This window comes from Arachis duranensis, chromosome 6, assembly GCF_000817695.3.
Source record: "Arachis duranensis cultivar V14167 chromosome 6, aradu.V14167.gnm2.J7QH, whole genome shotgun sequence".
Classification (NCBI taxonomy): domain Eukaryota; kingdom Viridiplantae; phylum Streptophyta; class Magnoliopsida; order Fabales; family Fabaceae; genus Arachis; species Arachis duranensis.
The window spans coordinates 18,919,321-18,989,376 of NC_029777.3; the positions used below are offsets into that span (position 1 = coordinate 18,919,321).

Here is a 70,056-nt window from a genome sequence, read left to right on the forward strand (position 1 = left end):
TATTTCCCCGAGAGGAAGAAAGTAGCCACAGTTGATGGTGAACCCCTATACAAAGCTTGCCATGGAAGGAAGTAAGAAGGATTGAGTAGAAGCAGTAGGAAAGCAGGCGTCCCTGGGCTCTACAGCATCTCCATCCGCTTATCTGAAATTCCCACCAATGAATCTGCATAAGTGTTCTATCCCTTTTATCATTCCTTTTTATTATTAATTATTCTAAAAAAATCATAAACCAATTTAATCTGCCTAACTGAGATTTGCAAGGTGACCATAGCTTGCTTCATACCAACAATCTCTGTGGATTCGACCCTTACTCACGTAAGGTTTATTACTTGGACGACCCAGTACACTTGCTGGTTAGTTGAACGGAGTTGTGAAAATAAACAGTGCCCTAAGAGTAAATATATGCTAAAGCTCAAAAGATAGAAATCACAATTTCGTCCACCAGCATTCTTCCTCTAATGGACAGCCAATGTGCTGAGATATGTTATTGTGCAACTTAGAGACAATGTCTGGGTTAGCTAACGGATGTGTCAGGCTCTGGCAATTTAACCGACACGTGAGCTCACGGCCAGTAGAACAGACATGTAGCATGTTGCATTTATTTGTTTTGTTTGTGTGTGCTTAAGTATTTTGGTTTGCCTATCTGATGAATTCTGTTTAACTGATAATTGTAATACTTACTGTAACTGTTCTTTAAATGTGTTTGCCTTGTATTTGTTTGTTCTTGTGATTGATTTCTATTTTGAGTATTTGGTGGTGATTTGATGGTAACGGTGATGGATTTTGTTGGCCCGGAGGCCAAGATTTGATTATATATTGGGTCGGAGGCCATGATTGGTTATGTTTTGGCCGGAGGCTATAATGGATGAGTTTAAAGATTGATTGACCCTTTGGTATGTATTAAAATATCATGCAAATTGTTGAGATTGGAACTTTCTATAAGAAAAGATATGAAGTTGGCTTTTTTGTACTATTAATCGTTGTGGTTTAAAAAAGATTCATACGACGAACGAAGATCTCTGTTTTCAAAATCCATTCTTCTTTTTATACGTATCCTCTTATGATAGTTCTTAAACCCTCTACTAAGAACCTGCGAGGATGATGTTCTCACCCCTACTGACTTCTCTTTTCAGGACGGACGAGGAAGTTTTCAGAATTTTTGCTAAGTTCTTAGATATGCTATTTCAGTTTGTATACATATGTTATAGTTTCTCCCTCACCTTTATTACTATATTCTTGTAAGAGGGATAGGAATGGTGATTATATGATATGTATGTATATAATAATTGTAAGTTAATTGTATAAGAAATTTTATATATATGTATATGTATGTTAGTAAAAATTTAAAAGTATTTCTATTTTTTTAAGAAAACAACGATATGATTTCAAATTAAAGACTCATATTTTATTATTAAATATATAGAAGTTGTTGTAATATTTTCGCTATCAGAAGAATAGCGCAGTCGAAAATGTGATATTCTAATAGTGAAAGTGTTATAGAAATTTGTTCTTGTCAAGGTGATTTTCTAATTTTTGTCCACAAATTATGAGAGTTACAAGATATCTCCATGTTAAAAAATTATCATAAAAAAGCTTTCAACTAATGGAAAAGAGAGGTTTGTTGGCAGCAACATTGTTAGTGGTGAGTGAAGATTGAAAAACTATTACTAAGTTATTAGCAGAAATTACAAAATTTATTTTATCAACCATGAATCATTACAACTCGTGATACCATGTAAGAATAATGAGGAGATTAGAGAAAGGAAGATTGAAAGAAAAATTGAATAACGTGTATTACTGCATTAGTTTTAATCTTCACTTATACAAGTATTTATACATGCTTAAGACTAGCATTCTATTATGCTAACTATAAGTCTTGATAAAAAAAAGGACCAAAACGGTTACAACAGTACTAACAACTTTTTAATAATAGAATGAAGTTATAACTAATTTTAATATCTCTTGTAATATTAAAGGTTAAGTATGATTTTGGTTTTTAAGGTGTAAGTCACAATTTTTTTTTGTTTTCAACCTTTTTTTGTATACAAAATTGTCCCTAAAATTCAATGAAGTTTTAAAATCGTCTTTCAAACTAAAATATCCTTCTCTTCTTCTTTTTATTTTTCTTCATCACATCTCTTCTTCTTTTTCTTCTTCTTCTTCTTCTTCTTCTTCATCGTATCATTTTTTTTGAAATAAAGATAGAAAAAATATGGAGATTGAGAAAAGAGGCAGAATATGGGGAAGTGAGAGAAAGTGTGTGCACGAGCTTGTTGGAACCGCCGCACTGCCGCCGCTGCCTTTGTGTTATAAAATCGTCGCTAGAAAAGGGAAGAAGAGGATATCTGAAACCGTTCACGGAAGAGAAGCACGTCCATGAGCGGGCGTGGTGGAGATGGCATTGTGGAGAAGATAGAGCCGTTGTTGCTGCTACTCCTCGCGTGCTCGCCACTGTTCCAAACTGGTTGTCGCTGTTTCTGCTTCTATTTCTTCTATTTCGTCTTTTTTTGCTTCTGATTTCATTATTGTTGTTGTTGATGCTGTGATGAAGAAGAAGAAGAGATGTTGTTGTTCTTAAATTTGAATACTATGTTGTTGTTGAATATTGTGTGTTATTGTTGTTGGTGTTCCATTAATGACTTCTTTGTGGTTTTTTTCTTCCATTAATGGCTTCTTTATTTTTTTTCTTGTTTTTAATTTTATAATTTTTTAGGCGTAATTTAGTCTAGAATTTTAAGATTTTGGTCAAAAAAACAATTTTAAAACGATGTTGAACCATAAGAACGATTTTATATACAAAAAAGTTTAAAAACGAAAAATTTTTTTGGCCTATACAATAAAAATCTAAATGTACTTAATTTTAATATTAACTTGAAAAAATTGTCTTAATAGTTGAACTTTGTTTTACTCAAATTTTGTTTACGTTTAAAAGAAAACGTGGGTATCTTAATGTCGTAATTCACTACAACATTTTGGGCCTAAGGCCACGGTTTTTTTGGTCACGGTAAAAAACTGTGACCATAGACCCTCTATGGTCACGGTTTTTTAGGGTGACCAAAACAAAAAAAGCTATGGTCACGGTTTTTTTGGAAAGGGTAACCATAGAGTACCTATGGTCACGGTTTTTTAAAAAAGGGTGGCCTAAAAGGGTCTATGGTCACGGTTTTGAGGGGTGACCTAAAAGGGTCTATTGTCACGATTTTTTACAGTAACCAAAAAGGGTCTATGGTCACGATTTTTTAGAAAAAGGTGACCTAAAAGGGTCTATGGTCACGGTTTTAGGGGGTGACCTAAAGGGGTCTATGATCACGGTTTTGGGGGGTAGCCTAAAAGGGTCTATGGTCACGGTTTTGGGGGGTGGCCTAAAAGTATCAGAATTTGAAAATTGAAACCGTGACCATAAAAACTGTGACCATAGATAAAAAAATCGTAACCATAGACCTATGGCCATGAGAGAATAGGCCATGGTAAAAAACCGTGACCATAGGTCTAAAACCGTGACCATAGATCTATGGTCACCCTTTTTAAAACCGTGACCATAGGCCTTTTTTTTTGTAGTGATTGTAACGTCAAATAAAATTAAAAGGAATAAAAGTAACAAATAAACATATAAATGCAAGGTGCTGGTGGCGAAGTAAATTGCAGAAATTGAAACAAACAGGAAATTAAAAAGAAGATGAAGGAAGAAATATGAACGTAAAAGATAAGAAGATATAAAAGTAGATGAATTTTATTAATAAAAACTGAAAGAAAGCAAAGTACAAGTGTTTGAATTCAGAGGAATTACTTAAGATTTTTTATTTTACTCTGTGATGCCAAGGGGCTGAGAGCGTTTTGGGTTTCTAAGTGTTTTTCAAGAAGAACTGAACTCCTTACAATGTTTTCCTAAAGCTTTATTTATAGACTAACTTAATATCAGCTGACAGTTACCATTGGTACACCTGTTGCAGGAAATTTAGATTGACCCGTAACAGTTTCCATACCTCTTGTGAATTTCAAAAATCAAATAGATAACCAACTGTCAAATGATCTAATTTAATTTAAAATAGATATAAATATTATATATGAAGACATCACCATGTAACTAATTATTTCTTTTTATAATTTCTTATAAAAATTATATTTTGTAAAATGTACATATATAAATAATAACAATAGTTTGAAACGTCACCTAGAGAACACAGAAGAGTACCCGTACTCTTTTTCTTTTTTGTTATTTTATTTATTCACTTATTTATTTATTTATTTTTATTTTGGCTAAATAAAAAAGTAAGATAGCTTAGTACTCTTATCTTCTTGTAATACTTGTGAGAGAAAGAATACGTTAGTGTTTGAACACCCAACAACTTCTTCTTCAACTTTGCGTCTCTTATTCTTCTAAATTCTATCTACTATGGTGGGCTTCTTCCATTCACAAAGATTCAAATGTATCTAGATTTTCTGAAATTTCAGGTAGGATTTCATTGCCAGCTCTATTTTTATCTTTCTCTTTTCTATTATTGATTCAGAGGAATCCTAATCCCAAAAATGGCATGCAAAATATCCATTGTATTATTCATGACTAGAATCTTACTCTAAAGAGCATTCTTCTTTTTTCTTTTATATTCTTTGACTTAAATTATGATTTGACTGTTGAACCCTATTCTTCAATTCTGCTATGTTGCTGTCTTTTTTCTATTTTCAAGTATGAAAGAAGAGGTAGGAAAAATGAAAAAATATATTCTGTCCATTTTGCTCCAAAAAATAGGATTAAAAGGATAGTTCATTTTCTTGGCACAAACATGTCGAAATTTTATCTTTTTTTTTTAATTTTTTTGAGTAATATATTATTATATCTACAAATATAACTTGATGTTCCCTAATTGAAAATTGCGTGCTTCCCCAAAACCTGTTCACGATGCGTTGAGGATCAAGGTCTTGAATTTTTTCAATTTGCTTTCCCTGGTTCAGTTGTCTTCTAATCCTCGAGGTCTTGTTGCTGAAGGAGATGCTTTAGCCGACTTCTTTGTGTATATATTTGCCAGTTTCTTTCTAAAAATGAGTGAGCAACAATGAGTGACCTTGTTTTGCCCCCTTCACTAATATGATCTATTTTAATTTAACTAGACTTTTCTAATGTAAGTAGAAACAATTACTATCTTGTGACCATATTAATTAGAAATAATTTAGCTTTTGTATCATTTTTTATTATTGGATTTTTTAATGAAGAATGTAATTCTAGGATCCCTGGCAATGCTCTAAAGCAACGTTACACAAATGCAGTAGAAAATAAAGGGATTTGCTTAGATTATATACACATTCTCCATACTTTCAACAATAATCAATCTAATAATTAATGAATTTTTTTCATGTTTCATTTATGGATTTTTTTTATATTCATGAGTGTTAGCAAGTAGTATTAAGTCTTGTTTCATGTTAAATCCATGCTTACTGCTTAAATCAAATTAAACTCATATAAGTTCAATTTCATTTTTTTTCTACTTTTACAGCTTGTTTGTTGATCGTTGACAACCTCGGCATCTAATACTTGAATTTTTTTCAATCTGCATTGTTATGATAACCTCAAGCCACCATCTGTCACCAAGCCCTCCTTCTTCATCTAAAGTGGCCATTTGTGATTAAGCATGTTGTAAAAAATGGCAAGGATTTTGCTCCTGAACCAGAGGCCTCAAAATCAAAGATACGGGAATCTCAGGAGCTACTCCCTTTAACCATTGACGGTGTAGATTCAGCTTTCATTCATGCTCAGACCCCTAATGTGGTGAATGATTTATTGGCTGATTTAGAAAGTCTAAATGAAGCATATGCATGTAGTATGGATACATAGAAGGCCATAATTGAATCTTGTTCTACCATTCAAAGTCACCTTCCAACAGAGCAGATCTATACAACAAAGCAAGTAGCATGCTTGACAGTAGCAATGCGGCCTTACAGTCACTTGAAGAGAAGATGCTCTCCTCACAAGAAGCTGCCAAAGAAGCCAGGAACTTCCAAACCTCTCTCCAAACTGAAGTTACTCGCTTGAAGGAGATCTTTGAAACTTAGTCTTGTATTTCTTATATGAACCTTTGTGATTTTAATATGTCCCTGCAATCTTCGCTTTTTAAACTTTTAGAGTTTTGTTTATTACTTGCTTTTGTATGTACTCTATCTTTATTTTGGAGACTGTACACTTTTAGACTTCACACTAAACCAATTATTAATATCACAGTGAACTCTTTTGTATTTCATTTGGGATATCCTCCATATCTGTCCATGTCAGGTTGCACTGGTGCATGCCATCTTGTGTGCATTCGCCTCGAATGCTGTCAAATTAAATCAAATATGCATTTGTTGACATGCCTCTAGCTTCATATAGGTTTATTCACCAAACTTTTAGTTCTATATGTTGGCATGTACTATACTGTACTTACAAAATGATAAGTTATTTTCTGTATTGACTTTTTATTTTAAATTGATGCTTTGGACACATATTTGTCTCATAATCTTAATACTTTACACTGTCAATGGAACTTGAAATTCAGAGAAATCACAAGGACATGTTATACAAACTGAATTGCAAATGTTAGTTAGCTCTTTATTTTTTTTCCTTTGACACTTCAACTGGATATTCTCGTGTCCTTAAACATGTGGAATGTTTATCTCATGTATGCCTGGCCTATATACTTTTAGATATTTGCCATTTATTGAAGGAATTCTTCTTCCTGATCCGACTTCAATAATCTTATAAGCATTTCTAGAATAAATCTTTTCAACTACATAAGGTCCTTCCCAAGTTGGAGACCACTTACTATAAGTTTTTAACTTTTTTCTATAGGCAAAATTATTTTCCACACTAAATCTCCAACTGCAAATGTCTTTGCTTTAACATGGTGGTTGTATGATTTTGACATAATCTCTTTTTTTGGAATTACCCGCTCTAAAGCTCTCAACCTTTTGTCATCTAGTTCATTGAGCTCATCATGCAAAGAATTCCAATAATCTACTACTGGTATCTCATCTTGTCTAGCCACCTTTATGCTTTGTAGATTAATATCAATTGGCAACACCACATCATGACCGTAACTAACTTATACGGGTTGTTCCAGTAGAACCTCTCGGAGAATTTTGGTAAGCCCAAAGAATTTGACTGAGAGTTTGGTGCCAATTTCTTGACTTCCTTCCAATGTATTTTTTAATTAATGCAATCAGACTTTTATTCGCTGCATCCACTTAATCCATTGGCTTGGGCATAATACGGTGTAGAAGAAAGCATTTTTATATCCCTAGACTTGGCATATTCCATGACCTTTTTTCCAATAAACATGGTTCCTTGATCAGTGGTAATAGACTGAGGAATTCCAAACCTATGCACAATTTGCTTCTTAATAAAATCAATTATTTCATTGTGAGTCACCTCCCTTAAAAGAATAGCCACTATCCACTTAGAAAAATAATCAACACCAACCAAAATGAACTTATGACCTTTAGAAGAAGGTGGGTAAATCTGTCCAATTAGATCTAAAGCTCAACCTCTAAACGGCCATAGCTTAATTATAACATGCAATTCTGATGTTGGAATATGTTGAGGGCTTCCATGTTTTTGGCATTCTTCACAGGACCTAGCATAATTTATACAATCTCTTTGAATAGTTGGCCAATACAATCTTCTCATATTTATCACCCATTTTATTTTTTTCCCTGATTGATGGGCACCACAAATTCCCTCGTGCACTTCAATAAGAGCCAAATACGTTTCTTTTTCTCCCAAACATGTCAAGAGGTTTCCATCAACAGATTTCTTAAACAAGACATTATTCATTAGAACATAACTTTGAGCCCTATATTTAAGTTTTCTATCGACACTAAGACTTGGATTTTCTAAATATTCCACAATTGGTACTCTCCAATCTTCTGGATCTAGTTTTTCTAATGATAATACTTCTCTTTCTCTCAAAGGTATAAATATGTCCTTTATCCTTACCAATTTTTCTAGTGTTGAGGGCTTGATCTTATATCTTGAAGCAATTTGAGCTAATTTATTCGCTTCTTGATTTAACTCCCTTGGATCGTGCCTTACAATGACATTGTCAAACTCGCTCAACAACTTTGTGACCACATTGAAATACTTTCTTAAATTTTCACTAACACACCTGTACTCAAGTGATACTTGACGGATTACAAGTTGTGAATCTACAAAAATTTCCACATTTTTAACTCCTCTTTCTAATAATAATTCCAGTCCCATTATTAACACTTCATACTCTGTCTCATTGTTGGAACATGAATAATTCAATTTAAAGAGGAATTTACTTGGCTCGCTACTTGGATAAATAATTAAAATTCCTATACCAACACCACCCTTATGACATGAACCATCAAAATATAATTTCCAAGGCACCAAACCAACGAAACCCATTAAACTCTCATCAATGTCAATACAAGGATGATCAACCAAAAAATTAGCTAGAACCTGACCCTTAACGGCTCTTACAGGAACAAAATATAAAGAAAATTCCGTTAAGGCCAACATCCATTTTCCTATTCTACCATGCAATATTGGAGAAGACAACATATATTTAAGAACATCAAACTTAGAAATTACATAAATATTCCTAAGAATCAAATAGTACTCAAGTTTTAAACAAGAAAAATATAAAGCTAAACAAAGTTTCTCAATTGGAGAATAACGGCTCTCCACATCATTTAGCACACGACTTAGGTAATAAATCACTCTTTTGTTACCATTCTCATCTTCTTGAGCCAGCATTCCACCAATTGTTACTTCAAAAGCTGACACGTAAAATTTTAGAGGTGCTCCATGCCTTGGAGGTGTCATAACAGGAGGATTAGTCAAATACTGCTTGATGTTGTCAAAAGCTTCTTGATGCTCTGTTTTCCATTGTAACTCTTCCTCTTTTTTCAACTTGATCAGAGGCACAAAAACCTTGATTTTTTCTGACAGATTGGAAATGAACCTTCTAAGGTAATTGACCTTCCCTAAAAATGCTTGCAATTGCTTTTTGTTAGCTGGGGGAGGAGCTTCTAAGATAGCCTTTGCCTTATTTTTGTCAATTTCAATCCCTTTTTTCTATACCAAGAAACCAAGAAAATTCTCTGCACTCACACCAAAAGCACATTTTAAGGGATTCATTTTCAATTTATACTTTCTCATTCTTTCAAATGATTTTTTTTTAATTTTCTAGATGCTCTTTTTTAGCATTTGATTTGACAACCACATCGTCAACATAAATTTTCATAAAATTTCAAATAAAGTCATGAAAATTTTTATTCATCACCCTTTGATAAGTTGCACCAGCATTTTTGAGCCCAAATGGCATCACAACCCATTCAAAAGTTCTTAAAGCACATGGACACCTAAATGCAGTTTTTGATACATCTTCCTCAGCTATGTATATTTGATTATAACCTGAATATCCATCCATAAAACTTAATATTTTATGACCAGCAGTAGAATCTATCAACATATCAGCTACAGGCATTGGATATTCATCTTTTGGGGTTGCAGAATTTAAATCTCTAAAATCAATGCAAACCCTTAATTTTTCATTCTTTTTCATGATAGGAACAATATTAGAAATCTAGTTGACATAGCTTGCTGTTCTTATAAACTTAGCCTTAAGAAGTCTTTCAATCTCTTCTTTAATCGTCTGCACAACTTCAGGAGCAAATCTCCTTGGTGGCTACTTGACAGGTTTGACATTGGCTTTCAATGGCAATTGATGTTCTACTAATTCACGATTCAAGCCTGGCATCTTTCTATAATTGATGAGCGGATAAGTTATACGCTTTTTGGCATTGTTTTTAGATAGTTTTTAGTAGGATCTAGCTACTTTTTAGTATATTTTTATTAGTTTTTAAGCAAAATTCACATTTATGGACTTTACTATGAGTTTGTGTGTTTTTCTATGATTTCAGGTATTTTCTGGCTGAAATTGAAGGACCTGAGCAAAAATCTGATTCAGAGGCTGAAAAAGGACTGCTGATGCTGTTGGATTCTGACCCCCTAGCACTCGAAATGGATTTTTGGAGCTATAGAAACCTATATGGCACGATCTCAAATTTGTTGGAAAGTAGACATCCAAGGCTTTTCAGAAATATATAATAGTCCATACTTTGCCCGAGTTTAGACAATGCAAACTGGCGTTCAACGCCAGCTTTCTGCCCTATTCTGGCGTTAAACGCCAGAAACAAGTTGTAAGCTAGAGTCAAACGCCAGAAACAAGTTACAAACTGGTGTTTAACTCCAAAGAAGGCATCTACACGTGAAAGCTTCAATGCTCAGTCCAAGCACACACCAAGTGGGCCGGGAAGTGGATTTCTGCATCATTTACTTGTTTCTGTAACCCTAGTAATTAGTTTAGTATAAATAGAAATTTTTACTATTGTACTCACATCTTTGGACGTTTAGTCCTTAGACCAATGTCTTGGTTATTCTGGTTCCCTCTCTAGGACCGAAGCCAATGAACACCATTATCACTTACGTATTTTTAACGGTGGAGTTTCTACACACCATAGATTAAGGTGTGGTGCTCTGCTGTTTCTCGAGTATTAATGCAAAGTACTATTGTTCTTCTATTCAATTCATGCTTATTCTTATTCTAAGATATTCATTCGCACACAAGAACATGATAAATGTGATGATTAGGTGACACTCATCACCATTCTCACTTATGAACGCGTGATTGACAACCACTTCCATTCTACATGCAAACAAGCTTGAATGTATATCTCTTGGGTTTCTAATCAATGATTCACATCAACTCCCCTCTAACAATGGGGTATCTAAATCTGAGATTAGAATTTTCGTGGTATAGGCTAGAATCAATTGGCAGCATTCCTGAGATCCGGAAAGTCTAAACCTTGTCTGTGGTATTCCGAGTAGGATCTGGGAAGGGATGACTGTGACGAGCTTCAAACTCGCGACTGTAGGGCGTAGTGACAGACGCAAAAGGATAGTAAATCCTACTCCTTCATGATCGAGAACCAACAACTGATTAGCCATACGATATCTGTGCATGGTATTTTTCATCCGAGACGAGAAATCCGGCAGTTGATTAGTCGTACAGAAACCGTAGAGGACCATTTTCACTGATAGGATAGGAAGTAGCCATTGACAATGGTGACATCCAACATACAGCTTGCCATAGAAAGGAGTATGAAGGATTGGATGAAGGCAATAAGAAAGCAGCGATTCAGAAGGAACAACGCATCTCCATACGCTTATCTGAAATTCCCACCAATGAATTGCATAAGTATCTCTATCTTTATTTTATGTTTTATTTATCTTTTAATTATCAAAACTTCATAACCATTTGAATCCACCTGAAGATTTACAAGATGACCATAGCTTGCTTCAAGCCGACAATCTCCGTGGGATCGACCCTTACTCACGTAAGGTTTATTACTTGGACGACCCAGTGCACTTGCTGGTTAGTTGTGCGAAGTTGTGAAAAAGAGTTGAGATTGCAATTGTGCGTACCAAGTTTGGCGCCATTGAGATCACAATTTCTTTGTTTCATCTTCATATTTTCTTGTTTTGTGTCTTTTGTTGTTTTTCATATGCATTTTAGAATTATTAGTGTCTAAACATTGAAAATTTCTAAGTTTGGTGTCTTGCATGTTTTTCTTTTCTTGAAAATTTTTCAAAAATAAGTTCTTGATGTTCATTATGATCTTCAAAGTGTTCTTGGTGTTCATCTTTACATTCATAGTGTTCTTGCATGCATCACTTGTTTTAATCCAAAATTTTTATGTGTTGAGTCATTTTGTGGTTTTTCTTTCTCCTCATTAAAAATTCAAAAATAAAAAAATATCTTTCCCTTATTTCACTCATAAATTTCGAAATCTTTGGGTTGACTTAGTCAAAAATTTTTTAAAATTTGTTGTTTCTTGTTAGTCAAGTCAAGATTTCAATTTCAAAAATTTATCTTTTCAAAATCAAATCTTTTTCATTTAAAATTTTCGAAAATTTCAAAAATTGATTTTCAAAATCATTTTCTTAATTTTATTTCATAATTTTCGAAAACTTTACTAACAACTAATGTGATTGGTTCAAAAATTTGAAGTTTGTTACTTTCTTGTTAAGAAAGGTTCAATCTTTAAATTCTAGAATCATATCTTTTAGTTTCTTGTTAGTCAAGTAATCAATTCTAATTTTAAAAATCAAATCTTTTTAAATTTCTTTTCAATTTTTTTCAAAATAAATTTCAATCATATCTTTTTTCAAATCATATCTTTTTCAATCAAATCTTTTTCCAAAATTTGATTTCAAAAATCTTTTCTAACTTCCTATCTTTTCAAAATTGATTTTCAAATCTTTTCCAACTAACTAATTGACTTTTTGTTTGTTTTACTATTTCTTATCTTTTTCAAAACCACCTAACTACTTTTCTCTCTCTAATTTTCGAAAATTCTTCACCCTTTTTCAAAATTCTTTTTAATTAACTAATTGTTTTAAATTTTAATTTTATTCTATCTCTTCTCTTAATTTTCGAATTCTAACAAAATTTTAAAATAAAAACAAAAATATTTTTCTTTTCCTTTTAATTATTTTCAAAAACTCCTCTCTCTCATCTCCTTCTATTTATTCATTTATTTACTAACACTTCTCTTCATATTAAAATTTGAACCCTCTCTTCCTCTCTGTGTTCGAATTCTTCTCTTCTCCTTCTCCTATTCTTATCTTCTTCTACTGACATAAAGGATTCCTCTTCTTTTTTGTTCTCTATACTGTGACATAGAGGATTCCTCTTCTTTTTTGTTCTCTTTTTTTTCACGTGAGCAGGAACAAGGACAAGGACATTCTTGTTGAAGCAGATCTTGAACCTGAAAGGACTCTGAAGAGGAAGCTAAGAGAAGCTAAAACACAACACTCTGAAGAGGACTTTACTGAAATTTTCGAAAAAGAAGTAGAGATGACCGAACCCAATAACAATGGTCGAGGTACAAGGAAGATGCTTGGTGACTTCACTGCACCAAAGTCCAACTTCCATGGAAGAAGCATCTCAATCCCTGCCATTGGAGCAAACAACTTTGAGCTTAAGCCTCAATTAGTTTCTCTGATGCAATAGAATTGCAAGTTTTATGGACTTCCATCAGAAGATCCTTTTCAGTTCTTAACTGAATTCTTGCAGATCTGTGATACTGTTAAGACCAACGGAGTTGATCCCGAGGTCTATAAGCTTATGCTTTTCCCTTTTGCTGTAAGAGACAGAGCTAGAATATGGTTGGACTCTCAACCTAGAGATAGCCTGAACTCTTGGGATAAACTGGTTACGACTTTCTTAGCCAAGTTCTTTCATCCTCAAAAGCTGAGCAAGCTTAGAGTGGATGTTCAAACCTTCAGGCAGAAAGAAGATGAATCCCTTTATGAAGCTTGGAATAGATACAAGCAATTGACCAAAAAGTGTCCTTCTGACATGCTTTCAGAATGGACCATCCTGGATATATTCTATGATGGTCTGTTTGAATTGTCTAAGATGTCATTGGACCATTCTGCAGGTGGATCCATTCACCTGAAGAAAACACCTGCAGAAGCTCAGGAACTCATTAAAATGGTTGCAAATAAACAGTTCATGTACACCTCTGAAAGGAATCCTGTGAGTAATGGGACGCCTCAGAGGAAGGGTGTTCTTGAAATTGATGCTCTGAATGCCATATTGGCTCAGAACAAAATATTGACTCAGCAAGTCAATATGATTTCTCAGAGTCTGAATAGATTACAAACTGCATCCAACAGTATTAAAGAAGCATCTTCTGAAGAAGAAGCTTATGATCCTGAGAACCCTACAATGGCAGAGGTGAATTACATGGGTGAAGCCTATGGAAACACCTATAATCCCTCATGAAGAAATCATCCAAATTTCTCATGGAAGGACCAACAAAAGTCTCAACAAGGCTTTAATAATAATAATGGTGGAAGAAATAGGTTTAGCAATAGCAAGCCTTTTCCATCATCCTCTCAGCAACAAATAGAGAATTTTGAGTAGAGCCACTCTAGCTTAGCAAACATAGTCTTTGATCTATCTAAGGCCACTCTCAGTTTCATGAATGAGGCACGTTCCTCTATCAGAAATCTGGAGGCACAAGTGGGTCAGCTGAGTAAAAGGGTTACTGAAACTCCTCCTAGTACTCTCCCAAGCAATACAGAAGAGAATCCCAAAAGAGAGTGCAAGGCCATAACTGTGAGTAACATGGCCGAACTTGGAGAGAGTGAAAAGGCAGTGATTCCTAGTGAGGAAGACCTCCTGGGACGTTCACTGACCAATAAGGAGTTCCCCTTTGAGGAACCAAAGGAATCTGAGGCTCATACAGAGACCATAGAGATTCCGTTGAATTTACTTCTGCCATTCATGAGCTCTGATGAGTATTCTTTCTCTGAAGATGATGAAGATATTACTGAAGAGCAAGTTGCTAAGTACCTTGGAGCAATCATGAAGCTAAATGCCAAGTTATTTGGTAATGAGACTTGAGAGAATGAACCCCCTTGCTCACTAATAAACTGAATGACTTGGTTATGCAGACATTACCTCAAAAGAAACAGAATCCTGGTAAATTCTTAATTTCCTGTACCATAGACACTATGACCTTTGAGAAGGCTCTGTGTGACCTGGGGTCAGGCATAAACCTAATGCCACTCTCTGTAATGGAGAAACTGTGAATCTTTGAGGTACAGGCTACCAAATTCTCATTAGAGATGGCAGACAAATCCATGAAAAAGGCTTATGGACAGGTAGAGGATGTGCTAGTAAAGGTCAAAGGCCTTTACATCCCTACTGATTTCATAATCCTAGACACTGGGAAGGATGAGGATGAATCCATCATCCTTGGAAGACCCTTCCTAGCCACAACAAAAGCTGTGACTGATGTGGACAGAGGAGAGTTGATCCTTCAATTGAATGAGGACTACCTTGTGTTTAAAACTCAAGGATCTCCCTCTGTAACCAAAGAGATGAAGCAAGAAAAGCTTCTCTCAATGCAGAGTCAAACAAAGCCCCCACAGTCAAACTCTAAGTTTGGTGTTGAACCCCCACATTCAAACTCTAAGTTTGGTGTTGGGAGGACCCAACAATGCTCTGAACATCTGTGAAGCTCCATGAGAGCTCACTGTCAAGCTATTGACATTAAAGAAGCGCTTATTGGGAGGCAACCCAATTTTATTTATCTATGTTATTTTCTATTTTTTTAGGTTGATGATCATGTGAAGTCACAAAAACAACTACAAAAATTAAATAAAAATAAAAAATAGCATTAAAAAATAGCACACCCTGGAGGAGAAACTTACTGGCGTTTAAACGCCAGTAAGGGTAGCAGAATGGGCGTTTAACGCCCAGTCTGGCACCATTCTGGGCGTTAAACGCCAGAAAGAAGCAACAAACTGGCGTTAAATACCAGAAACAGGTTACAGCTTGGCGTTTAACGCCAGGAAAGGAATAAAAGCTGGCGTTTAACACCAGAAACAAGTAGCAGTCTGGCGTTAAACGCCAAGATCGCACTCTAAGGGCGTTTTTGCACGCCTAAATGGTTAGGGATGAGAAGTCCTTAACCCCTCAGGATCTGTGAACCCCACAGGATCCCCACCTACCCTACCTCTTTCTCTCTCCCCCTCATATAATTCTATAACCCTCTACACCACTCACCTATCAAATTATATTCTCTTCCCTATATTCTCTTCACCAATCACCTCATCCCTCTTCCCCAAAAATTCCTCATCCCTCCTTCATTTTCACATCTCACAATTACCTTATACCACCTTGGCCGAATTCACTCTCTCCCTCTATCTCCTCTATTCTCTTCTTCTTCCCCTTCTTTCCTTCTTCTTTTGCTCGAGGACGAGCAAAAATTTTAAGTTTGGTGTGGTAAAAGCATTACTTTTTGTTTTTCCATAACCATTTATGGCACCTAAGGCCGGAGAAACCTCTAGAAAGAGGAAAGGGAAGGCAAAAGCTTCCACCTCCGAGTCATGGGAGTTGGAGAGATTCATCTCAAAGGTCCATCAAGACCACTTCTATGAAGTTGTGGCCAAGAAAAAGGTGATCCTTATGCAATTCAGCTGGAATTATCATAGAGGAAGAAATCCTCATTGAAGAGGACAAGCCCATCACCAAAAAGAGGATAGAGTAAACAAGAGAGCCCACTCATGGACCTCAACAAGAGCATGAGGAATTCCCTCATCAAGAAATCCTTGAGATCTCAAGGGATATATTTTCCTCCACACAACTATTGGGAGCAACTAAGGATAGGAGCACCAAAAGCACTAAGGATGGAGCAACAAAGGAAAGGAAGAGATATTGAGGAGCTTAGGCGTTCAATTGGATCTTCAAGAGGAAGAACTAGCCGCCATCACTAAGGTGGAACCGTTCTTTAATCTCCTTGTTCCTATTTTTCTGTTTTTCGAATTTGATGCTTTATGTGTTATCCATGTTTGTGGCTTTATTACATGATCATTAGTGTCTAGTGTCTATGTCTTAAAGCTATGAATAATTCCATGAATTCTTCACCTCTCTTAAATGAAAAATGTGCCTAATTACAAAAGAACAAGAAGTACTTGAATTTCAAATTTTATCTTGAAATTAGTCTAATTATTTTGATGTGGTGGCAATACCTTTTATTTTCTGAATGAATGCTTGAACAGTGCATATTTTTTATAATGAAGTTTATGAATGTTAAAATTGTTGGTTCTTGAAAGAATGATAAACAAAGAGAAATGTTATTGATAATCTGAAAAATCATGAAATTGATTCTTGAAGCAAGAAAAAGCAGTGAATAATAAAGCTTGCGAAAAAAAAAGTGGTGAAAAAAAAGAGAAAGAAAAAGAAAAAGCAACCAGAAAAAGTCAATAGCCCTTTAAACCAAAAGGCAAGGGTAAAAAGGATCCAAGACTTTGAGCACTAATGGATAGGAGGGCCCAAGGAAATAAAATCCAGGCCTAAGCGGCTAAATCAAGCTGTCCCTAACCATGTGCTTGTGTCATGAAGGTCCAAGTGAAAAGCTTGAGACTGAGTGGTTAAAGTCGTGATCCAAAGCAAAAAGAGTGTGCTTAAGAACTCGTGACACTTCTAACTGGGGACTTTAGCAAAGCTGAGTCACAATATGAAAAGATTCACCCAGTTATGTGTCTGTGGCATTTATGTATCCGGTGGTAATACTAGAAAACAAAGTGCTTAGGGCCATGGCCAAGACTCATAAAGTAGCTGTGTTCAAGAATCAACATACTAAACTAGGAGATTCAATAACACTATCTGAAATTCTAAGTTCCTATAGATGCCAATCATTCTGAATTTCAAATGATAAAGTGAGATGCCAAAACTGTTCAGAAGTAAAAAGCTACTAACCCCGCTCATCTAATTGGGACTAAGTTTTATTGATATTTTGAGATTCATTGTATATTCTCTTATTTTTATTCTATTTTGTTTTCAGTTTCTTGGGGACAAGTAACAATTTAAGTTTGGTGTTGTGATGAGCGGATAATTTATACGCTTTTTGGCATTGTTTTTAGATAGTTTTTAGTAGGATCTAGCTACTTTTTAGCATATTTTTATTAGTTTTTAAGCAAAATTCACATTTCTAGACTTTACTATGAGTTTGTGTATTTTTCTGTGATTTCAGGTATTTTCTAGCTGAAATTAAGGGACCTGAGCAAAAATCTGATTCAGAGGCTGAAAAAGGACTGCTGATGCTGTTGGATTCTGACCCCCCTGCACTCGAAATGGATTTTTTGGAGCTACAGAAACCAATATAACACGCTCTCAATTGCGTTGGAAATTAGACATCCAGGGCTTTCCAGCAATATAGAATAGTTCATATTTGCCTGACTTTAGACGACGCAAACTGGCGTTCAACGCCAGCTTTATGCCCTATTCTGGCGTTGAACGCCAAAAACAAGTTGCAAGCTAGAGTCAACCGCCAAAAACAAGTTGCAAGCTAGAGTCAAACGCCAAAAACAAGTTACAAACTGGCGTTTAACTCCAAAGAAGGCCTCTACACATGAAAGCTTCAATGCTCAGCCCAAGCACACACCAAGTGGGTCCGGAAGTAGATTTCTGCATCATTTACTTGTTTCTGCAACCCTAGTAACTAGTTTAGTATAAATAGAACTTTTTACTACTATACTCACATCTTTGGACGTTTAGTCTTTAGACCGACGTCTTGGTTATTCTGGTTCCCTCTCTGGGGCCGAAGCCAATGAACACTATTATCACTTATGTATTTTCAACGGTGGAGTTTCTACATACCATAGATTAAGGTGTGGAGCTCTGCTGTTCCTCGAGTATTGATGCAAAGTACTATTGTTCTTCTATTCACCTCATGCTTATTCTTATTCTAAGATATTCATTCGCACATAAGAACATGATGAATGTGATGATTAGGTGACACTCATCACCATTCTCACTTATGAACGCGTGATTGACAACCACTTCCGTTCTACATGCAAACAAGCTTGAATGTATATCTCTTGGGTTTCTAATCAATGATTCACATCGACTCCCCTCCAAAAATGGGGCATCTGAATCCAAGATTAGAATCTTCGTGGTATAGGCTAGAATCAATTGGCAGCATTCTTGAGATCCGGAAAGTCTAAACCTTGTCTGTGGTATTTCGAGTAGGATCTGGGAAGGGATGACTGTGACGAGCTTCAAACTCGCGACTGTAGGGCGTAATGACAGACGCAAAAGGATAGTAAATCCTACTCCTTCACGATTGAGAACCAACAGCTGATTAGTCATACGATATCTGTGCATGGTATTTTTCATCCGAGACGAGAAATCCGGCAGTTGATTAGCCGTACAGAAACCGTAGAGGACCATTTTCACTGAGAGGATGGGAAGTAGCCGTTGACAACGGTGACACCCAACATATAGCTTGCCATAGAAAGGAGTATGAATGATTGGATGAAGGCAATAGGAAAGCAGAGATTCAGAAGGAACAACGCATCTCCAGACGCTTATCTGAAATTCCCACCAATGAATTGCATAAGTATCTCTATCTTTATTTTATGTTTTATTTATCTTTTAATTATCAAAACTCCATGACCATTTGAATCCGCCTAATTGAGATTTACAAGATGACCATAGCTTGCTTCAAGCCGACAATCTCTGTGGGATCGACCCTTACTCACGTAAGGTTTATTACTTGGACGACCCAGTGCACTTGTTGGTTAGTTGTGCGAAGTTGTGAAAAAGAGTTCAGATTACAATTGTGCGTACCAAGTTGTTGGCGCCATTGAAATCACAATTTCGTGCACCAATAATCCCATGCAAAACAGTCACAATATTCCTTTAAAATCTCGACGATTTCTTGTTTGAAATCATCTGGCAGCATTTTGCTCACATATGTTGGTCTAGGATAAACACCGTTACCAATATCTTCTTCCTCTATAGGATCCTGCACCTCAACCTTTTTTTACAGTGTCAGTGTTATTTTTTTCAAAACCTAAAGGACCATCATCATATATACAATCATAAGGTACAATGTCAATGCACCCTTCGCTATCTGCCATATAGGCTGACAGCCGAGCCAGTTGGCTCGTTAAACTCATCATTTAAGTTTCTCCTAAGGCCGTATCCGTCCCGGCCTTAGGGACCAAAATAAAACCATTCATATCTATTTTGCACATCTCAATATTTTCAAGATTAAATGCCTTGGTGTTAACCGTCAGCGGCTTGACTCCAGGATTATACATCCTGAACTCTACATGCATCTCATCAGTAATAGGTACTATTGTCAGCAAGAACTTCTTTCACTCCTCCATCTTCATTCCAGAAAATTAATTTTTGATGTAGAGTGGACGGAATAGCACCCATTCCGTGAATCCAATCATGTCTCAAAAGCAAGTTAAAACCAACCTTAGAAGGAACAACAACAAATAGAGTTGGCCTATTGACAGAACTAACCACAATTGACAGCAGAACCACACTTCTAACAGAAGAAGTCCTTCCATTAAAATCTGTTATCCTAATGCTACTTTTAATTAGATATTTTTCAGTCTTTCAAAGCCTTCTCATCATTCTTTCAGGCATGAGATTGACAGTAGCTCCCCCATCAACCAAAATCTTATTGAGTATCCTTCCATCAACACGAGTCTTGATATGCAATGGATGCAAGTGTTCCTTGTCATTTTCAGTAGGCTTCTCAAACAATCCTCCACCACACATATTGTCATCTAGCAATAAGTATTTGCTTTCAGGAAAGACATCATAACAATCATCTTCTAATGACTTTACTTCCTGGACTTGACTATACTCCTCAGGCAGTATTGACACCACAGTTATAGGTTGCTTAACACCAAATATTGCTTCTAAGCTGTCATCAAAACTAGTGTCAAAATTATCAGTAATTAAATCTTCATCCTTTTTTCCCTTGTTTTCAACCATTACCTTCTTTCCAGTAAGATTTTTCTTTACATTTTTATTACATTTAGGGTGATTAGAAGAATTGCCTATTTCTGCAGACTTGGCCATGTTTGGCAAAGGAGGAAAATCTACACCGTATGCCTTGTATGGATCCAAAGGAACATACTCAAGTATATTCTCTTTTTGCTTACAAGTTGTAAAAGGAGAATATTTTGGAATATTTTGACAATTTGGCCAAGGAGAATAATTAGGAACCTGCTGCATGTTAGGATTATAACAAGAATAAATTGGCTTTGAGGGAATAGGCACATTTTTTGAAATTATATACTACCTCCATCCTGTTCATGATTCATGTTCCATAACTGAGACTCGTAGTACCTGGGCTTAAAAGGTCTAGGCTTCACCCATTTATTTTTTCCTCTTGCAAAAGCAGTAGGTTGATTCTGCACATTTCTCACATTCTGGACTCATTTATTGTTTGAAATTTTGGTAGGGGGAACTCTTGTCTTTTAAGAAAAGCCATCAGGTTTTCCATCAATCATGACTACAGTCTTCATCTTTTGGTTGACGGGTTGTATCCCAGTATTGTTGACACACTTATTCAAAGGAGTTTGACCGCCCAACTTTTATTTTTCTTTGGCTATCTTCCGCTTTAGCTCGTTAGTTTCATTTTCTTTTTCAGCAATTTTCTTTCTCAACTCAGCCTTTTCTTTCTCTTCAACTTTGTATTTTTCAAACTCTTTTGTAGCTTCCTTGTCAAAAATAGCATTGTACTTTGGGCACATAGCAATGGTGCTATCAGATTCTTTAATTCTGAATAAAAAATCTAACAAATCCTCACCAGGACGAGGATAAATTGGCTTTTTGTCTTGCTAAAAAATTCTCAGGTCTCTTTATTTTCATCTTGAGCACTAGTCACTGTAGCGTCAATTCCTATCATGTTGACTGACAAATTGAATGGCTCAACATAATTTAAATCAGCAGCAAACGGTTCAACATTCACCTTCATAGCAGTTTTATCCTCAGACTTCAACCGTCCCTCCTCAATGACTTTTTGTATCAAATCCCTGAAACAGATGCAATTATTAGTGGTGTGTGAGAATATATGATTTACAAAATTTTTTATTCTTTATTTCATCAGCTGAAGGCATCTTTTTTCCTTCTGGTAAAATAAGCTGCTTATCTTTTAACAAAACTTCAAATATTTGATCTACCTTAGAAATATCAAAAGAATAAGTCTTATTTTCAATTTTGGAATATGAAGAAACTTTTTCTTTTCCTTTAACAGGCCTCAAAGATTTGTATATATAAGGAGGACCTCCACGCAATTCAGCAATATAAACCTATTTCTCATCTGAATCACTACTATCGGAAAAACAATCAACATATGCAACCTTTTTAAAACCTTTTTTGAAATTTTTTTTTAATTTTTTCTATTTTTCTTACTCTCTCAGCTAACTAGGAAAGATCTAAAGTATGTTGATTGACAAGTTTCTTCCTAACTCCAAATTCTAACCCATTAGTAGCCATTTTGACAACTTCAATTTTCGAAATCAGAGTAAAATACTTATTTCTCATATTTCTAAACTGTGCCAAATAAGTGTCAATGGATTTTCCTTCTGCATGTTTGACAAAGAATAAATCCGTAAGACTAACTTTCAATTCACTTCAGAAAAATTGATCATGAAAATTTCTTTCTAACTGCGCCCAAGAATATATAGAATTTGGTCTCAAATTGGAGAACCATGTAAATGCATTTTTTGTTAAAGAAGAAGGAAAGCATCTCATCTTGAGATATTCATTAGAAGCTGATTCCCCAATTTCAACAGTATATCAAGCAATATACTCTACTGTAGACTCATTTTCTTCTCTAGAAAATTTTGTAAGGGATTTTGGAATTTTTCAACGCCTTGGGAGCTCTGTGTGTTGGACACATTCAGGAAAAACAGACACAAAATATGGCCTATTTAAGCAACCAACATTAAATCCCAAATAATTTAAAACTTGTTTGACATTTCTTGTTAGATTATAATGCCCCCTAAGTTATTTTTCCTAAGTCTTTCCAATATATCATTAGCATTTTGACCATGTCTAGGAATATGAATATTATAATTAGGAAGTGCTCCATCGCTCTGATTGACATTATCAAATCTTAAATCCTGGTTGTCATTTTCTTCTAAATTTACCACAATAGCAATCCTATTAACTTGTCTATTTAATTGTTCAATTCTAGTGTTTGTGTTTTCTAAAAGAGGATTTAAACCTGTCACCATTTGATGAGTTAACATGTTTACTAGATCATGGTGACTTTCATCTATCTGTTGCCTAATATTTGCTAAAGATCCCACGGTTTGACTAGGTTGATTAACAGGCATTGCTCTTGACATGTTAGAAAACACAGGTCTAGAATTTTCTACCCTAGTGACAGTGGATGTAGTAGAATTAGATGCACTGTTATTTCCTGTATTAATAGCATGTGAAAAATTTGTTGTGATATGTGTGAACCTGACACCCGAAAAATAGGTACATTTGACATGCCATATGGATTTTGATAAAGAGGATTTTGAAAAGTTGAGTAGAGAGGCACATGCAATTTTTGTGTCACCATGGGGTACATACCCCGGTGGCAAGCCATATGGCGGCCATCCCATGGTATTTATGTGAGTTGCATTTAACCTTGTAGGGGCATGGCCAACGCCATCACGTCTCATTGACAGCAAGGTAGGCTCTGCATTTGAAATCATAGAAGAATTTTTGGATTCATTTCCTCTAGTCTCATCACTGGAAGTAGAAGAAGATGCTGTAGAAGTATTTGAGATGTCAACTGGCGCTAATTTCTGTCTCTAGGCGCACGAACTTACCACTGTGCAACCATATGCAAATTTAAAACTCCTAATTTTTCTTTTGACAATTACAATCTATTGACAAGGTCCTACCGGGCGTGTCAATTTGTTTTACTCAAATTTTGTTTATGTTTAAAAGAAAACGTGGGTATCTCAATGTCGCAATTGTAACGTCAAATAAAATTAAAAGGAATAAAAGTAACAAATAAACATATAAATGTAAGGTGCCGGTGGTGAAGTAAATTGTAGAAATTGAGGCAAACATGAAATTAAAAAGAAGATGAAGGAAAAAACGTGAACGTAAAAAAGAAAAAGACGTAAAAGTAGAGAAATTTTATTAATAAAAACTGAAAGAAGGCAAAGTATAAGTGTTTGAGTTCAGAGGAATTATTTAAGATTCTCAATTTTACTCTATGATGTCAAAGGATTAAGAGCGTTTTGGGTTTCTAAATGTTTTTCAAAAAGAACTGAATTTCCTACAATGTGTTCCTAAAATTTTATTTATAGACTAACTTAATGTCAGCTGACAATTACCATTAATATACTTGTTGCGGAAAATTTAGATTGACCCGTAACCATTTTCGTACCTCTTATAAGTTTCAAAAATAAAATAGATAATCAACTGTCAAATGATCTAATTTAATTTAAAATAGATATAAATATTATATATGGAGACCTCACCATATAACTAATTATTTTTTTTATAATTGTCTTATAAAAGTTATATTTTGTCTAACAAACTCTATAAAAAATTAGTAAAATTCTATAAGCTTTTCATTCAGAACTCATTATCATCGATAATTACGTACATAAGCGAACTCCCTAACTAATGAGATTTTCGATCGATAGAATCAGGTTATCCAAAATCATTTGCAACTATATATGCAAACAAGGCTCGCCAGAATCTTCTTGTTACAACTCTTTAATGCATAGAAAGAGAGTTTTTAAGGGAATCTGGTGGAGTCGTTGGACATAAAGGTGGAGAGAAAACTCAATTACAATGGAAAACGATGATAATACTAAGGGATATTATGGTCGTCTTATAAATTTCTTTCGGACTTATTCTTAAATAAATTTTATTAGGTCTTTTAGAATAATTTTAGTTTAGTTATTCTTTTTTATTAATGAAAATGTGCTAATGGTGTTTTATGATAATTTTTTCTTTTTTAACTACTGCTGGAATAATTGAATAATATTAGATATATAAATGTGTAAACATAAATTTTACATAAATTTTTTAAATTCTAGCCTATCCTTTCTATAATAACATGTAATTTACCTACCCTTCCTATAATAACATGTAATTTACCCTCTGTAACATGTCATTTTTTAATTGGTTGCTATGTTAACTATGGTTAAATTATTAGTAATTAAATTATAGCCCAAAGTGGGTGATTATGTAATTAAATACCTCCAAATTTAATTTCAATGCCATTCAGAAATCCTATATCATCATCACCATCACTATCATTATCATCATCATCATCATCATTATTTTCATCTTCTTTTTCGTCTTCCCCTTCTACACTATCATCATAAAAAGCCATCATAATCGATTTTACGTTCTTAAATTTTAAGATTTTCTGAATTTCGCAAACGTAAACTTAGTCTCACCTGGGCTAGGTTCACAAAATAAAAAGCAGTTTTTATAACTAAACACAAAGAACACAAAACACAGAACACGACCTTACTTGAACAGGATCTGTTCTATAGGCTTGTACATCTGTATCCTTGAGTTCTAAGAAGACAGGAACCAAAGTCTGGCGGATGAACTATGACCGTGAGGTCAGAGTGTGATTAATTGTTCCAAAACGCATGCCATCTGAACGGTGGAGGATCGTTCGCGCTACAACCAGTGGCGGATCCACGGGGGACCTAAGGTGGCCATGGTCCCCCCCAAATTTTTTTAAAAAAAATAGTAAATAGTAATAATTAATAATATTAAATTTTTTTATATATAATATTAAAAAAAATATAAGTTACAAAATTTTATAAATTAAAAAAACTAAAAACTGCATTATGTATTAGATATTTGAATTATTGTTGCTCTTGTTAACAAATAGCCCATTCTAATAATTAATAAAAATGGTTCTATTATACTAGCCCAAGCCCATACTATTAATTAAAGTAACACTAGTACATTTTTCAAATATTTGTTTCAAGCCATTAGAGGCATCAGCGCCACTTTTCTCTCTCTTTTAGTGGTTTCCAAACTTTTGGTCTTCTACTCTTCTCATTTTAATTTTCTTTTCATACCAAAACAAGACATATGAAGAAAAACCATTGAAGAGAAGTGAACAACAAAATATTAACCATTGAATGCACAACAAAGATTCAAAGAGGTATATTTCAATTTTTTTTAAGTTAATGACAATGTCAAGTATTATTTACATTATTTATTTAAAATAATTAATTTATTTATTTTTATAATGGACAGTGTTCAAAGATTGAAGTGAGGACAAAACTCAATAGAATTATTTTTTTGTGAGACTTGGAACAAAAAATAATCAGGTAAATCAATAACTTTATTTTTGGTTATTATATATTTGTGTTTCTAAAATTATTTGTTATTGCTCAATAGGTTTAATATTTTTTTTTTAAGAAAATAATATATATGCAATTATTTTTGTTTTTTTTTTGTTAGATAGTTCAAGTTAAGTTAAAAATGTCAAAGATGAAAACAATTCACTCATTTTTCAAGAGAAAAGAGAGAATATATGATGAACAAAATTCAGCTTCAGATTCTTTGAGTAATGTTCAAAATATTATTGAACAACCTGTGACACAACTTGTTGAGCAAGATATTCAACCCCCTGCTTCCAAAATAGCAAGGACTGAAATAGATCAAGTTAATATTGATACATTGATGCGTGATCCCGGAAAGCGTCCGCAAATTTGGAATTATCCTATCAATCAACAAGATGAAATTCGTAGAGCATACATAAAGTTTGAACCATAAAGTTTTAGTATGTAGTTGAACATTGACTTTTATATAATATAATTACTTTTTTGATATATATGCTACAAATCATATTTTGTTAATTTTTTGTTATATTTTATATTTAATTGGCCCCCCTCTTATAAAATTTCTGGTTCCGCCACTGGCTACAACCTTGTGGTCGAGATGGTCTCACGGTGTTCTGACAGACTCAAATCTTTTTTCCCTAGCCATTTAATTAGTTATTTTCTCTAAATACTTATTTCCTGGTTCATCAAAATATGGAACACCTAATGAGTTGATTTTTTCTTTCAATTTCAGAGAGAAATGGGACCGGGGTAAATTGAATTTCTACACAATAATAAAAATATAACTTTATTTTTTAATGTTTATAGAAATTATATATTTATCCCTCTTATAAAAATATTTAATTACAAAATTACCCTACTTTAGTTAACATATTAACTCTTATTGAGTTAAATTAACTCAAACTAAAACTAAGCATCCAATTAAAGCATGTCACGTTACGAGGGGTAATTTACATGTTGAAATAGAGAGAGTTGGGTAGAACTCACCAAAGTATAAATATTAAATTAAATATGATAACTTTACATTATTGTCTCTCTAACATTATCGATTTTGTTAGGTAGACAATAATTTTTGTGAATAATGTGAACAATAAATTCTAAAATTGATCCAATAAAATAAAAACATACTATATCTTTAAATTATCTATCTAAATTTTAATATTAAGATAATTATTTACACACTTAATAAATTAAATATTTAATGTATTTATTATTTATATTGTTTAGTATTTTCGTTTTAATCGCGTTGTATAAATTGATTTGGTCTCTTAAAAATTTAATGCCTTAATTTGGTCTTTGAAAAATACTAATGTGAAAAAAATTAGTCCAATCATTAACTTCCGCCTAACTGATAAAATTATCATTCTTAACATGTCACGTGCTACTTAATAGTAATATTTAATAAAAAATTTTTAATAAAGACCAAATTGATTCACATTAATGTCTTTTAAAAATTAAATTAACTCATGCATAATTTTTTGAGACTAATTTGAACATTAATTTCTCAATTATTAAAGTACAAAATTTCCAAAGCATATGTTTCCGATACCATTATAATTTTTATATATAATTCTAACCAAATGTACTATATAAACAATATAATTATGAATTTAATTAACTTGTATTATAAGAATATACTTTAAGAGTATAATAATAAAAATTTTGAAGTTTTTAATATATTTAATAATGTATTAAAAATATAAATAAATCAATAAATTTTAATAAAACACATGTTACCAAGAACCTATAATTATACATGTTTTAACAAAGCAGGCTTTAAGCTCCACCTAATGACATTTTTCAACGAAGTGTAGTGGGCGGGTCAATGAATAAATCAGTGGGGAAGAAAAAAAGGTGTTGCATATGTAGCAATTAATTAAAAGCCTACCCATAATTAGGTAAGAATTCTTCATGAATTAAGGGATAAATTATATATTGGCAATCATCATCATGGCATCCATATAATGATCCATACATGTATTAATACGTTCATGGAAATTTGATGGCATGATTTTCAATGAGAATAAATGAGTGTAGAGCTTTTGTAGTAATATGATTTTGAAGCTTTTAATTATAGTTAAGCTTTGCTGTCTTTGGCCAACTCCAAACTAGTACAAGTTATTATTGGTGCGGTGACTCCTCTCAAATCTCAATCATCACCTTCTGCCCCCACATTACTTTAATTTTAGACCCTGAACATGTATGATTTTTTATTTTTATTATCTTAATTAAATGTTTAGAATTTATTTATATGACTTTTAATTTTGACATGATCAATATATTGTTATTGAGTCAATCATTTTTATTAATATGATAATATATATGATATTGAATATTTACGTGAAATCTGTTACACTGTGTTAAATTATTTTTTTCTTTAAGTTTGTGGAGAAGTGGTCCATATTATAGTACTCAAAACTCAAAAAGTATATTTTTCAAAGAAAATATATATAGGTGAGGTGCAAGAGGCCAGGAGACTTTTGGTTTGAAAATATAGCTGGATACATGTACTCTTAATGGATAGTGAACACACGCATGATGTGGACTTTTTTTTTGTTCGATATTGAATTATTAAGAGTAAAATGATTCAAATTATGTGTTTTTCGTTGTCTTTACAAAATGTCAATAACATTTATCTTTTTCGTAATTAAAAAAATATTTTACAAAATGTTAATGTCATTTTGTGATGCTACTATAACACTATAAAATATTAAAATAATTAAATATTCTCGTATTTTGCATTAAAATCATTCATATATATAAAAAAATTAGTCCCATAATACATTACTAGATACACATTTAATTAAAATTTAAATATTTATTTTTTATAATAAATTTTAAATATTTAAAATTTATTAATTTTTATATTATAAAATTAAATTTTAACTATTTAACCTTTTTTTAATAATTATCAAATTTTTAGACATCATAACAAATATTTTTTATTTGTTGCTCTTTTTTGGACCGCCAAAATAGGAAGTGAAGGCTAAGGCAAGAGATTTTTTATTTAAATAAATTAAATAAATATATTAATTATTGAAATAAATTATTTTAAAAATTATTACCGAAATTCGTCCATTAGTTTTATTTCATTTACAGTGTAAACGAGATAATTTTGTACACTGTAAACGAAATATATGTTAAGTCAATGCGTTTATAGTATAAACGAGATATAGCAAGACAAATTTTCAGCAGCTATAAAAAGATGTGCAACACTTGGCATTCTCCATATACATTTCATATATTCTTCTCTTCCGTTTTTCTCACAAAAAGAAGGGAAAAATGACCAATAATAGTGTATACATAGTTGTGTGTGTTTGTCCCAATTGTTGTATGAGAAATGGCGATAATAGAGTGATATTTGAGTGTCAGAATTCGATACTCTTGTGCACTCGGCGTTTAAGTTTGTTGTCCGAGTTGAAGATTTTGATATTGAGCACCTTGGTGGAACAGGGATGAGGGAGGTCGGAAGAGTGGGATATAGGTTGCTATCATAGTTGGGTAATGGAGTTTTCCGATTTTGATTATTTCGGCTTCTAGGGACGAACATGTGCACTCATGTTTGACATCCATGGAAGAATCATGGCGGAACAAGTGATGGAGCTGTCCACTGAGGTTGGGGATGTTGGTGGTGGTGGTTCTGTACACTCGACCTATGTGCAGGACGACCGACCTCTCGTACCACCACCCATTCATGTCGCCATTCTAGTGGAAGACATGGAGGTGGGTGAGGAAAACTCCGACGAAGAGTACATTGCCGATAGTGTTGATAGTGATTCCTCTAAAGGGGGCGATGGGGAGGAGTTTGTACTGAAGACGTCCACTGAGACAGCGGTGCGCCATGTTTTGCCTCCCCCCACCCAGTTTCGGCGCTATCAGATGTACCAATTCACTATCATACATTGGATCTGGACGCCATGCATGAGAGAACTCTAATTTCCAACACGGGAGAAGAGGATTACAACTAGACGGTGGTGTAGAATTTTGGGTCGGACACAGATTCAAATGTTGAGATGCAGTGATGCAGGGTGTGAAGAACTACAGTATAAGCAGGAGTTCTAAGTACCGGGTGATCGAATCAGACCGATTAAAGTACCATGTGCATTGCCGTCAAGCTGCAAATGGGTATCCATGGAGTCTCCATGTTGCCCTTCGACAGAACCTCAGATACTGGTGAGTTCAAGTCTAATTGAGGCGTACTTACTCGTTTATGGTTGCTATATATTAAGTAGTTTCCAACCATGGCTGTTTTATTTTGTTAGGGAGGTCCGTAGGGTTGGTGGAGCGCACAATTGTTTAGCACCCACCATGTCCTAAGACGCATCCTTGTCCTACAAGGTGCGATCCGACAGAGCTATCACTTCAAACTCTCCTACAGAAAGGTGTGGATGGCAAAGCAAAAGGCAATTGCTCAGATCTACGGGGATTGGGAGGAGTCATACAATAAGGTGTCAAAACTACTTCAAGTGCTGCAAAGTTATTTCTCAGGAACTATTTGTGAGCTACGTACCGTACTTCGACAAAGTATTTTAGACTTTTCCATCCTATGTAGAGGCTTTCAATCATTGTAAGCCATTTGTTTTAGTCGATGACACGCATCTGTATGGCAGGTACGATGGGGTGCTGCTTATTGTAGTGGCACAAACGGCAACAGTAATATCCTGCCTATTGCTTTTGCCATTGTGGAGTCCGAGAGTACGGAGTTGGTGCACGAAATTGTGATCATCAACAATGGTGCCAAAGACTTGGAGCTCTCAAACGTGAATCACACTTTATCACAACTTCGCACAACTAACCAGCAAGTGCACTGGGTCGTCCAAGTAATACCTTACGTGAGTAAGGGTCGATCCCACGGAGATTGTTGGTATGAAGCAAGCTATGGTCATCTTGTAAATCTCAGTTAGGCGGATTCAAATGGTTATAATGGTTTTTGAATATAAGAATAAATAAAGCATAAAATAAAGATAGAGATACTTATGTAATTCATTGGTTGAAATTTCAGATAAGTGTATGGAGATGCTTTGTCCCTTTTGAATCTCTGCTTTCCTACTGCCTTCCTCCACTCATTTTTACTCCTTTCCATGGCAAGCTGTATGTTGGGTTTCACCGTTGTAAATGGCTACCTCCCATCCTTTCAGTGAAAATGGTCCAAATACTCTGTCACAGCACAGCTAATCATCTGTCGGTTCTCGATCATGTCGGAATAGAATCCAGTGATTCTTTTGCGTCTGTCACTACGCCCAACACTCGCGAGTTTGAAGCTCGTCATAGTCATTCAATCCTTGAATCCTACTCAAAATACCACAGACAAGGTTTAGACTTTCCGAATTCTCAAGAATGCTGCCAATGGATTCTAGCTTATACCACGAAGATTCTGATTAAGGAATCCAATAGATACACGCTCGTTCTAAAGTAGAACAGAAGTGGTTGTCAGTCACGCGTTCATAGGTGAGAATGATGATAAGTGTCACGGATCATCACATTCATCATGTTGAAGTGCAACAAATATCTTAGAATAAGAATAAGCTGAATCGAATAGAAGAATAATAGTAATTGCATTAATACTCGAGGAACAGCAGAGCTCCAAACCTTAATCTATGGTGTGTAGAAACTCCACCATTGAAAATACATAAGTGATAATGGTCCAGGCATGGCCGAGAGGCCAGCCTCCAAAACGTGATCAATAGTCTCCTAAGATGAACAATCGATTAAAACTGAAACCAAAGATGTCTAATACAATAGTAAAATATCCTATTTATACTAGACTAGTTACTAGGGTTTACAGAAGTAAGTCTTAGTGCAGAAATCCACTTCCGGGACCCACTTTGGTGTGTGCTTGGGCTGAGCTTTAGCTTTACACGTGCAAAGGCTTCTTTTGGGATTAAACGCCAAGTTGTAACGCCTGTTTGGCGTTTAACTCTGGTTTGTGACGTGTTTCTCGCGTTTTACTCTAGAATGCAGCATGGAACTGGCGTTGGACGCCAGTTTGCATCATCTAAAATCAAATAAAGTATAGATTATTATAAATTTCTGAAAATCCCTGGATGTCTACTTTCCAACGCAGTTAAGAGCGCGCCATTTGGAGTTCTGTAGCTCCAGAAAATTCATCTTGAGTGCAGGGAGGTCAGAATCCAACAGCATCAGCAGTCCTTTGTCAGCCTCCTATCAGATTTTTGCTCAGGTCCCTCAATTTCAGCTAGAAAATACCTAAAATCACAAAAAAATACACAAACTCATAGTAAAGTCCAGAAATGTAAATTTTGCATAAAAACCAATAAAAATATCCCTAAAAGTAGCTAGATTCTACTAAAAACTATCTAAAAACAATGCCAAAAAGCGTATAAATTATCCGCTCATCACAACACCAAACTTAAATTGTTGCTTGTCCCCAAGCAACTGAAAATCAAATAGGATAAAAAGAAGAGAATATACTATAAATCTCAAAATATCAATGAATTTTAGTTCTAATTAGATGAGCGGGACTTGTAGCTTTTTGCTTCTGAACAGTTTTGGCATCTCACTTTATCCTTCGAAGTTTAGAATGATTGGCATCCATAGGAACTCAGAGTTCAGATAGTGTTATTGATTCTCTTAGTTAAGTATGTTGATTCTTGAACATAGATACTTTTATGAGTCTTGGCCGTGGCCCTAAGCACTTTGTTTTCCAGTATTACCACCGGATACATAAATGCTACAGACACATGACTGGGTGAACCTTTTCAGATTGTGACTCAGCTTTGCTAAAGTCCCCAGTTAGAGGTGTCCAGAGCTCTTAAGCACACTCTTTTTGCTTTGGATCATGAGTTTAACCACTCAGTCTCAAGCTTTTCACTTGGACCTTTATGCCACAAGCACATGGTTAGGGACAGCTTGATTTAGCCGCTTAGGCCTGGATTTATTTCCTTAGGCCCTCCTATCCATTGATGCTCAAAGCCTTGGATCTTTTTTACCCTCGCCTTTTGGTTTTAAGGGGTATTGGCTTTTTCTGCTTGTTTTTTCTTTTTCTTTCTTTAAATTTTTTTTGCCACTTTTTTTTTCGCAAGCTTTGTTCTTCACTGCTTTTTCTTGCTTCAAGAATCAATTTTATGATTTTTCATATCATCAATAACATTTTTCTTGTTCATCATTCTTTCAAGAGCCAACAATTTTAACATTCTTAAACAACAAGATCAAAAATATGCATTGTTTAAGCATTCATTCAGAAAATAAAAAGTATTGTCACCACATCAATATAATTAAACTACATTCAAGGATGAATTTGAAACTCATGTACTTCTTTTTCTTTTCTATTAGAAACATTTTTCATTTAAGAAAGGTGAAGGATTCATGGAATTATTCATAGCCTTAAGATACAGTTACTAAATACTAATGATCATGTAGTAAAAAAAAAACACAAACATAGGCAAACATGAAGTTCAAAAATCGAAAAACAGAGAGATAAGAACAAGGAAGTTAAGGAATGAGTCCACCTTAGTGATGGTGGCGCCTTCTCCTTGAAGGACCAATGGGGTTCTTGAGCTCCTCTATGTCTCTTCCTTGCCTTTGTTGCTCCTCCCTCATAGCTCTTTGATCTTCTCTAATCTCATTGAGAATGATGGAGTGTTATTGGTGTTCCACCCTTAATTGGTTCATGTCATGACTCAATCCTTCTAGAGAAGTGTTGAGTTGTTCCCAATAGTTGTTTGGAGGAAAATACATCCCTTGAGGCATCTCAGGGATTTCTTGATGATGAGCTTCCTCATGCGTCTCTTGAGATCCATGAATGGGCTCTCTTATTTGCTCCATCCTTTTCTTAGTGATGGGCTTGTCCTCTTCAATGAGGATGTCTCCTTCTATGACAACTCCAACTAACTAGCATAGATGGCAAATGAGATGAGGAAAAGCTAGCCTTGCCAAGGTGGAGGGATTTTCGGCTACTTTGTAGAGTTCTAGAGAGATGACTTCATGAACTTCTACTTCCTCTCCAATCATGATGCTATGGATCATGATGGCTCGATCCATAGTTACTTCAAATCGGTTGCTAGTGGGGATGATGGAGTGTTGGATGAACTCCAACCATCCTCTAGCCACAAGCTTAAGGTATAGTCTTCTTAATTGAACCGGCGTACCCTTTGAGTCTCTTTTCCATTGAGCTCCTTCCATACATATGTCCATGAGGACTTGGTCTAACCTTTGATCAAAGTTGACCCTTCTAGTGTAGAGGCGTGCATCTTCTTGCATCATAAGCAAGTTGAACGCCAACCTTACGTTCTCCAGACTGAAATCTAAGCATTTTCCCCGAACCATTGTAAGCCAATTCTTTGGGTTTGGGTTCATGCTTTGATCATGGTTCCTAGTGATCCATGCGTTTGCATAGACCTCTTGAACCATTAAGATTCTGACTTGTTGAATGGGGTTGGTAAGAACTTCCCAACCTCTTCTTTGGATCTCATGTCAGATCTCCAGATACTTGTTTTTCTTGAGCATGAAAGGGACCTCAGGGATCACCTTCTTCTTGGCCATAACTTCATAGAAGTGGTCTTTATGGGCTTTTGAGATAAATCTCTCTATCTCCCATGACTCGGAGGTGGAAGCTTTTGTCTTTCCTTTCCTCTTTCTAGAGGTTTCTTCGGCCTTAGGTGCCATCAATGGTTATAGAAAAATAAAAAAGCTATGCTTTTACCATACCAAACTTAGAATGTTGCTCGCCCTCGAGCAAGAGAAGAAAGAATAGATGAAGAAGAAGAAGAGATGGAGGAGAGGGAGAGTGGTGTGTTTTCAGCCAAGGGAGATAAGAGAGGGTAGTGAGGTGTGAAAATGAAGAAGGATAGAGGAGTTTATATAGTGGAGGGAGAGGGGTTAGGGTTTGGTCATTTAGGGTGGGTTTGGGTGGGAAAGAGATTTTGAATTTGAAGGTAGGTGGGGTTTATAAGGAAGAGTGGATGGATGTGAGTGGTGAAGAGGTGATGGGGAAGAGTGATTGAGGTGATTGGTAAATGATGTTTGGGGAAGAGTGTTATGAAAAGATGTGAGAGAAAGGGAGAAGGTAGGTGGGGATCCTGTGGGGTCTACAGATCCTGAGGTGATCCTGTGGGGTCCACAGATCCTGAGGTGTCAAGGATTTCTCATCCCTGCACCCTTTAGGCGTGTAAAATGTCCTCTGTATGCAATCCTGGCATTTAATGCCAGACTGATACTTGTTTCTGGCGTTAAATGCCAGCTCTATGCTTGTTTCTGGCGTTAAACGCCACTTTGCTGCTTGTTTCTGGCGTTTAACGCCAGTTTTTCTCAGGGTGTAATCCTGGCATTTAAACGCCAGACTGTTGCTTGTTTCTGGCGTTCAACGCCAGCTTCATGCTCTGTTCTGGTGTCAAACGCCAGCCAAATGCTCCTTACTGGCGTTTAAATGCCAGTAAGCTCTTCCTCTAGGGTGTGCTTTTTCTTCTGCTGTTTTTGATTCTATTTTTAATTTTTGCAATTGTTTTGTGACTCCACATGATCATAAACCTAATAAAACATAAAAGAACAATAGAAATATAGATAAATAAAATTTGGGTTGCCTCTCAATAAGCACTTCTTTAATGTCAATAGCTTGACAGTGAGCTCTCATGGAGCTTCACAGATGTTCAGAGCATTGTTGGGACCTCCCAACACCAAACATAGAGTTTAAATGTGGGGGTTCAACACCAAACTTAGAGTTTGGTTGTGGCCTCCCAACACCAAACTTAGAGTTTGACCGTGGGGCCTTTGTTTGACTCTGTATTGAGAGAAGCTTTTCGTGCCTCTTTTCCATGTTTACAAAAGGATAACCTTGAGCCTTAAACACAAGGCAGTCCCCATTCAATTGAAGGACTAGCTCTCATCTGCTAACATCAATCACAGCTCCTGCTATGGCTAGGAAGGGTCTTACAAGAATGATGGATTCATTCTCATCCTTTCCGGTGTCTAAGATTATGAAATCAGCAGGGATGTAAAGGCCTTTAACCTTTACCAACACGTCCTCTACCAATCCATAAGCTTGTTTTATTGATTTGTCTGCCATCTCTAATGAGAGTTTTGCAGCTTGTACCTCAAAAATTCCCAGTTTCTCCATTACAGAGAGTGGCATAAGATTTATACCTGACCCCAGGTCACATAGAGCCTTCTCAAAGGTCATGGTGCCTATGGTACAGGATATCAAGAATTTACCAGGATCTTGTTTCTTTTGAGGTATAGTTTGCTAAACCCATGTATCTAGTTCACTAATGAGCAAGGGAGGTTCACCTTCCCAAGTCTCATTACCAAATAACTTGGCATTCAGCTTCATGATGGCTCCTAGATATTAAGCAACTTGCTCTTTAGTTACATCTTCATCCTCTTCAGAGGAAGAATAGTTCTCAAAGCTCATGAATGGTAAAAGGAGGTTCAATGGAATCTCTATGGTCTCTAGGTGAGCCTCAGATTCCTTAGGTTCCTCAGTTTGGAACTCCTTTTTGTTCAGAGGACGTCCCAGGAGGTCTTCCTCACTGGGATTCATGTCCTTCTCTCCTCTTTGGATTCGGCCATATTGATAATATCAATGGCCTTGCACTCTCTTTTTGGATTCTCTTCTGTATTGCTTGGGAGAGTACTAAAAGGAGTTTTAGTGATTTTCTTACTCAGCTGACCCACTTGTGCCTCCAAGTTTCTAATAGAGGACATTGTTTCATTCATGAAACTTAAAGTGGCCTTAGATAGATCAGAGACTATGTTTGCTAAGCTGGAGGGGCTCTATTCAAAATTCTCTGTCTGTTGCTGAGAAGATGATGGAAAAGACTTGCTATTGCTAAACCTGTTTCTTCCACCATTAGTCTTGTTGAGGCTTTTGTTGATCCTTCCATGAGAAATTTGGATGATTTCTCCATGAGGAATTGTAGGAGTTTCCATAGGGTTCATCAATGTAATTCACCTCTGCTATTGCAGGGTTCTCAGGATCATAAGCTTCTTCTTCAGAAGATGCCTCTTTAGTACTGTTGAATGCATTTTGCCATCCATTCAGACTCTGAGAAATCATGTTGACTTGCTGAGTCAACATTTTGTTCTGAGCCAATATGGCATTCAGAGCATCAATTTCAAGAACTCCCTTCATCTGAGGTGTCCCATTATTCACAGGATTTCTCTCAGAGGTGTACATGAATTGGTTATTTGCAACCATGTCAATGAGTTCCTGAGCTTCTACAGGCATTTTCTTTAGGTGAATGGATCCACCTGCAGAGTGGTCCAATGACATCTTAGACAATTCAGACAGACCATCATAGAATATATCCAGGATGGTCCATTCTGAAAGCATGTCAGAAGGACACGTTTTTGTCAACTGCTTGTATCTTTCCCAAGCTTCATAGAGGGATTCACCATCCTTTTGCTTGAAGGTCTGAACATCCACTCTAAGTTTGCTCAGCTTTTGAGGAGGAAAGAACTTGGCCAAGAAGGCCGTGACCAGCTTATCCCAAGAGTCCATACTATCTTTAGGTTGTGAGTCCAACCATGTTCTAGCTCTGTCTCTTACAGCAAAGGGGAAAGGCATGAGCCTGTAGATTTCTGGATCTACTCCATTAGTCTTAACAGTATCACAGATCTATAAGAACTCAATTAAAAACTGATAGGAATCTTCTGATGGAAGTCCATGAAATTTGCAGTTCTATTGCATTAGAACAACTAGTTGAGGCTTCAGCTCAAAATTATTTGCTCCAATGGCAGGGATTGAGATGCTTCTTCCATAAAAATTGGAAGTAGGTGTAGTATAATCACCAAGCATCCTCCTTGCGCCTCCACCATTGTTATTGGGTTCGGCCATGTATCTTTCTTTTTCGAGATTCTCTGTAAGGTTTTCTCTGGATTATTATGCTTTAGCTTCTCTTAGCTTCTTTTTCAGAGTCCTTTCAGGTTTAGGATCTGCTTCAACAAGAATGTCCTTGTCCTTGCTCCTGCTCATATGAAAAAGAAGAGAATAGAAAAGGAAGAGGAATCCTCTATGTCATAGTATAGAGATTCCTTTATGTGAGTAGAAGAAGAAAAGAATAGAAGAAGGATGAGAAAAATTCGAACATAGAGGAAAAGAGAGAGTCAAATTTTTAGATGAAGAGAAGTGTTAGTAATTAACTAAATAAATAGAAAGAGATGATAGGGAGAGAATTTCAAAAATTGTTTTTGATAAAAGTTAGTGATTTTCAAAAATTAAGAGAAGAAATAACATTAAAATTAAAATTTGAAACAATTAGTTAATTAAAAAGAATTTTGAAAAAAGGTGAGGAATTGTCGAAAATTAGAGAGAGAAAAGTAGTTAGGTGGTTTTGAAAAAGATAAGCAACAAACAAAAAGTCAACTAGTTAGTTGAAAAAGATTTGAAAATCAATTTTGAAAAGATAAGAAGTTAGAAAAGATTTTTGAAATCAATTTTAAAATATATTATTTGAAAAAAAGATATGATTAAAAAGATATGATTGAAAAGATATTTTGAAAAAGATTTGATTTTTAAAATTAAAATTAATTACTTGGCTAATAAGAAGCTAAAAGATATGATTCTAGAATTTAAAGATTGAACATTTCTTAACAAGAAAGTAACAAACTTCAAATTTTTGAATCAATCACATTAATTGTTAGTAAAGTTTCCGAAATGTTGAAATGAAATTAAGAAAAAGATTTTGAAAATCAATAAAAAAATATTTTTGAAAATATAAAAGAAAAATGAAAAAGATTTGATTATTGAAAATGTTTTGAAAAGATAAGATTTTTAAAATTGAAATCTTGACTTGATTAACAAGAAACAACTAATTTTAAAAATTTTTTTACTAAGTCAACCCAAAGATTTCAAATGTTTGAGTAAAATAGGGAAAATATATTTTTTTTTTATATTTGAATTTTTAATGATGAATGAGAAAAACACAAATATGACTCACAGCATGAAAATTATGAATCAAAGCATATGATGCATGCAAGAACACTATGAATGTCAAGATGAACACCAAGAACACTATGAAGATCAAGATGAACATCAAGACTTATTTTGAAAAAATTTCAAGAAAAGAAAAACATGCAAGACACCAAACTTAGAAATTTTCAATGTTTAGACACTATGAATGCAAAAATGCATATGAAAAACAACAAAAGACACAAAATAAGAAAATATGAAGATCAAACAAGAAGACTTGTCAAGAACAACTTGAAGATCATGAAGAACACATGCATGAATTTTCAAAAAATGCAAAAGTTTTTTAAAACATACAATTGACATCAAACTTAAAAATTGACACTAGACTCAAACAAGAAACACAAAAATATTTTTGATTTTTATGATTTTTTTAAGTTTTTTGGATTTTTCGAAAATTATTTTTTTGAAAAACGAAAACAAATAAAAAAAAATTTGAAAGATTTTTGAAAACTTTTTGAAAAGAAAATTACCTAATCTGAGCAACAAGATAAACTGTCAGTTGTCCAAACTCGAACAATCCCCGACAACGGCGCCAAAAAGATGGTGTTGTTGCCGGAATCTTGAATAATCGCAAGCTTCAAACTTGAACAATCCCCGGCAACGGCGCCAAAAACTTGGTGCACGAAATTGTGATCATCAACAATGGCGCCAAAGACTTGGAGCTCTCAAACGTGAATCACACTTTGTCACAATTTACGTGCACCAAGTTTTTGAGCTCTATGTGATCTTGGGGCAAGTATCAACCTAATACCTACATCTACTATCAGAAAGCTTGGTTTGATTGAAGAAGTCAAACCAACCTGGATATGTCTCCAACTTGCTGATGGCTCCATTAAATACCCATCAGGCGTGATTGAAGACATGATTGTCAAGGTTGGGCCATTTGCCTTTTCCACTAACTTTGTGGTGCTGGAAATGGAGGAGCACAAGAGTGCAACTCTCATTTTAGGAAGACCTTTCCTAGCAACTGGACAAACCCTCATTGACATCCAAAAAGGGGAATTAACCCTGAGAGTCAATGAGGAAGAGTTTAAATTGAATGTTGTCAAAGCTCTGCAGCATCCAGACACCCCAAACGACTGCATGAGCATTGATATTATTGACTCTCTGGTGAAAGAGGTCAATATGACTGAGAGTCTCGAATCAGAGCTAGAGGATATCTTTAAAGATGCTCAGCCTGATCTGGAAGAACCAGAGAGAATAATAGAATCTTTGAAAATCCCTCAGGAAGAGGAGAAACCTCCTAAACCCGAGCTCAAACCATTACCACCATCCTTGAAATATGCATTTCTGGGAGAAGGTGACACTTTTCCTGTAATCATAAGCTCTACCTTAGAGCCACAGGAAGAGGAAGCACTAATTCAAGTGCTAAGGACACACAAGACAGCTCTTGGGTGGTCAATCAGTGATCTTAAGGGCATTAGCGCAGCCAGATGCATGCACAAGATCCTATTGGAGGATGACGCTAAGCCAGTGGTTCAACCACAGAGGCGGCTGAATCCAGCCATGAAGGAGGTGGTGCAGAAGGAGGTCACTAAATTACTGGAGGCTGGGATTATTTATCCTATTTCTGATAGCTCCTGGATGAGCCCTATCCAAGTCGTCCCTAAGAAGGGTGGCATGACAGTGGTTCATAATGAAAAAAATGAACTGATTCCTACAAGAACAGTTACAGGGTGGCGTATGTGTATTGATTACAGAAGGCTCAACACAGCTACCAGAAAGGATCATTTTCCTTTACCATTCATAGACCAGATGCTAGAAAGACTAGCAAGTTATGAATACTACTGCTTCTTGGATGGATATTCAGGTTATAATCAAATTGCAGTAGATCCCCAGGATCAAGAGAAAACAACATTCACATGTCCATCCGGAGTATTTGCATACATAAGGATGTCATTTGGTCTGTGCAATGCACCTGCAACCTTTCAAAGGTGCATGCTCTCTATTTTCTCTGATATAGTGGAAAAATTTCTGGAAGTCTTCATGGATGACTTTTCAGTATTTGGAGACTCATTCAGCTCCTGTCTTGACCATCTAGCACTTGTTCTAAAGAGGTGCCAAGAGACTAACCTGTTTTTAAACTGGGAGAAATGTCACTTTATGGTGACTGAAGGAATTGTCCTTGGGCACAAAATTTCGAACAAGGGAATAGAGGTGGATCAAGCTAAGGTAGAGGTAATTGAAAAATTACCACCACCTGCCAATGTTAAGGCAATCAGAAGCTTTCTGGGGCATGGAGGATTCTATAGGAGATTTATAAAAGATTTTTCAAAAATTGCCAAACTCTGAGTAATCTGCTAGCTGCTGACACGCCATTTATCTTTGATAAGGAGTGTCTGCAGGCATTTGAGACTCTGAAAGCTAAGCTGGTCACAGCACTAGTCATCTCTGCACCAGACTAAACATTACCATTTGAACTAATGTGTGATGCCAGTGACCATGCCATTGGTGCAGTGTTAGGACAAAGACATGACAAGCTTTTGCACGTTATTTTTTATACCAGTCGTGTTTTAAATGACGCACAGAAGAACTACACAACCACAGAAAAGGAGTTACTTGCAGTGGTTTACGCCATTGATAAGTTCAGATCTTATTTAGTAGGATCAAAAGTGATTGTGTACACTGACCATGCTGCTCTTAAATATCTACTCACAAACTAGGATTCAAAACCCAGACTCATAAGATGGGTGTTACTTCTGCAAGAGTTTGATATAGAAATAAGAGACAGAAAAGGGACAGAGAACCAAGTAGCAAATCACCTGTCCCAAATAGAACCAGTAGAAGGGGCGTCCCTCCCTCTTACTGAGATCTCTGAAAACTTTCCGGATGAGCAACTCTTTGCCATCCAAGAAATACCATGGTTTGCAGACATTGCAAACTACAAGGCTGTGAGACTCATACCCAAAGAGTATAGTAGACAGCAATCAAAGAAATTGATCACAGATGCAAAGTACTATCTTTGGGATGAACCATATCTCTTCAAGAGATGTACAGACGGAGTAATCCGTAGATGTGTACCTAAAGAAGAAGCACAGAAGATCCTCTGGCATTGCCATGGATCACAATATGGAAGACATTTTGGAAGTGAGCGAACAGCCACAAGAGTCCTCCAACGTGGCTTCTATTGGCCTACTCTCTATAAAGACTCCCGAGAGTTTGTACTTAATTGTGACAGTTGCTAAAGATCTAGCAATCTGCCTCACAGTTATGCCATGCCTCAACAAGGGATCTTGGAGATTGAGTTGTTTGATGTATGGGGTATTGACTTCATGGGGCCTTTCCCATCATCATACTCAAACACTTATATTCTGGTGGCAATGGATTATGTATCCAAATGGGTGGAAGCTATTGCAACACCCAATAATGATACTAAGACAGTGCTGAAATTCCTCCAGAAACATATCTTCAGCAGATTTGGTGTCTCTAGAGTACTAATCAGTGATGAAGGCACTCATTTCTGCAATAAACAGCTTTACTCTGCTATGGTTCGATATGGAGTTAGCCACAGGGTGGCAACTCTATATCATCCACATACAAATGGGCAAGCTGAAGTCTCTAATAGAGAACTTAAAAGAATCCTGGAATAGACTGTGATTAACTGTAGAAGGGATTGGGCAAGAAGCTTGGATGATGCTCTGTGGGCATACAGAACAGCATTCAAGACTCCTATAGGGACCTCTCCATACCAACTTGTGTATGGAAAAGCCTGTCACTTGCTAGTGGAACTAGAACACAAGGCCTACTGGGCAACCAGATTCCTAAACCTTGATGCCAAGTTAGCTGGAGAAAAACGATTGCTCTAGTTAAATGAGCTAGAGGAATTCAGACTCAATGCTTTCGAAAATACAAAAATTTACAAAGAGAAAGCAAAAAGATGGCATGACAAGAAGCTATCATCTAGAGTCTTTGAGCCAGGGCAGAAAGTTCTGCTGTTTAATTCTAGGCTCAGATTATTCCCCGGGAAATTAAAATCCCGGTGGAGAGGACCATATGTGATTACAAGTGTGTCACCATATGGATACGTAGAGCTTCAGGATAATGATTCTAACAAAAAGTTCATTGTGAATGGATAGAGAGTCAAACATTATCTTGAAAGCAATTTTGAGCAAGAATGCTCAAAACTGAGACTTGATTAAAGCTCAGTAATAAAGAAGTGCTTGCTGGGAGGCAACCCAGCCATTAACAAAACATATTTGTTAATTAATTGAATTTTACAGGTTCATATTAGTTATCTTCAAGGTAAAATAGCAATTGCATGAGTTCACAGAGTTACAGAAGGATTCAGAGGATAAACAGCAAAAAGAAGCTCATTGGTACAAAAAAGCCATTAAGAGCTGTTTTGGGAGTTAAACGCCCAAAATAAGCATCTACTGAGCATTTAACGCAAGTAGAGATAGCCATCTGGGCGTTAAACGCCAGAAAGAAGCAACTTTTGGGTGTTTAACGCAAGATTTACAGCATCCTGGGCGTTCAGAAAAAGCCCAGTGATAAAGGAGTTTCTGACGTTGCCAGCTAGAAGCAACAGCTAGGCGTTAAACGCCCAGACCAAGCACCAACTGGGCATTAAACGCCCAAAACATGCAGCAGTTGGGCGTTTAACGCCAGAATTGTGGAAGGGAGGAAGTTTTTGTTCCCAACTTGATTTTTTTCAAATTTTCATGTTTCCATCCATAATTTCTTGCATAAACATATTACAAATCCTAATTTTTCAAATCCCTTTTCAAAGATATCAAATGTATCTTAATTCTAAACAAAATTTTTTTAAATCATCTTCAACTTCTTTTCAAATCTTTTTCAAAACTCAATTATCTTTTTGAATTCTTTTTAAATTCTTCTCAAATCTTTTTAAACTCACCATATCTTCTTTTCAAAATTCAGATTTATCTTTTTCAAATATCTTTCATATCTTTCAATTTTAAATTGCATCTTTTTCCTATCATACTTATCTTTTATAAATCATATCTTCTATCATATCTTCTTCAAAATTTTTGAAAATCCACCCCTCCCTTTAAATCCACGTTCGGCTCCCTCCTCCCCTCCACAATTCGAACTTGGCTCTCCATCTATCTCTCTCCTTTCCTTTCTTTTGCTTGAGGACAAGCAAACCTCTAAGTTTGGTGTGTTTATCCGTGATCACTAAACCAATACCCACTAAGATCATGGCTCCTAAGGGAAAACAAACCACTCCAAGAGGCGAGAAAGAGAATATTCCAAAACCACTTTGGAATCAAGGGAAGTTCTTAACCAAAGAACATTCAGACCATTACTACAAAATAATGGGTCTAAGGTCAGTGATCCCAGAAGTTAAATTCGATCTGAAAGAAGACGAATATTCGGAGATCCAAGAGCAAATTCGAAACAGGGGCTGAGAAATCCTAGCTAATCCTAAAACAAAGGTGGAAAGAAACATGGTTTAGGAATTTTACTCTAATTTGTGGCAAACAGACAGGCAGAGAATAGCTGAAACCACCTTCTATGACTATCGGACGCTGGTCAGAGGGAAGATTGTTCACCTCTACCCTGACAAAATCAGGGAGATCTTCAAGCTACCTCAACTGCAAGATGACCCAGATTCCTTTAATAGGAGAATGATGAGAATAGATAAGAGCTTGGACAAAATTCTAGAGGACATATGCCTCCCTGGAACCAAGTGGACAACCAACACAAAAGGAGTCCCAAACCAACTCAAGAGAGAAGATCTCAAACCAGTCGCCAGAGGCTGGCTGGACTTTATTGAGCATTCTATACTGCCCACTAGCAACCGCTCTGAAGTCACCATCAAAAGAGCAGTAGTGATCCATTGCATTATGTTGGAAAAAGAAGTGGAAGTTCATAAGCTGATCTCTTGTGAACTTTACACAGTTGCAAACAAGAACTCCAAAAATGTCAAATTGGCTTATCCAAGCCTAATCTCTATGTTATGTAAAGATGCTGGGGTGAAGATGGGAGTAACTGAGTATATCTCAGTTGAGCGACCAATCACCAAAAAGTCAATGGAAGAACAACAAGTGCAGGACGACCCCATCAAGAAGAAAGCACAGGAGTTCCTCCCGAAAATCCCTCAAATTGAATACTGGGAGCGTCTTGAAGCATCTGTTACCAAGTTGCAAGAAGCTATGGACCAATTAAAGGAAGAACAGAAAAATCAAAATAGAATTCTTTGCAAACTGCTTGGGAAACAAGAAGAGTAAAGGCGTGAACTGAGGGAACTAAAGCGTCAGAAGCTGTCTCTTGAAGGACCATGCACTCCACAGACTAAGGGAGCATCCACCTCCCAAACTAAAGGTTGTTGAGTCCTAATCTTAGCCTTAACTCTGTGATAATTGTTCTTATTAGGAATTTACCTTAGAAGTTATATATGAGTAGTAAGTAGTTAGTATCTCTATTTTGATTTTATCTCCAATTAAGCTATAATTTATTTTTCTCATCATCATCAAACATGAATAAAATGGTAGATTTTTAGAACAAGGAGGCAATATTTTTTCGAGTTTTTAATAAGGAAAATTCTAATTATTTATATGTGGTGGTAATACTTTTTGTCTTCTGAATGAATGCCTGAACAGTGCATTTTTTTTATATTGAATTTTATAAATGTTAAAATTGTTGGCTCTTGAAAGAATGATGAACAAGAGAAATGTTATTGATGATTTGAAAAATCATGAAATTGATTCTTGAAGCAAGAAAAAGCAGTGAAAAAAAAGAGAGAAGGAGCAGTAGAAAAAAGCCAATAGCCCTTTAAACCAAAAGGAAAAGGTAAAAAAGATCCAAGGCTTTGAGCATCAATGGATAGGAGGGCCCAAGGAAATAAATCCAGGCCTAATCGGCTAAATCAAGTTGTCCCTAACCATGTGCTTGTGGCATGCAGGTCTAAGTGAAAAGCTTGAGACTGAGTGATTAAAGTCGTGATCCAAAGTAAAAGAGTGTGCTTAAGAACTCTGGACACCTCTAATTGGGGACTTTAGCAAAGCTAAGTCACAATCTGAAAAGGTTCACCCAGTTATGTGTCTGTGGCATTTATGTATCCGGTGGTAATACTGGAAAACAAAGTGCTTAGGGCCACGACCAAGACTCATAAAATAGCTGTGTTCAAGAATCAACATACTAAACTAGGAGAATCAATAATACTATCTGAATTCTGAGTTCCTATAGATACCAATCATTCTGAATTTCAAAGGATAAAGTGAGATGCCAAAACTGTTCGGAAGCAAAAAGCTACTAGCCCCGCTCATATAATTAGAATCTGAGCTTCACTTGAAACTCTGAGATATTATTGCTTCTTAATTTCTTTTTATCCTATTTTATTTATCTAGTTGCTTGGGGACAAGCAACAGTTTAAGTTTGGTGTTGTGATGAGCGGATATTTATACGCTTTTTGGGGATAATTTCATGTAGTTTTTAATATGTTTTAGTTAGTTTTTAGTAAATTTTTATTAGTTTTTAGGCAAAATTTATATTTCTGGACTTTACTATGAGTTTGTGTGTTTTTCTATGATTTCAGGTATTTTCTGGCTGAAATTGAGGGAGATAAGCAAAAATCTGATTCAGGCTGAAAAAGGACTGCTGATATTGTTGGATTCTGACCTCCCTGCACTCGGAATAGATTTTTTGGAGCTATAGGAGTCCAATTGGCACACTCTCAATTGGGTTAGAAAGTAGACATCCAGGGCTTTCCAGTAATATTTAATAGTTTATACTTTTCTCAAAGATAAACGATGTAAACTGGCATTTAACGCCAGTTCCATGTTGTATTATGGCGTTGAACGCCAGAAATAGGTTGCAAGTTGGAGTTAAACGCCAGAAACAGGTTACAACCTGACGTTTAACTCCAGAAATAGCCCAGGCACGTGAGAAGCTCAAGTCTCAGCCCCAGCACACACCAAGTGGGCCCCATAAGTGGATTTCTGCACTATCTATCTTAGTTTACTCATTTTCTGTAAACCTAGATTACTAGTTTACTCTCTTTTTGTATTCTCCTATGTATTACTTGGTGCACAAAATTGTGATCATCAACAATGGCGCCAAAGACTTGGAGCTCTCAAATGTGAATCACACTTTGTCACAACTTTGCATAACTAACCAACAAGTGCACTGAGTCGTCCAAGTAATACCTTACATGAGTAAGGGTCGATCCCACGGAGATTGTTGGTATGAAGCAAGCTATCGTCATCTTGTAAATCTCAGTTAGATGGATTCAAATGGTCTTTTGCGTCTGTCACTAAGCTCAACACTCGCGAGTTTGAAGCTCGTCACAATCATTCAATCCTTGAATCCTACTCAGAATACCACAGACAAGGTTTAGACTTTCTGGATTCTCAAGAATGCTACCAATGGATTCTATCTTATACCATGAAGATTCTGATTAAGGAATCCAAGAGATACACGCTCGTTCTAAGGTAGAACAGAAGTGGTTGTCAGTCACGCATTCATAGGTGAGAATGATGATGAGTGTCACGGATCATCACATTCACCATGTTGAAGTGCAACAAATATCTTAGAATAAGAATAAGCTGAATTGAATAGAAGAATAATAGTAATTGCATTAATACTTGAGGAATAGTAGAGCTCCACACCTTAATCTATGGTGTGTAGAAACTCCACCGTTGAAAATATATAAGTGATAGTGGTCCAGGCATGGCAGAGAGGTCAGTATCCAAAATGTGATCAATAGTCTTCTAGGATGAACAATTGATTAAAACTGAGACCAAAGATGTCTAAGACAATAGTAAAATATCCTATTTATACTAGACTAGTTACTAGGGTTTATAGAAGTAAGTCTTAGTGCAGAAATCCACTTCCGGGGCCCACTTTGGTGTGTGCTTGGGCTGAGCTTTAGCTTTACATGTGCAAAGGCTTCTTTTGGGGTTAAACGCCAAGTTGTAACGTCTGTTTGGCGTTTAACTCTGGTTTGTGACGTGTTTCTAGCGTTTTACTCCAAAATGCAGCATGGAACTGGCGTTGAACGCCAGTTTGTGTCATCTAAACTCAAATAAAGTATGAACTATTATATATTGCTGGAAAGATCTAGATGTCTACTTTCCAACGCAATTGAGAGCGCGCCATTTGGAGTTCTATAGCTCCAGAAAATTCATCTCGAGTGCAAGGAGGTCATAATCCAACAGCATCAGCAGTCCTTTGTCAGCCTCCTTATCAGATTTTTGCTTAGGTCCCTCAATTTCAGCCAGAAAATACCTAAAATTGCATAAAAACACACAAACTCATAGTAAAGTCCAGAAATGTGAATTTTGCATAAAAATTAACAAAAACATCCCTAAAAGTAGCTAGATTCTACTAAAAACTATCTAAAAATAATGCCAAAAAGCGTATAAATTATCCGCTCATCAGGAGTCATGGTCATTCTTTCTTACTAATTTGAGACACCATGTTACCCTACAAGAAGGTCTGTTGGTTATCTCTGATAGATCGCAGGCCATCAAGGCTGCACTCAAAGCCGATGATAGTGGTTGACATCCTCCTAGGGCGTTAATCCCTGAAATCACTTAACACACATATCAAGGCATCTAATGATAATAAGAGAGGATTAAACATAGGGAACTTAAGGCCAAAGAAGCATGTTTTCAATCAAAGCACATAATTAGGAAGGCAAATGTAAAACCATGCAAATAGTATGAATAAGTGGGTAAAGAGTTGATAAAATCCACTCAATTAAGCACAAGATAAACCATAAAATAGTGGTTTATCAGGCGTTCCATGCTTACTGTATTATACATATGGCCGCCAACTTTATAACTCGTTTTGAGTCAGCTGAGGGCAAGCGATACCTTATAAATGCCGCTTATAGTCCAAGCAAGGTTGGTTACAAGTGGTACATGAATGCCTTGAGAGGGTTGTCACCTGGGATGGCAGACTGGGCTGGCCGTTTCAACTCAAAGATATGGCTACAACATTGCGATAGTGGTCGGTGGTTTGGTCACATGACAACAAATCTATCGGAGTGCCATCAATGCAATTCTTAAGGGTACACGGTACTTTCCGAGTTTTACCATCGTGTGCATCACGTACGAACGGTTGCAGAAGTTGTTCGTCACAAAGGGCATGTAGGTGCAGTCACAGCTGGCTGCTGAAAACTGATTCTCCCAGAGGCTGATGGCAGCCAATTGAGAAGAACAGAGAAGGCATCCCGAAGATGCGTGTTACTCATTATGATCGGCGGGATTCTGTATTTGTCGTGGATGAGTTAAATTCGTTTGAGGGTTGGTCGCAAGGTTCCTTCCGAGTTCGGCTATCAGCAGGTTCGTGTGACTATGGACTCTTTCAGGCGCTCCACTACCCATGCCGCCATGCGCTTGCTAGGTGTGCCGCCGCTAGCATCAAGTGGGATCCATATGTTCATTCAGTTTATAGGCAAGAGGCTGTGTTCAAGGTGTACGAGATGGAGTTTCCACCGATACCAGAGTGGTATGGGACCTTGGTCCGTCCTAACCTACTCATGCACAGGAAGGCTACTGGGAGACCTGAGTCCACTAGGTTCAAGAATGACATGGATGAGGTCGTGTGACAGGAGAAGCGGTGTGGCCTTTGCAGGCAAGTCGGTCATACTAGAAGGGGTTATCCTAATCAACCCACGGACGATTCTTAGGGTTGATAGTCCGTTTATTATTGTTGGTTCATTTTAATGTAGTAGTTTTGTTTTACAGTAGCTGTTTCCTTTTATTGTAGCTGTTTCATTTTATTCCAGTTGGTTTCTTAAATTCTAGTTGTAACCATTTGTTATAGTTGTGTATTCTTATAAGACTTGTGCTAAAAACTATTTGTGGTCATTGTTTATGTAGCATATTTTAATTTTAGTTGCATAGCACCGTACAAGTTCCACCAAATTTTTTCATAATAAAAACAATATCATTATAAAAGGACTACATATAAAGTTAGCATATAACTATCGAGTATACAATACAACTTCCATAAATATGAAAACAAGAAAGTCGGCCTAATAAAATTAACAACAAACATAAGTCATCATCGGTGGTGGGGATCCTGATAGTGGAGCTGATGCCCGATACCACATGGCGGAGGTTGAGTCTGACGCTGAGGTCTAATAGGTCGAGGGTCTGCATGAGGCATGGATTGGATGGCTGGATCCTGTGGCTGCTGCTGATGCGGTGGCAAAGGTGGGATATAGTAGCCTTTAGGCCAGCACAGCCGAGCCCCAAGACAATGCCCGACATCACCTAAAGTCCTAAAGCAGCGGCAGCCAATGCAGATGGACCAAGTTGTTCGACTTGTCCGTCATTAGATAGCCTCCAATCAGTAACATGATGTAACATGTAGTATACTGTCGGAAGGTCTCTGGGTCATCTATCAGTGGTATCCGGTGGACACGGTCCCACATCCATACAAACTTCAGCGAGAACGACTCCTTCCTCTGCGCCACCTGCTGTGGAACCACCGGAGGCCTGGCACTAAGTAGCTGCTCCACCGAACTCCCACGTCTTCACGCGGTACCACCTGTAGAAGTCACGGAAGCACCCCCAACTGGGTCCTCGTGTGTGCGTAGCCTGAGGTGGTACGCCACATCCTGTAGGGTGATGGTGGCCTCACCCCACGGGAGATGGAACGTGTGGATGTTCGAACGCCATCGCTCCACAAATTCCGTAATTAGGGAGTTGTTGAATGTGAAATCCCTGAGAGGCACCATGTTGCCGAATTTAGCCTCCTTCAGATATGGGACGATGGTGTCGGGTGGAGAAAGGGTATGGTTCACTCGCCGGGGGAAGAGAAGGCCAGGCCTCTGACAAAAAAAATATATTCACAATTATTAAAAAATAATAATTGGATAGGTCCATCAACATAGCAAACTATCTTTACTATTCTGCACATAACCCTAACAAAATCTTACACGTATGTACTAGCTGGATTTATGCCAACACGGCATTCTCTGCGACTATGTACATTCTTAACTAATACACATTTTCTCATTCTGTTATGTGGATTACAAACATTCAATAAAGTTATTAACAATGTAACGAATAAAGTCTGACTTAACTTAATATTCTAATGATCAAACTTCGCTAGTTATTAACTAAGTTAATAATTATATAGTAACAACTTAATATAGAAAAATAAACTAGAGTTCCAAATTTCAATAAGTGACATATTCCTAGTGATACAAACTGTATTATAGTTCTTAACAAGTACCCTAACCATGGCTAAATATGTATACATATATTTATACAGGATTGCATAAAAGTTAAAATAACAAAATTAACCTCAAAGTCCTCTATCTCGACGTAATGCCAAGTCTCATTCAGCCGGTTGATGTCTCGATCACTACCTTCTACATGTGTCATCCTCGTATTACTTGATAATAAAGACAGAAAAAGGTAAAAAAGAGGAGAAAGTGGTCGAAAGGTTTAAACTAGAGTCCAGAACTTTGTTGTCAACGACATATATTTATAATTGTCCACCAGTTTTATCTCGTTTACAGTATATATAAATGAGATAAGATTAATGGGCGAATTTTATTATTAATTTTAAAATTATTTATTTCAATAATTAATACATTTATTTAAATAAAAAATCCCTAACACAAGAACAAAATAAACCATATATACGACATGATTGAACAAAATGAATCTTTTAAATCTTGGCCGCTGTTGAAAAATCATATATTCATATTGGCGTACCCCACTGTGCTGAGCAATACAAAATTCTCCCTCCGCTTAAAAAAATAGAAAAAACAAAAACAATTTAAAGGAGGTTCGTTGAGATTCGCCAGCAAAATATTCTGTTGTGTAATGGACTAATGGTTGAATCTCTTGAAAATTTAGGATTAAGTACGATTTTGATTCTTAAAATATATGTCAATTTTTTTTTGTTTTTAATCTCTTTTTACATATAAAATTGTCTTTAAAATTTAACTTAATTTTAAAATTATCTTTATCTTAGAGACTAAAATTTTAAACCTAAGACGATTTTATATGCAAAAAAAATTAAAAACAAAAAAAAATTTCGTCCTATACGTTAAGAACTAAAATCGTACTTAACCATAAATTATATATTACTAAAGTTTTTATTAAGTTAGAGATATAATTATTTATATATTTTTTATTAGTTTAATTTTTTAAATAATTTTATGACATAATATTAGAATTTATTTGACAAAAAGATTTAGAATTTGATATTTATTATACTAAAAAAAGAAATTCAGCATATATAAAACAATTAATAAAAGGTATTACATATATATCATTAAAAAATTACGACATTACTGGAGTGTCTCAAAACAAAGCATATATCATGTTTATATGTAAATTATAGTTTAAAACCACTTAGAAAAATAATTATAAACCGATTTATGACCAAACAAAATATTTCTATAAAACTTGGTTCTAAACAATGATTTATGACCAAACTAATGAACTTCGTACGTTTCAAACACAATTTACTATTACAGTCTCTATAAAATTGAATAAACCTAGCTTAACAAGACAATAGATTAAGAAAGAGCAATTTTTAAAATGGGTCTGCTACACATACAAGCAAAAAAGCCCTACAAGTTTTACAAGTTCTCAGTCCAGACTTCATTCACACGCGCAGTCACTCACTTTGAATGGAGCGTAAAATACACACGCGCCACTCAACGGTTGCGCTGCATGAAAAGCGCTCCTTAATGACGCACTCTTCCACTTCTCCAAGCTCTTCGAAAAAAACACAAACCATCCATTTTCGAGTAACATTGCAAACTGCAGAGATAGAACTCGTCGCGAAGATTAGAACTCTCCATCAACACGAAATAGAACTCTCCATCAACAATTTCAAGAGAAAACAAAGAAATATTACTCAAGGTACGTTACTATTTTACTCATCTTGTAGATTTTCCACATTTCAAAATCGAAGAACTAGATTTTACTGTTATTCTATGTTGTTCTAGATTTTACTGTTCTTCTTGTTCTATCTATCATTTCACTGTTTTTAATGTTCTTCTTGTTCTAGGTTTTACTTTTCTTCTTGGTTCTAGATTTTACTGTTCTTCTTAGTTGTTCTAGGTTTTACTGTTCTTCTTTTTCTAGTTCTTCTCGTAACTGATTTTGGGAGTATATTGCGTAATTTAGTGGGTGTATATGGAATAATTTATTGGGTGTATATTTCTGAACTGATATAATATAATATAATCAACTATTGCAACTGTTCTAATATTGCTTATCCTTGGGTGTATATTGGTTGACCTTGTAATGTTGCTTGACCTTGTAATATTGCTTGTCCTTGGGTGTATATGGCATAATTTAGTGGGTGTATATGGAGTATTTTGTTGGGTGTATATTTCTGAACTGATATAATGTAATATAACAACTGTTGCAACTGTTCTAATGTTGCTTGTCCTTGGGTGTATATGGCATAATTTATGCATGTTTGAGTGAATTAAACATCATTTTAAACTGATCTAATTAAATACTTATGAGAATCTATATAGGTGTATGTGGCTGATCTATGGTGTATCTGACTGATATTTATGGGTGTATTTTTCATTACAGTAAAAATGGAAGGAAGAAGTGTGCAAACCAAAGAGCTAAAGTGTGCATCCCATCTGTTAAGTGAGAAATTCAGAAATATGAGTGACGAGAAGAAAACAATTGTTAGGGAGTTGGGGTTTGGTGGCCTCATGCACATCCCACCCCTAAGGGTGCAACACAAAATATTAAAGAAGTTGGCTAACTCCTTTAAATTAGGAAAAAATACACTGGAAACCGGCTATGGTTCGTTCAAAGTAAGATAAAAAAACAATAGGGTTGCGCTTGGTCTCAACGCGTCAGGTAACTGGTTACAATCATAGGTGTATTTCAAGTGATGTTTTGGGTGTATTTCAAGTGATTTTCATACAATGTTGTTTCCCTTTTGGTAGGTGATCTACCGGCTCAGAAAGTCAATTATAAGGATCTTTCTGAAGACAACAAATAAATTTTTAGAAGATTCCAGGGGAAAACCCTAAAAAGTCTGACATATGAGATGATGACTATTGGGATTGATAATGAACAGGATCGCCTCACATTCAAGAGGATTTTCATCCTCTATATACAGATGGTGTTCCTATTACTAACCACTATAAACAAAATCTTCCCTGTGCACCTGGCACCAATTTTCAAGATGGACACAATAACAGAGCAGAACTGGGGGGCATGTTTTGAATTTTATCATCAAGGAAATAACAGATTACAATCTGAAAAAGAAAAAGGCAATTGATGGCTGCCTGTTTGCCCTGATGATAATTTACTTCCATCTATCAAAAAATAAAGACAAGAAGGGGGGAGAAAGACCTCCAGAACCCTGGATTGCCAACTGGACTAGAGAGCAGTTGGTTGAAAGAATGAGCGCAGAAATAGAGGAACATATGGTAAGTGAACAAAATATCTTGGGTGTATTTTATTTACCTGAATGCTGTTAACTAACATTTCTAATGTTTCAGTGAATTGTAAAGATGGCAGAAACAAAGGAGAAAATGTAACAAATAAAGAAAAAAGAAAAAAAAGGAAAAAACCAAAAAAAACAAAAAAGGAAGGCAATTTCATCATCATCATCATCTGAGAGTGAGAGAACTGAAAGTGAAGACCATTCTACCTCTGAGTCTGAGACTGAAGAAGACTCACAGGATACAACAAAGAAACAGCCCACCCGAAAAGCCAAAAAGTAAGTACCATAGTTGGGTGTATTTTGTTTATCCAGATGGGTGTATTTTGTTTATTAAGTTAGGTGTATTTTGTTTATCTAGTTGGATGTATTTTGTTTATCTAGTTGGGTGTATTTTGTGCATTAGTTTGGGTGTATTTTGTCCCTTTTAGTATGTTTTTAAATAATGATTGTTTTTCTTCCAGAATGGAATAAAAAAAGGAAGAAGGTTCAGGAGGAATCTGAATCAGAATCTGAATCCGAATCGGAATCGAAATCTGAATCAAATTATGAGTAGTGTTCTGAAATTATTATTGCTTTCCTTTTGGTTTATTATCAAAATTTCATGTAACAGAGTGTATTTTATTAAGTTTTAGAAGTGAAGAATCATCACCAGTAAAGAGACAAAAAACAAAGAAAAAGACTCATAAGACACCCCAAAAGTAAGCACTCCTTTCGATAGTAGTTTCTGTTCAAATTTAATTTTTATTTCTGATTTATACTTGCTTTTTGCCACCAAGAAACAATCCAAAAAGAAAAGGTCGATGTTCAGGATTCATCTCCTGAACAAGCTCAATCCTATCATGGGTAGAGTACTTTGTAAGCTATATTACCGTTTATCATCAAAATTATATTTGTTAATATTTCTTTTTTGCATGTACTGTCAAATCTGAAATTGGAACTGAAGACTTAGAAGAATTGTTAAGGGGATTTAGGAAGAAGAAAAACAATGAAAAATCTGCTGCACAGGGGTATATCTTGTTCGGGTGTATATTTCAGATTTTAAGATGTTTTATTTGCTAATAATTGTTTCTGGTTTGCCAGGGAGAAGGAAGCTGACCTGCGATCAACAGAAGGTCACTATGTCTCGTCTGAAACGTAAGAACATTTATTTGATAAAATCTTGTTATCCTCATTTAACAATATGGTATTTATACTGAATAATATCTATTCTGTGTTTAGAATACCAGAGGTAAACTTAGGTAGTGATGATCCTTTGTCTCAAGGACACACAGATCAAAGTAGTGTAAACAAACCGGCAGAGAGCATGTAATTTCTCTTTCTAATACCGGTTGCTTTTATCTTTTATTATATTATGCTTCTAATTCTGTATATATTTTTTTAGAAAAAATCCCTTTAATGTTTTATTCGAGAAAAAAAGGCAGAAAAAAAAGCCAAAACTGGAAGTATGTAAGTTCTCAAAAAAACAAAGCATGTCTTTCTTTTGAATGCTTCGGGTGTATTTTTACTTTCTTTGGGTGTATTTCATGTTGAGTCTGGTTGAAGAGTCAGCCAACGAACTAGGTGAAAGGAATATGATGGTTGTGCGGGTAGAGACACAGTCACAAACCGAAGCACTTTCATTGTGAGTTTTTCAAGAAAATTTCAACCTTTTAGCCATTTAACCTTTACGGGGCTTTGTAAACCTTTTATTTTTCTTCTTGTTTAGAGTTCCGATTCAAGTTTGTCTACCACCGTCCCAAACAACCACTGTGCCGGAAATTGAACTAACCCCTGTGCCAGAAAATGAACCAACCCCTACAGAGTCTCCAAGGGAAAAATTTAATGAAGAAACTAGAAAAAGGTAACAAATAATCTTGGGGTGTATTTTTTGGTATTGGTTTGGGTGCATTTTCCGTATTCGTTTGGGTATATTTTCTGTATTTTCTCTAATCTTTAGTTGTATTTGTTCTGTAACCCTGCAGCACTCTAGCACCGCGGCCAAAAACTGAAGAAAGCACACCCACACTTCCGCTAGCTCCATCTAAAGTGTGAGTTCAGTAGAGTAATATTTTGATTTAAATATCATTCATCTATTTTTATTATTATAGTCTGTTATATCTCATCACCCAGTAATCCAGCCCCAGAAGGTTATGCTGCTGCACTTATGATGATGGCACGGACGGCATCGTACATTCCTAAACAAGGTCTGATTCCATCATTTAGCCTCGGCTTGACTGATTCAAGCCAAGAAGAATCAACAACGCAAGAGGGTGCAGCAACGCAAGAGGGGGAGGGCGAAAACTCCTGAAACGCCCAAACTAATAGAACAGTTAGAGGAGTTGGTTGAAAAGATTGCGAGCAGTAGGGTGAAAATAGAAGGTAAAACTCCACCTATTCATAAACAAAGTGGTGAACAAAGTTTTGAAAAATTTGGAACTCCTGCGAGGACAAATGAAATGACTAATGTCATGAAAGAGAGATGCTACATCTGGGCCACACGTGTAAAAAGATACGCAGATGGAACTACTAATGAATATGACAATGTGTGCACACTCATTGCCCAAGATAAATATATTTTGTCAAAGCTCCACTTCGCATCTCTCCAAGCTGAAACATATATATAAGCTGAGGTAATATTAATCATTTTTATCATGAAAAGTAAACTACAATATCGATTTATGTAAAACTGATTTGGGCTTTTATTTCTAGATTGTCTCTGCCATGTGCCTCATCCTTAACCAGCAAAAGACTAAAAGGTTTCAAGAAGAAATATACTATCTCCCCCTCCCCCCCCCGATATTTTGGTAAGTTGTACTTCAACAAAGTTTGGGTGTATTTGATGCTTTCATTTGAGTGTACTTTATGTATTCGTTTGGGTGTATTTTCTGCAATCGTTTGGGTGCCTTGGCTAGGATATTTTGGGTGTATTTTCTGCATTCGTTTGGGTGTATTTTTTGTATTCATTTGGTATATCACAATTGTTGTAGAGCATGGCCATTGCAAATCATCCAGAAGGGGTATTCATAAATCCTACATCCAATAGGCCATTCAGGGTGGAGGACTAGCCAATGTTTATACCATTCTTAGACCTTAAAAAATTAGCATCGCGTCGTTATGTAAGTTTTCATTTCTAAAACTTCTTATTACCATTCTTTACTTATGTGCCAAATAAATTAAACACTGTTCAATCTGAACATACTTCAGAGTTTTGCGCCTATTTGCCATAAAGAACATTGGTGGTTATGGGTGGCTGATACAAGGAAAAGAAAAACTTTTGTATTGGACCCATTTCACAAGACTTGTCCTGCGGATGAAAGAAAGGACATAAATATATTCGCTGTAAGTTGATCCTGTGTTTTGTATTTTCATACTTGGGTGTATTTCAGTTCAGTATAAGGTGTAGGTTTGTGCTCATATGTTTATATTCCTTTATTAAATTTATTCATATATTACTACTTGTTTTGTGTTTTAAGGGGCATGTAATTTCAAGAATGAGAGTATATGCTGAGGGCACCTCTGAAGAAAGATGACAAAAAAATTAATACACCATACATTAACATATCAGGCCAACAAACAAGGTATAAATCTTTTAATCTAAAAATTAAACCTTCCTAGATGTAATTTCCTAAGTTATTTCTTGTTTTTCAGCTATAACTGTGCTATATATGTAATGAAGTGGCTTGAGATAATTTAGCCCGGACAAATTAAAAGGGGGAAGTATGAGTGGGATAACTGGACCCAGGTAATTGTGTTTAAAAAGTAGTTAACTCTATATTGCCTTACTAAATTAACATAGTTGATTAAAAAGAGAATTCTTTCAAACTTCAGGACGAGGTGGACCACTCTAGAGTAGAATATGCTTCCCGGATTCTATTTCATGAGATGAATGAAGACAAAGCTGAAGCCATTAGGGGGAGTAATGCAATAAGACTGTCCAGGCCATCCTCGTTGTTATTGAGTCTATTTTGTCAAATAGGCTCTACTGACATTGAAACTAATTAATGTAACTGTTATATAGTTTTGTAAGAAATTGAACACATGCTGTAAATATATTTGATCCGATGATATGTAAATTTTTTTTTCCAAAATTAAACTTTCTCTGCTGTATTCAAAATGTCTAATTTACAGGTACTATAAAATGTTTTACCAAATATACACCCATAACCTGACATTTTTACACCCAAAGAAAGTTGATTATACACCCAAACATCTATCCCCCTGATGATTTATCCGTAAATCCCTAAACCCTAAAACCCTAAACCCTAAACCCTAATCATTAAACCCTGAAAACCTAAACCCTAACACCTAAACACTAAACCCTAAACCCTAACCACCCAACCTACTATACACAAATTATTTATTTTTACACACATAAGATCTCATTTTACACCCAGCAAAAGTTAAACATACACCAAACTTCTATCACATGATGCTTTATTCCTAATACCCTAAAATCCTAAACCCTAAAACCCTAAAACCTAAACCATAAACCCTAAAAAACCTAAACCCTAAACCCTAAAAAATCTAAACCCTAAATCCTAAAACCTAAACTACCCATATTATTGATTTTTACACCCATAAGATCTCATCTTACACCCAAGGAAAGTTAAATATACACCAGACTTCTATCTCTTGATGCTTTATCCCTAAACCCCTAAAAACCTAAACCCTAAACCTTAAACCTTAAAACCCTAAACCCTAAACCATAATAAGAAAACAAACAATAATTTATAACATAAAGAGCAGATTCGGAAATATATATATATTATATAATGTCAAACACAAGAAAATTCAGAAATACACCCAAGAAAACTAAGGTTTACACCCATATTCTGTAACTATACACCCAAAAAACTATCCACAGCTGCTGGTTCCCTGAACTGATAATTCATAACACGTCCTTGATATTGGCTGGAATTTGGATGCACTACTGATGCAGCATGAAAGAGGTTTAATTGGATATAATAAACTCACATATTAGCAAATATATTAACAAGAAAATTAAAATCAATCACCACAAGTTTAAAGAACATCACTTTTACCTCGTTTAGATCTTTTGTTTTCTTCTTCTTTGCGGCATTTGCAATCTGTTTATCCAACTTTGAACCTAGCCTATTTTTTGGACGTATTCTTGTTCGAATTCTTGGAGGGCTTTGAATCTCGTTAACGGATTCCAAGTTGGCTTCTTCATGAGATAACAAACATGTCCCCTTCCTTTTGGCTTTCAATTCTTCCATCTCAACCATGACGTTATCATACGCACGGTGCAGAATGGCAGTCAGCTCCTCTGATTCTGATGTAAATTCGCAAATATTTTGCGAACGAAAAACCAATTTGTCAAACCTCTTGCTTCTTGGCTCCAACATTGGCTCGTCGTGGCTCCTCTTGATGTGTGTGTGTCGCCTCTTTACCTTCTTGCTCCATCGTTCCAGTATATATCTCGGTGACACTTGGGTTACTCGTTCAAAGCTTAACACGCTTAATGCGTGATGGCACAATATCCCTCTTGACTCGAATAATAAGCATTGGCATTTCACCTCAGCTGCTACTGAGTCGTAAATAACCACAAACTTCTTGAATATTGAGCTACAAACTTGTTCTCCAATTTCGTATACTGAATAGCCTAGAGCGGAGTTTGTTAATCCTGTGATGCAATTTGCCTTTTCTCTAAATTGTGCTTAGACTTCCCTAACTTTTGGTGAGTGTACACATGTTGAAACTGAGCTTCAATGGAGGATTTTGTTGCACACGGTATGACTGTATGAAAATCTGCAGCATCTGATTCTCTCTCTGCTTGCTCCCTACTTCCGAGGCAATTATCGTATTATTTGACAAATTGAGTAAGTGAGCTGTTTCGGGTAATAAACTTGTTAAAAAATGAATGCATGCTCTCACTCCTTTGTGTGCTTCTCATCCCTGCCCAGAAATGGTGATCCAGATAGATTAGAACCCATATATGACGGTCTTCATAGAGATCTGCAGAATACACCCAAACACAGACTATAAATACACCCGAAAAAAAATTAAATTTACACCTCTGCTATAGATTTTAAACAAACATTACCTGAAAGCCACTTGTTGTCCACAAGACCAAAATTCAGCAGAAAATCATTCTAATTCCTATCAAATGAGCCTTTACTATTAGAGTTCCAAACAACTTGGCTCATTTCTTGTTCAATTTCTGCATGTCCCTTGTACCCGTTTAATTTGCTTGGAATCTTCTTCATGATGTGCCAAATACACCAACGGTGAATTATTATTGGCATACAAGCCTCTAAAGCCCTTTTTATTGATGCGCATTGATCGGTGATAAACCCTTTCGGAGCATTTCCTCCCATGCAACGAAGCCAACATTGAAATAACCATTTGAATGATTCAATTTCTTTGTTTTTCATCAAAGAGCACCCAAGAAGTGTTGACTGACCGTGATGATTCACCCCGACAAAAGAACCATAAACCAAATTATACTTGAAACAAATTACCATAGTGCAGAATGAAAAATCATTACGTACACCCAACAAATGCTTTGTATACACCTAATATATACCTCTGCAGCAGATTCATAAAAAACATTAATTTAGCATCATAAACAGGGACAGTTTATTACCTGTTTGTATTGTAGGTGGTGTCAAATGAAATAACATCTCCGAAATACTCAAAGGCAGCTCTACTCCTTGCATCGGCCCAAAAAGCAAGCTTAATCGATTGATCCTCCTTAAGTTCAAGCTCAAAAAAGAAATTCTGATTCTTCTCTTTCATTCTTAACAAATATTTCCCGAATTCCTTTGCATCTTCTTGTTTAGAAACATTATGCACTTTTCTCGTAATGTAATTCCTCACATCCTTTTCAATAAAATTTAACTCGCGATGACCCCCGGCAGCCACAACAAATGATTGGTAAGTTTTACTTGGTCTAATACCAACGTCCTTGTTATTCTCTATTGTACGATGAATGGACATGCTTAGTTCCCTGTGCTGTTTGAGCATCTCTGCTTTACTTGGACAGCAAGGGTGTGAATGATCCAGCACAACCTTTGAAATGATCCAAGCACCAACATCCTTCAATGTGTGTATATAAATTCTTGCAGGACAGTTTAAATCGGCTGTCGGATTCGTCTTCTCGGTCGGAGATATTTTAGATTTCCATTTTCCCTCTCTGCTACATGTAATCAATTGATTCTTAATCTCGTTTCCCTTCCTATTTGTGCTCCGAACTCTTGTAGAAAACCCTACAGCCTTGGCATAGTTCCTGTAAAATTTTCCAACATTTTCAAGGGTGGTAAAGGTCATTCTAACCTTGGGAACAAACTGGTCATCAACAACAGAGAGAGGCTGCGGAATACACCATGTCAAAAACAAAAAATACACACAATCATGTCTGATATAATACACCCGAACGACAACAACTCAACTAAAATAACAAAAAAAGCCATAAATTGTAAATACACCCACACTTCCCCCAAAAATACACCCAAAAAATTCTGATATACACCCGAGCGTCTGCTATAAATTGCAGATAATTAATCAAAACTAATACATTAGATTCAATCCACATATTTGTGTTCACACGTTAATTTCACAGTCAATGTTCACGAATTATTCAGCTACACAATGCTATACAAATAACTGCAACAAAATTCAGAGTAATCGTATGTAAATTAAACCTCAGGAACTTCGTTAGATTCAAATTCATAATCCACTTCGCCCTGATTCAGTTAACAATCTGAGGTTGAATCATCCATTATCTTCAAAATGAGGTCAAACTTTGATTTCAGAAACCAGAAAATCGAAAAGAAAACAAAGTTGGAGTTACAGAGAGAGGAATTAACGTCAATGACGAAGAACAAACCAGTGAGAAAGGAGGGGAAAAGAACGATAAAAACGCAGGGGAAGACGCGCGAGAAGAAGAACGAGGAAATTCGGAAAGAAGGAGAATGAAGAATGAAACAAATATTTTAAATTTGGTAGTTATATATACACGGGATCTGTTATATAACGCGTGAAAGGGACGTAACACTAAAAGCGCGTTTTGGGGGGTTAGTGGTTAATTGACTTGTAATGCTTACAAGCCCTAATCGCTTGTATGCAGAGCTTTTCTGTTTCTAAAACGAATAGCCAAGACAAATAATTAGTTATTTTATTTGTGTACAACATTTTATATTTTATTATAAATGAAAAAGGAAATTGATCAACGGAGAGAAATAACAGAGTGAATGAGATTAAAAACAATTTTTTTGTTTCAATCTCTTTTATTCTCTTATTTGTCCTGGTTAATTTTTTTATCCGTAGTAAAATATAAAAGTTTCACACATATAAAATAACTAAGAGAGATATAGTCTTTATCATCCTTTTCAGCCAGTGTTTTTTTTTTTTTGTGTTTCTTTTTAAGATAGGTTCATTGGAATTTATAAGTACTATTCTTTATAAAGTGTGTTTGGAACTTGTTTTTCTCATTTTGTTCATAAATCATGGTATAAACAAAAATTTATTGTTTAGTCACAAATCTTCGTTATATGTATTTTGTTTTATATATATATATATTCATAAATCGTGGTTTAGAATCAAAATTTCCCCTAAAAAAATTGGTAGATTTATACTAATATAACCAATTTCGTTTGCACACACCACCACTATATAAGAAAAGCGGGAATTAGCAATGGTTTTTTTAGAATTTTGTGACAGTTTTAAACCATCACAAAATAAACTATTAATAATTTAAAAATTACTGAATTTTGTGACAGTTTTAAACCATCACAAAATAAATTATCAATAGTTTGAAAATTACTATGTTTAAAACACAGAGAATAAAATTGCAACAATTTTTAACAACCGCTAATATAACTGGTGGACGAAATTGTGATTCAATTGTTATTCCATTTTGCAAAATTCATTGCTTTTCATTCCCTGGTAATGGTGCCAAAAACATGATGCCAATACCATAATTCACAACTCCGTTCAACTAACCAGCAAGTGTACTGAGTCGTCCAAGTAATAAACCTTACGTGAGTAAGGGTCGATCCCACAGAGATTGTTGGTATGAAGGAAGCTATGGTCACCTTGTAAATCTCAGTTAGGCAGATTAAATTGGTTTATAGTTTCGAAAATTAATAATAAAAAGAAAATAAAAAGGGATAGAAATACTTATGTGAATCAATAGTGAGAATTTCAGATAGGTGTATGGAGATGCTGTGCTCCTCTTGAGACTCTACTTCACTACTCACTCTTCCTTCAATCCTTCTTACTCCTTTCCATGGCAAGCTGTATGTAGGGCATCACCATCATCGGTGGCTACTTTCAATCCTCTCGGGAAAATGGTCCTATGCGCTGTCACTGCACGGCTAATCGTCTGGAGGCATCACCCTTGGTTGATGGCTACATCCCGTCCTCTCAGTGAAAACGTTCCTATGCTCTGTCACAGCACGGCTAATCATCTGTCGGTTCTCAATCAGGTTGGAATAGAATCCATTGATTCTTTTGCGTTTGTCACTAACGCCCAGCCTTCAGGAGTTTGAAGCTCGTCACAGTCATTCAATGCCGGAATCCTACTCGGAATACCACAGACAAGGTTAGACTTTCCGGATTCCCAGGATCCTACTCGGAATACCACAGATAAGGTTAGACTTTTCGGATCCTCATGAATGCCGCCATCTATCTAGCTTATACCACGAAGATTCTGTTGGGGAATCTAAGAGATATGCGCCCGGCCTAAGGTAGAATGGAAGTGGTTGTCAATCACGCGCGTTCATCAGTGAGAATGATGATGAGTGTCACAGATCATCACATTCATCAAGGTTAAGTGCAACGTATATCTTGGAATAAGAATAAAAGAGAATTGAATAGAAAGGAATAATAATTGTATTGAAACTTGAGGTACAGCAGAGCTCCACACCCTTAATCTATGGTGTGCAGAAACTCCACCGTTGAAAATACGTAAGTAAAAGGTTCAGGCATGGCCGAATGGCCAGCCCCCCATGATCTTGAGAACTAATCGCCCAAGATGTCTAATACACTAGTAAAAAGTCCTATTTATAATAAACTAGCTACTAGGGTATACATGAGTAAGTAATTGATGCATAAATCCACTTCCGGGGCCCACTTGGTGTATGTTTGGGCTGAGCTTGATCTATCCACGAGCTGAGGCTTTTCTTGGAGTTGAACTTCGAGTTATGACGTGTTTTGGGCGTTCAACTCCAGATCATGACATTTTTCTGGCGTTTAACTCCAGACAGCAGCATGTACTTGGCGTTCAATGCCAAGTTACGTCATCAATTTCCGAACAAAGTATGGACTATTATATATTGCTGGAAAGCTCTGGATGTCTACTTTCCAACGCCGTTGAGAGCGCGCCTTTTGGAGTTCTGTAGCTCCAGAAAATCCATTTCGAGTGCAGGGAGGTCAGATTCCAACAACATCAGCAGTCCTTTTGTCAGCCTTTTTCAGAGTTTTGCTCAAGTCCCTCAATTTCAGCCAGAATTTACCTGAAATCACAGAAAAACACACAAACTCATAGTAAAGTCCAGAAATGTGAATTTAACATAAAAACTAATGAAAACATCCCTAAAAGTAGCTTGAACTTACTAAAAACTACCTAAAAACAATGCCAAAAAGCGTATAAATTATCCGCTCATCAATAACCTCTATATATCAATGTTTGTTTTGTGTTAACATACACACACATACACCCCTATATTATTTTAAGATACATATTATCTCATATACTTTAAATATTGAGTAAATAGTCAAATTAAATTCTGAAAGATCACTTATTTTTTAAATTGGTTATCGAAAGATTTTTTCATTAAATTTGTCTTTTAAAGATTTTAAATTAGTCATGTTGATCATTCCGTCACTTTCTTTGTTGATGGTGTCAAAATTTGCTAATGTGACAAGTTAAGTGATACCTCATCAGACACCTAGGAGTCTTAATTGAATGTTAAAATAATTAGTTTATGAAATTATATCAAATCAATTCTAAATTAAAGGATTTCAATACCTCAAGTTTTTCTCACAATTAGATTTTAATTTGATCTAATTTCATAAAGTTATTATGTTGCTAGTCAATTAAAACTTCTAAATGTATGTTGGAGTGTTATTTAATGTGCCATGTTAGTAAATTTTGACACCATCAACAAAAAAAATGACGAAAAAACTAACATAATTAATTTAAAATTTTTAAAAGACGAATTTAATTAAAAAAATCTTTTGAGAACTAATTTAAAAAACAATCGATTTTTCAAAAATTAATTTGACCATTTACTCTTAAACATTTTGTCATCGAATTATTTAACGTTGGTTGTCCCTTGTTAATCAACATTTTACTCATGAATTGCATGACTTCAATTCAATTTGATTGGTATATATGTAGATTATTTATTATTTTATTGCAAGTTTTTGCTTGAATTGATGGTCTGTTGACTTTAACATGTGATTAGAATTACATCAAAGTTAGTTATTTTATTTTCAAGAGTAAAGAAAATAAAGGTGTCTAAAGTAGACAAAAACAACCAATTTCACGCCATATCTTCCTATAGTAATAGATAATATGGAATTATCTTCAAATAATTAATGTTAGTCTGGCCTAATGTTATAATAATTGACGGTTCATTCGTAGTTCTTACCGAACACGATTAGTTCGTGGTGGATTTGACGCAATAATAACAAAAGTAATGATACATGTACATTTGAAATTAGTTACTAAAATTAGCTATTTATATAAAAATCGAATATTTACACTTAATGATGAAGCTGACATGACATACTTTGGAGAATGTTACTCGATTTAATTGTTTTAATTCATTTAATATAATTTATTACATTGAATTAATTATATCAACTAATTGATTTGATTAAATATTTAAATATCACATAATCTATTATAATTTATATCAATTTGATTTGGTAGTATTTCTTAATTTATTTCTTTTAACGTTCTGTTAGTATTTTTTAATTTATTTCTTTTAATTTATTAAACCAAATTTATTATGTGTACTAATTAATTAATTTGATTAATTTATTAGTCATTAAAATAATAAATCTATTAATAAAATAGAAATTGAGATCTTTTCAATAATTCATTTTGTTAGCGATTTATTTATTTTAACTCATTAAATATAATTTTTTACGATAAATAACGCAATTTTTTTCATAAAAACAACGTTTAAATAATTGTGAAATTAAATTATACCACAAATGATGATAAATATCTTGGCATTAGATTTGCTATAAAACAAACTTCTAAAAATATTATGTTGTATTATATAATTTAGTTATATTATAAAAAAGGCTTATGATGATCATCTTATCGTATTAATGTAAAAGTTATAGGTGTTATATTATTTTATATACTCTTAAATCTCATGTTATATACTCTTAAATCTCATGTCCTTGATGAATATTTGTGACTGAATAATTATTAAAAGAAATTGATTTAATATCTATTTTATATTCTATTTAAATTATAATAGTGAGTAAATATTTTTTTTCAAAATAAATAATGCGATTTTTTCATAAAAATAATGTTTAAATAATTGTGAAATTAGATTATATTAAAGATGATGATAAATATCTTGACATTAAATCTTCTATAAAACAAACTTCTAAGAATATTATGTTATATTATATAATTTAGTTATATTTTTCTTGTCTTCAATCTATATTATTTGGATTGGCATATTATTTCTAAAAAGTGTATTCATTTTTTTTAATTATTAAATTAAATTAGTTACAAATAATTAATTAGGTTGATTAAATATTTAGATAACTTTTTATTTATTATAATTTAATTTATATAGTATATCATTTTACTATTTATTGTTTTTATTTTGTCCTTAATATTTAGTTTTAATTTTACATTTAGAGTTTCAATATATTTCAATTAATTATAACTAATCAATTATATTATTTGATTTGACTAAAATAAATATTAAATTATTTAATAAATAATAAATAAAAATAAATAAATAAATTTAATTTAAATTATTTTCTTATTTTTTTATATATAGAAATCAGAATGTGTTTTTATATAGTTTGATTAATAATTGTTAAAAGAGTTACTTTTATGGTGACTATTTTGTTTACTAATATTTCAAATTTTTTATAATATTTTCATAAAACTTGATTAATAAATTTTTCTTCACAATATTTTTTAAATTTTTTAATAAAAATATATCTTAATTTTTGTCTTTCATCTTTTATATTAATTGATTATACTAAAATTTTTTACAGTGTATTTTTATCAACTACACGCATTATTTATCTTTCTCACTACAACATTTATGGGCTATTGCAACATATGTTCAAGATAACACTTAAAAAAAGTTGCCTAATATATATAAAGGTAACTTTTTATACTAGTAGTAATAAAATAGTATTATAACAATGAATTTTTAATAACACACCATAAGTGATGCTATTGATAAATTAGGAGACACTTATTAAGTATTGCTCTATTAAATATACAAAAACAACTATTATAAAAATAATATATTACTTTTTTTAAGAGTTGCCTTTAAATTTTATTTTAAACTTTACTTCTCAAGTGTTGCTTAAAATTTTTAATATTTTGTTAAAAAATAAAAATAACTCAAAACGACAAGGCTAACTATTATGCGGAGAAAAATGGAAAAAAAGAAAGAAAGAAGAGTCTTTCGTTGTTAGCAAAACCCAACCCTAATGAAATCCATAACCCCAATCCATTCCAAATGATTCATTCCTCTCTGGTTCTTCAATCCATTCGATGATGACGCGCGTTCCTTTATTGAGCTTCGATCTCAATCTCTGCTCGCGAATATGATTCGATCGTTGAGCTTTGATCTTCTCTGCTCACGAATGAGCTTCGATTCTCTGCTCGTTGAGCTTTGATTCTCTGCTCCTCTTCTCATTGAGCTTCGATCCTCTCTGCTCGTGTTCATCACCGCCGGTCACTGTTCGATTATCACTGCTCGTGTTTTTTGTAAGATTCTCGTTTCGGCATTATTCTGCAGTTACTGATGATTCTACTGTTCTTTCTCTATTCTATTTTAGCACCTTTTTGTGTTTTGAATCCTAATTTTTGGTTAAACTTGTTGCTGTGTATATTAATTTTAAACTTGTTCCTCTCTATTTCCTCTGTGAGTTCACTTTCTATTTTCATCTTCACTTCTCTGCGATTTCGCCGATGTTAGAATCGGAGCTTCACGATTTATTCGACGACGCCGATTACGCCGCTTCGCAGCAACAGGTAACACTGTTTCTCTATTCCTCTCCTTTCACTTCACAATTTCTCCGGTTCCGATCCGATTGCATTTCAATTAGGGTTGCACGATTCAATTGAATGGTTCACTATTGGATTGCTTTCTTAATTTTTATCATTCCAATCACAAATTTAACTGAGTTGATGTTTCTTTAACATATATAATTTGATTGGGGGGATGATGATTAACTTAAATAACATTTACTACTTTTTTGCCAGTATTGAATTACCTATGAGCTTCACAAAATAATTTCTTTAGAATATCTATTTAATTGTGTAACGTGTCCTATTCAAATTTGCAGGATGTTTTTCTGTTAACTTTGGTTGGATCAGAAGTTGCATATTCTGCTGCACAAGCTACAATGGCAACTCTTTCGAAGGCTTACAAAACAACTAAAAATCATCGATCATTCCCAAGAAACACATCACTACAAGGTGAGAATGGTGAATATCTTTGGCTTACGATTACAAGCTTCTGAATTAATTAAGATAATGGTCATAATGGAGGTTATCTTGAAATGGATGGATCAATCTTCATCATGTACTTATTGGACTAGTTTTTGAAATATGTTTTTCTAAATTATTATTATTAACTGCCAGAAACTGAGTATTCACATTCCTGGCCTCATTAGCAAAATCTTGTTTCCCTTATTTGCCACGTGTGCAACTCAGTGGGTCCCACCCTTACATTTGATTGGTTCTTCTGCTCTCTTACTTCATAAATATATTGTTATTGCAGTTTGCACTTTTGGTACGTAACATAAGCTTGTTACATGTTAATAGAAGATTGTGTCATGTGTTAACTTTGTTATTGGTATGAAAGTTACAGCATGAAAAAAAATGAGAAAAAGAAGCTATTACTTGGGTATATCACACTAACCTCTTGTAAAATTTAGCTAATATAAATCATGGTATTTATCTATTTGCCATGCCTACACTACGTTTCCTACCAGAAAATAAGTGTCATGCATTAAACACTATTAGCAAGGCCATTAAAAGATACAATTGTCATGTATTTTTCTTGATTTGGGGATTTAAAAGAACAGCTTAGCTTCCAAATGATATAGATACAAGTGTTAAACACTTGGATGATCAAATTTATACCTTCTGTACTTTTCAACCTTCCAAGCTTTTAATCACAACCACATTAATATATTTGGTTATTAAGTATCTTAAAAATATTAATCAAAATTATTTATATTTTTTAATGGCCTTGCTAATAGTGTTTAAAAGCTTTTGTTCCCTCTATGTACAAAATTCATAAAAATAGTAAATTGACTAAAAGGGAAGGAAGTGGTGTGTTGGGAACAAACTTTTGTTTTGAAAAATAAAACCATGAACTTGAAGCTCATCATACAAAATTTGAGTGTGGAATTGCAAGTCAAAAAGAGTTCATATATAGAAAAGAGTGGAAAAAGACAAATATTAAAGGTAGAAGTTGGACAAAGTGAATGCACAATTGAGACAGATTAGTTGAAGAAAAGTTTATAAAACCAAATGCATAAGGAAGATAGCAATAAGCTGATTTTATTATTAGCATACTTAATACGTTTACTGGAAGAGATGGTGTTAGGAGAAAATGTTAAGAGATGGTAGATAATAATGTATATCATGAAAATAGAGTGACAGGGGATGTTGGAAGACCAATCCAAAAAGAAGCAGCATGAAAATTGGTGGTGCATCATCTAGAGAAAATAAAAGAAATACATTAATAGAAGAAAGGATCATAGAATTTAATTGTTATTCATGTTTGTTATTTTGCTTTGTTTTAGTTGTTGAAACATTTACATTCTTTTGTTGTATTTCTGTACTTATTTGATTTGTGCTCAATTT

General features: G+C 35.1%; 1 non-coding gene and 1 pseudogene across 1 annotated transcript; both read left to right on the forward strand.

The window, feature by feature from the left end:
* Positions 1-24,878: 24,878 nt before the first annotated feature.
* LOC127740004 (uncharacterized) lies at positions 24,879-25,090 on the forward strand (annotated as a pseudogene).
* Positions 25,091-37,004: 11,914 nt separating this feature from the next.
* LOC127739917 (small nucleolar RNA R71) lies at positions 37,005-37,112 on the forward strand. Its single transcript, XR_008000659.1, has one exon. It is a non-coding gene; the product is annotated as a small nucleolar RNA R71 (small nucleolar RNA).
* Positions 37,113-70,056: the final 32,944 nt, after the last annotated feature.